This window comes from Lactuca saligna, chromosome 1 (assembly GCF_052625555.1).
Source record: "Lactuca saligna cultivar CGN05327 chromosome 1, ASM5262555v1, whole genome shotgun sequence".
NCBI lineage: Eukaryota > Viridiplantae > Streptophyta > Magnoliopsida > Asterales > Asteraceae > Lactuca > Lactuca saligna.
In genome coordinates this window covers 173,657,792-173,729,880 of record NC_136417.1, presented here as the reverse complement: position 1 = coordinate 173,729,880, position 72,089 = coordinate 173,657,792, and the positions used below count along the sequence as shown (strand labels likewise).

Below are 72,089 nucleotides of genomic sequence, written 5' to 3'. Positions count from 1 at the left end.
ATTTAGAATAAATAATCTTAACCAAGTTGTGGAGTATGTCACAAGGTTTCCGTACATATAAAGAACGCCGAAATCCGAGTTATAACGAAGAAGTTATGGCCCGTCGAAGTTTTACGGCAAAACCGGCACGGCACCGGGAAGCGTAAATAGTGAATTTACGATGGAGGACTTTTTAGCCTTAGTGATCTAAATGAAATTAGTAGAATATGTTAAACTAAGAGCGTCGATAAAAAGAACGCCCAAATCTGACTTCGTATGAGGAAGTTATGATTTTTCTAAGATTCGGCTTAGCAGTGTACAGCCCGAAACTCGAATTTTAGTTTGAGCGGTTTCCAGCTTACCCGACCTAAATGAGATTTGAAGATCTCATTAATAGGAACTCAACGGTAAAAAGACAGACGGAAACGGAGTCCGTATGAAGGAGTTATGAATTCTTCGCGGTCATTTAACAGTCTAAACGCCTCCTACTGTTAAATTTGAGATTAGTCGAGAATTAGCCGACGAAGTCTAAACGAAAGTTGTAGATATTGATTTTACCAACGCGTGGATATAAAGAACGTCAAAAACAGAGCTCGTATGCGAAAGTTATGATTTTTCTAAGTTTGAAGGCTGATACGCGATAGGGGGTGACGTGGCACCACCAGAATTGGACACGTGGCACCACCAGAAGGCCACCACATGGACCAAGTCGACGAGTCATGACTCAGACTCGAAGATTCCATCATATTTCTCCCCTATAAATACAGGTGCCGGGTTCCATTCATTCTCACACCTTCAAACCCTTCTTTCTCTCTCTAAACTCTCTCTCTAAGCCTCCCTAACCCCCTAAAGCCTAGGGTAACTCCCTAGCACGAGGCAGAAGCCGCGGAGCGCCCGACGGCTTCGAGAAAAGAGCCTTTCGGCTCGGGAACGCTGCTCCAACGAAGCCCGGTTTTGCGAAAAACCCGTTGTTTTATCGAAGGAAAGTTGTTTTGAGAGTATCGAAGCGCTGTCCGAGTGTTGAGTCACCACCTTTCAAGTGAGTGCATAGTCCCTTTCATCTTACACATAGATATGAAGTAGTTTAATATAAGTTACGTGCTATGTGTGTATATTGTTTTAATACTTGTTGTCTACGTTGGACGAATGATTTATACATGTTTTAAATGATTTAAACTGTATAGTTATTTTATATCTACAAACATGATGGGATAAAACATGGGTAGATGAAATAGTTGGTAGGTGATGAAATAAAATAATGAGAGATAGGTGATGATAAGAAGGTGATGATGATAGATAGGTGATTATGAATCGGTGATGTAGGATACTACAACCTTGTCTGACAATTTGGAGATGTAGTCATCTACCAGACTATAGATGGCAACCACGGACTATCATAGACAACCCCGTGGAAACACCAGCGGGCTAGTAACCTATAGGTGATGAATTACGAGTTCAGGCGATGTTGTAACTACGTATTCATGCGATGATAGTCTAACCCTTATTATGACTTACGAGTCCAGGCGATGTTGTGGCTACGTATTCATGTGATGATAGACTAACCCTTATCATGATTTACGAGTCCAGGCGATGTTGTGGCTACGTATTCATGTGATGATAGACTAACCCTTATCATGATTTACAAGTCCAGGCGACGTTGTGGCTGCGTAATCATGCGATGATACCCTAACTCTTGCTAGACACATATTGAGGGAGTAATCCCCGGATTAGTATTGTCTATGCAATGTAGGCGATGATCCTTACGTAATGTTCGTAGGAACAATCATATAAGGATATACGATGTAAGGAGATGAGAAGTAAATATGATATAGGAGATGACCCTTGAGATAATATCTTTAGGGAAGACTAAAAGAAGATAATGGTGATGGGTAATTGGGTTGATTGTTTGATTGTTTAAACATAATAACTATATTATTGTGGGTTCAAAACCCTATGTACTCACCAGGTTTCCCAACCTGACCCACTTAGTTTATTTATATCACAGATGTTGATACGAAGTCACTTTAGACTGAGAGATTTAAAGAGATGTAGATCACTAGTGTAAATAAATGTAAGTTCTGTTTATGCTTATGTTCCTGTATTAACGATGACATCCCAAACGTTTTAAAAATGAAATAAGTACGTTTCTTCAAAAATGTTTTAATAACGTATTTACCATGTTTTTCTAGGAACAAATTCCGCAACATTTTTATGAAATTAAGTACTCTGATTTTTATAAAGCATAAACAAACCGGTCTTTTCTGGCCGTGATTTTGGGGATGTCATAGTTGGTATCAGAGCATTAGTTTAAGCGAACTAGGAATATGGTGTTATTTCTAGACTTAAACTTAGAATGGTAAGCAATGATTGTGAGGAGTGTGTTTAATAAAATTTAGGTAATACACCTGAATAGACACAAGCACTAGCTTATTTAGGGAAAATTCCTAACATGCTTTCATGTGCTAAATGATTTATGATATGCATTATATGATCGGATCAATGGTCTGTTGCCGACCGGATCTGGAAATTTTATGTGCTCAGGTTTCTAAACGCTTAATTACGATATTAGAATTGGCATGTAACTTTTTGGAGTAACAAGGAGGAATACGCGTCTAATTCTTCCTCTATCTATACTCTTGTCTCGATACACCAAACGCTTTCTTTGGAGAATAGAATGTCATGATAAGGACTTATAGAGTATTGAGTAAGTTGAGGAAATGAAAAGGCTTACGATAGTGAATGACACCTATCAGAAGAAATCATAAGAGTGGTATCTTGCCTTTAGAATATGTCATGCTGTACGTTTCGAGGAGTACAGTACGTCCGAAGTACACCTTCAATTGGCAGGATGATGGAATCATTGGCGCAATTCATGAAGTTGACCCATCGTATGGTATTTCCACCGAGCTGAAGCAGAATTGATGATTGAAGATACGCATAGAAGAAGTCCTAGTAGAGTCTAGGGAAAAGTTTATGATTGTTTGGACACATTTTTATGTGTTAAAATTTTTTTCTGATAATAACTTGGGAAAACTGCGAGACAATACTTGGGACGAGTATGAGTAGGTGTGAAAGGTAGTAGATGCATATACTACCGGAAGCACAGGACTCACGCTTGGATCAGGGAAAGTCACAAGGTTACCAAGAAACTAGTAATTGATTTCGATTTATTCAAGTGTGTTGTTACCATTGTTTCGGTAATGACTAAGATGATTGTTGATATTCCGACCCTAGTGGTCATATCAAATTGAGTCCGATTACGATGAGTATGTTACGTGGTTCGGAGAACCAAGTTTGATGTAGCACTGACTTAAGCCGGAAGAATTAATCAAAGCGATCAGTAAAAGTATCTCGACGGTTGCTAAAAAAACTGTACCTTTTAAGATGTAAATTAGAACACGAAGGAAGGTATAAACTGTTCTGGAAATTTGACTCTAAGAGACCTGAGTCTGAGCATTGCAACATACGATGAGAGGTCATTAGAATATGACACATCGGTCCATTGTATTAATAAAAGAACTTATCTTAAGTTCGTATCCAGTGAGGATCGAGATTGTGACTTGAAGGTCATAATTGATGGGTTTTGAGCATTCTAACACTTCCTAAGTGTACATGCAACCCTAATAACCTTGGATCTATGTTTGTCTAATTTGTCATGCAAAGTTGATTTCCAAGGTTATATTCCTATCTAGCATACATGGGGAACAATTTTAACATAAACTATAAATAGAATAACTTACCTTGTTGTTGCTTGTGTTCCTTGAAACCTTGTGAGCCTAGCACCCCAAGTGTGATGCCTCAAATGCTTCACACAACACCAAATGCTCTTGGAAGAACTTATGAGAGAATACTTACTTCACAAAAACGGCCAAGCCCTCTATTTCTTTAGTGTGTGTAGCCGATTTGGGAGGAGATCATATTACTTATATAGTGTTGACACATCTAGGGTTAAACCCTAATGTGTCATGACTCTTCATTTCCATGACCCATGGGTTTGTAACTCCCATGGAGCATCCATGGAGCATCCTATGGGTGGAACCCAACTTGATGATCCATGGAGCCTTTTAGCCCACTATACAAGATATGGATGATTTACTTAATCAACCCATATATTTAATTAGTTATCTTTTGATCACTTAATTAATTCTAAATTAATTCTTGATCAAACTAATCAAATAATATTATTATTAATATATTAGAACTTATAATATATTAATAATCTCCAAGCGTTATTTCTCTCATTTAGTCTTTCCAATTGCATGGTGCCATGCAACCCAAATGGACCATGCCGGGTCGGGTCAAGTACATACCAGAAATAGTTATGGACTTAGACACCTTATCCAACAGTCTCCCACTTAGATAAGTCTAGTAACTATTACTGCAAGTATGACTTCAGGAACCGATCGGCAATCGTAGCTCTTTACAAGGTTTCTCGAAACTTGAGAAGACGTTGGTACGCCATTTAAGATAAGTGATCATATAATCCTCTGTTCTAGATATCAGTCGGACAAATACATGGAACAATGTCTTACTTATTGTCCAACATTTGTTTCCTGATTTCCGATTTGTTTGACAAAGAACTTCATTGAACACATCAATTCAGTTCTGACTGGGCCCGATACATAGGTCAAAACAAAATCATCGAGGGGCCCAGATATCAGCTTCTAATCCAAGAAGGAACAGATAAACTTCGACTCATATGTTTGTTCTACTACTCATTGAATTACACACAAGAGCACGATTTTATAACATCGAGTTACCAATGCGTTTTTCGTACAATCAATGCATAACCAACTCGTAAGTAACAAACCATATCTCTAGGTTTAAAGACTTATATGATATTACCGTCTCACGATCACTCGAGATAGAATTCCATGAAGTGATTCCAGTGAGCGTGGGTTGAGTCCAATGCTCAGAACTTATGAGCACTCATGATTGTTGTAGCCTTGTCCCAGACCTCTACAACCAAACATGACAGTCTTGATTCATACCTACTTCCGACATATGACCGACTGTGGAGGTTTGAATAATATGTTATACCAAACAAAATTATTCTGGAAGTCAAAACATGCAAAGAAATATAGTAAACGATCGACAAGAGATAGTAACACTTTACTCATAAATAAAACACTTTTATTCATCATCAAATGTCAATTACACTTTACAAATTTCGATATTATCTAACTACTAAAGCTAATATCATCCTTCAGCCCTATGCTCCGAGCATGCTGGAGATGCTTAACCCGAGTCAGTCCCTTCGTGAGGGGATCTGCTGGGTTCTCATCCGATGATACCCTCTTTGCCACGAGGAGTCCTTCTTCGATCCGATGTCTGATGAAATGGTATTTTCTGTCGATGTGTCTGGATCTCCCGTGATCCCTTGGTTCCTTGGCTAAGGCAACAGCACTTTCACTATCACAGAAAATTTCCATCGGCTCTTTAATAGCTGGTACAACTCCAAGGTCTCCAATGAAGTTCCTCAGCCATAACGCCTCCTTTGCTGCTTCGCTAGCTGCAATATACTCTGATTCACAAGTAGAATCTGCCACTGTCTCTTGCTTGGAACTCTTCCAAGAAATTGCTCCTCCATTTAGGGTAAAGACCCAGCCCGACTGAGAGCGGAAGTTATCCCTATCAGTCTGGAAGCTAGCATCACTATACCCTACAACTCTCAAGTCATCACTCCCACCGAGGGTAAGGACCCAGTCCTTAGTCCTTCGTAGGTACTTGAGAATAGTCTTTACCGCAGTCCAGTGTGCCTTGCCAGGGTTCCCCTGAAACCTGCTAACCATGCTCAAGGCAAAGGCTACATCAGGTCGAGTACACGTCATAGCATACATGATTGAACCTACAGCCGAAGCATAAGGTATTCGACTCATTTCTGCTATCTCAGCCTCAGTGCTAGGGCTTTGTGTCTTACTCAGTTTGGCGTTACTCTGGATGGGCAACTCTCCTTTCTTGGAGTCTTGCATTCTGAATCTCTTCAGAATCTTCTCCAAGTAGGTACTTTGACTAAGTCCAATTAGTCGTTTACTCCGATCTCTCAAGATTCTTATCCCCAAAATATAGGCAGCTTCACCAAGGTCCTTCATAGCGAAACACTTTCCAAGCCAGGACTTTACTTCCTGCAGGGTTGGAATGTCGTTTCCTATGAGTAGTATGTCATCCACATACAATACCAAAAAGCTAACTATACTCCCACTAGCCTTGACATATACACAAGACTCATCTTCACTCCTAGAAAAGCCAAATTCCTTGACCTTTTCATCAAAGCAAAGATTCCATCTGCGAGGTGCTTGCTTTAATCCATAAATGGATTTCTCAAGCTTACACACTCTATTAGGGTACTCGTTACTGACAAAACCCTCTGGCTGACTCATGTAAACATCTTCAACCAACTTCCCATTAAGGAAAGCGGTTTTGACATCCATTTGCCAAATTTCATAGTCATGAAATGCGGCTATGGCTAACAGAACCCGAATAGACTTAATCTTGGCTACCGGAGTAAAGGTCTCATCATAATCCACTCCAGGAATTTGAGAGAAGCCCTTTGCAACCAGTCTAGCCTTATAAGTGTGTACTTTACCATCCATGTCGGTCTTCTTCTTGAAAACCCATTTGCACCCTACAGTCTTTCGACCTGGTACATTCTCAACCAAGTTCCAAACTTGATTGTCATACATGGATTGTATCTCGCTATCCGTAGCCTCTTTCCATTTGGCAGACTCGGGGCTTGCCATGGCTTCCTCGTAGCTGTTAGGGTCATCTTGACTTACTAGTGTCTCATCACTAATAAGTGTCTCACCTTCTGCAGTAATATGGAATCCATAGTAATGCTCAGGTGCACTCCTAACTCTCATGGAACGCCTCAGAGGTACAGATTCGTCAATTGGCTCAACAGGAGTTTCCTCCTCAAGTTGAGGGCTAGAGTTTGAAGTTCCTTCACCACTTGACTCTTGAATTTCTTCAAGATCAACTTGCCTCCCACTGTCTCCTTGGCTTATAAACTCTCTTTCTCGAAAGACTCCTCTTCTTGCTACAAAGATCACATTGTCACTAGGTCTGTAGAAGAGGTAACCAAAGGATTGTTGTGGGTAGCCGATGAAAATACACCTCTCGCTTCGGGGTTCGAGCTTATCATGAGTCTCGCGTCTCACGAAAGCCTCGCAGCCCCAAATCTTGATGTGGTCTAGTTTAGGTACTTTACCAGTCCACATCTCGTGAGGAGTTTTGGCAACTTTCTTTGTAGGGACTAGATTGAGGATATGGACGGCAGTCTCTAAGGCATACCCCCAGAATGAGATTGGTAGCGAAGCTCGACTCATCATGGAACGAACCATGTCCAACAAGGTTCGATTACGCCTCTCAGCCACACTATTCAACTGCGGTGTCCTGGGAGGTGTCAATTGTGAGACAATCCCACATTCCTTTAGATAGTCGAGGAACTCTGAACTAAGATACTCACCACCTCGATCGGATCGAAGCATCTTAATGTTCCTGCCCAATTGATTCTCGACTTCCTGTTTAAATTCCTTAAACTTCTCGAAAGTCTCTGACTTATGCTTGATTAAGTAGACATATCCATATCTACTGTAATCATCGGTAAAAGTCAAATAATAACGATTAGCATCCCTTGTGGCATGTTTGAATGGTCCACACACATCCGTGTGTATAAGGTCCAACAAACCTTCACTCCTTTCACACGAGCCTGTGAAGGGTGACTTTGTCATTTTTCCAAGTAAGCATGATTCGCAACTATCATTTGACTTTAGGTCAAATGACTCCAAGACTCCATCCTTTTGGAGTTGGCCTATGCGTTTCTTGCTTATATGTCCAAGACGACAATGCCATAATGATGCTTTATCCAAGTTATTATTATTAGTAGAATCAATACACAAAACATTATTTCCTAAATTATCTACAATAGATACAGCTTCATACACACCATCACAAGGTAATGCTTTAAAATAAAGAACATTATTAAAGAAAGCATTAATCGAACCAACTTCATTATCAAACGAAAAGGTGAAACCTTGTTTGTACAATGCATGAAAGGAAATAATATTTCTTGCCATTTCTGGCGAATAACAACATTTATTCAAATCTAAATTTAACCCACTACTTAGCGATAAAGTATAAACTCCAATCTTGGTGACAGGTGTAACTTTCCTATTCCCCATGATTAAGTTTATTCTTCCTTGCTCCACATTCTCACTTCTTCCTAGTCCCTACAAGTCACAACAAATATGAATACCGCAACCGGTATCAAGGACCCAAGATTTCGAATGGGGTGAGTTATTAGAAATGATAGTGTAAATACCTGCATGGTTGGGTTTGACTTTCCCATCCTTCACATCTTGCTGGTACTTTGGGCAGTTCCGCTTCCAATGAGCTTTTTCATGGCAATAGAAGCATTCAGCCTCTTTTGGGTCAGAAGAAGGAGTAATGAAACCTTTCTTGGTTCCACTTGAAGAAGAGCCATCAAGGGTCCGAGCCTTGGTACCCTTTGAAGATCTCTTTCTCTTCCTCCCTCGACTTTGCCCGATTGCCAAGACCGGAGTTGAGTCTGGAGTAGGAGTGATAGCAACCGACTTCCCCTTAAGACCTGTTTCTGCGGTCTTGAGAAGTCCCTGAAGTTTGCTGAGGGTGACCTCTTCCTTGTTCATGTGATATGTCATGCGGAATTGATCATAGCACGATGGTAAGGAGTGAAAAATGATATATATTGCAAGCTCCTCAGGGAAGTTCACATTGAGCTTCAGCAAACGATCCACATACCTTTGCATTTTCTGCATGTGGCTCGTGACGGACTCTCCGTCCTTCATCATGGTTGTTATCATGGAGCAGATGACTTCGTACCTCTCTTGTCGTGCACTTTGATGGTATCTTTCCATCAAATCTTGGTGCATTTCATAAGGGTAGAAGTCTTCATAAGACTTTTGGAGTTTAGCTGTCATGGTGGCTAACATGATGCAAGCCACCTTGGTTGCATCTCTCTCATGAGTATGAAAGGCAGCGATCTCCTGGGGAGTTGCAGTGGACTCGTCAATTTCCTTAAGCTCCTTGTCAAGGACATATTCTTTGTCCTCGTAGCGGGTAATCATCCTGATGTTTCTGATCCATTTGTTGAAGTTGGATCCATCAAAGGTGACTTTCCCACATAGACTCATAAGAGTAAAGGAGCCATTAGGATTCGAGCCATAAGCATTAGTTGAAGACATCTGAAAAAGAAGAACAAGTTTAGTTTATATTTAAGAGAGTCCTTAATAAAACACCCAAATGTAATATTAAGGCTAGGATCCAATCACAATATAATATAACTTAGAAGAGGTATGCCGTAATCTAAGCTATACCATATTTGAAAGGTAGGTGAATGACGATTCACCAATTTCCACCACTAAAACCGAAACATTAAATATTTAGTTTTTATTGGTTTTAGAAATTCCTAGATTCTTTGAGATCCAATGAACTTTTCAAAGGCATGTTTCAATCTCGGGAGTGCCCTCCAGGTTTTGTGACTGGGATGCTGAGGATCACAAAACGAGGTGTGAAGTAACCATGCAAATCACTTGGTACCCTTAAAGTTTATCACTCAATCGATGTGCCGGTAAACCACACACGCTCCACCGATACTATAATAAACCTTAAGTCACCCTTTACCTACCTTGTTAAGTCCAAGTTAGTGTGCCGGTTAACCACACACGCTCCACCAACGACTCAGACAAAGTGTAAAGTGTAATTTCATGGATTAGCACCTTATTCACATTTTTCCTAAAGTAACTAAGATTGGGAATTTAATAAACATTTAGTTACTTTATTATATTCATCATACTTTGAATGAGAATTTATAAGTCCTTGTCTTACCCGTTCGGCTAACGACCCTCCACCAGTCAAGCAAGCGGTGGGTGAGAATATTCACCCATTAAGTCACCATTTTATAGGCAACAACCTTATACCCACCTTATAGACCGGCTTCATGAATGAGGCGTACTAGCGGTAAGACGGCTTTATTCTTATACATATATATATAATTATTAAATTATCATAATATAAGTATAAGGGTTGAATTTTAACTTTTAAAATTCTAGGGGTTGGAACTAAAGTTTTAACTTAACTTTACTTGTTCCAAAACTTGAGGGCAAGTTTTGTAACTTTCAAAACTTTTCATTTCTTGTAACTTATGAGTTTAATAGAGTCATAAAATGAAGACTCTTCATTTTTATAACTCTTGTGTTTTCTTAATGGTTTTAACTCAAGTGTGACTCTTGGTTTTCCATAACTTAAGGATAAGTTATGGACTCCATTAAAACACATTATGATCAAGAATTAAACTACCAAATAGGTTACAAATAATTCCTATGATCATCTAAAACATCATAAGAACAAGAACATGACTATGAACACAATCAAAAATTACATAAAACTTTGTAATTTTTGATAACTAGTTGTTGTAAATGAATTAGCAAGACATTACACCACCAAAAACAAGTTTACATTTACTAAAACAGTTTAGGGTAATGTTTCTAATTCATTTTCCAGCAACTGAATCGAAATTCTGCACTCATTCGACCCTACTCGCCGAGTGCATGAACATGACTCGCCGAGTTGGTTGAAGATACACATGGACTCGACGAGTCCCCCTAATAGACTCGACGAGTCCATTCGCAGACAGCAAATTTTCGATTCTGTTGTCAACTTTTAAGCACAAATAAGAACAAACAAGCCTAGGCTCTAATACCACTGATGGGTTTTGAGCATTCTAACACTTCCTAAGTGTACATGCAACCCTAATAACCTTGGATCTATGTTTTTCTAATTTGTCATGCAAAGTTGATTTCCAAGGTTATATTCCTATCTAGCATACATGGGGAACAATTTTAACATAAACTATAGATAGAATAACTTACCTTGTTGTTGCTTGTGTTCCTTGAAACCTTGTGAGCCTAGCACCCCAAGTGTGATGCCTCAAATGCTTCACACAACACCAAATGCTCTTGGAAGAACTTATGAGAGAATACTTACTTCACAAAAACGGCCAAGCCCTCTATTTCTTTAGTGTGTGTAGCCGATTTGGGAGGAGATCATATTACTTATATAGTGTTGACACATCTAGGGTTAAACCCTAATGTGTCATGACTCTTCATTTCCATGACCCATGGGTTTGTAACTCCCATGGAGCATCCTATGGGTGGAACCCAACTTGATGATCCATGGAGCCTTTTAGCCCACTATACAAGATATGGATGATTTACTTAATCAACCCATATATTTAATTAGTTATCTTTTGATCACTTAATTAATTCTAAATTAATTCTTGATCAAACTAATCAAATAATATTATTATTAATATATTAGAACTTATAATATATTAATAATCTCCAAGCGTTATTTCTCTCATTTAGTCTATCCAATTGCATGGTGCCATGCAACCCAAATGGACCATGCCGGGTCGGGTCAAGTACATACCAGAAATAGTTATGGACTTAGACACCTTATCCAACAATAATTTGGAGTCTAACTTGAGATAGAGAGCGTATGCAAGATCGAGCACCGCCTGCAGTCAAGGAGTCTAAGAGTTAGATACTCGTTCGAAGAAACGTCGAAGTTATGACTTAGGATGAATAGATAACCAAAGTTTAAACGGTGTATGTGTTTCTATCCATGTGAATTTGTTAAAACCAAAGTTTACGACAAATTCAAACTCATATGGACCGAACTTTCTTAATCTTGATTTCTTGACTTATGGTAGCACAGCTGCCCACCATGTCTTCCAAGTAGTTAAGCAGCTCACCTTTTCCTATCAATGTAACTTTCATTGATTAAGGTGCCTTGCCTTTTATGCGTTCAAAATGAGAACTCATAGGACTCACATGCATAATTAACTCAATTGGAACAGCACATAATCAAAATATTGTCAACATGATAGGTTGTAAACCTCAACTCGTGTGCTAGTGATGATCGATAAGGTTTATTTGATTTGTTCTTCAAACCTTTAAAGACCATTAAGACTCCCACTGACTCCTTGATAGATAATATTCTCTTGTCAATAAACATTTGTTGACAACCAAATATTCAAGAGTTAGTGTAGCTTTTATCAAAACACTTCATAAATTGGTCCTAGTTGGCCTTTGTCTTATCCAAGACATCACAACTTTCCACATTTGATGAATGTTATAAACCTTTAATACGTTTCACTCTTTGTCACAATCTTAACTTTAAGACTTGTTATTGGAACGAACTATGCTAGACTTCTTGATTTAACCATTTCTTCAATCCTTGATTCATCTTCTTAAACATACAATTGTACTAAGACTCACTTAGAGGATCAATTGATATATGGTTCTTAATCATTAAGACCCATTATAAAGCATAAAAGCTACTCTCCCTTCTTCTTAGAATGGAGAGACATCTATCTTTCTGCCTACTTGATTCTTCTTATTCGTTCTACTATTGATCTAAACCCTTTAATCAATTCAGAATTACACTTAATATTGTAAGTGTAATCATATTTACTAAGACTTCAGTAAATCATGACGAATATCTTTGTTACTCTTATGGTGAACTTGATCAACAAACAACTTTGTGTACTCGATCTCCTAATCCTTCACTTGACACTTTGTCAACGAATTTGTCAAATTTCCAAATATGAAAATTCATCATGCAACCAAGTTGCGTGATTCCAAATTTCAGTCCAATTGAAACTTTGGGCGATGAGAAACTCTCCCTATTCGGTAAATTCTCGACATTTCCATAAATAACATAACTAAGAATCATATCCATTCGTTGTAGAAATATGCAAACATCAATTTTCATAACGATTTCATTGCTAGGAAGTAAACAAATAAATAAGTCAAAATTTATTTTATTTATAAAAGCAGCAGAAAAACATTTGTCCTTACAATGCAAAATCTATTGAAAACTATGTAAAAGGAAAATTTCTAACATAACTATCTAAGCTCAAAATCCAATCTTCAATTCCATGCGATCGAGATCCACCTCTTGTGATTAGATTCATCTTGCTCTCTTATCAAGCTTCCTTTCTTTTCACCGATCCTGCAAAACATTCAAATGCAATCTTATCACATCATGTATTTGATGGGTTTTAGCCATAAGAACTTTCCTATGTGCGCATGCAAAACCCTAATGCTTGGATCTAGGCTTTCTAATTAAACATGCTTTGAATCCAAGACTTCTAATGGCTAATTAGGTTAAATAACAACATTGAAATAGATCTAGAATCATACCTTTGAGTTCCTTGTTGATCTTGTTGTCTTGGAGCTTCTAGAGTCACAAATGTCACTCCTCTAATGGCTTTCAAACACCAATAACAAGCAAGATGATTTAGGAGAGATGAGAGGGGAGGAATTCCGCCAGAGTATCTCTACTTTAGATGGTGTGTCGAATTCCCTCACCCCTAGGGTCTATTTATACTTGTAGACTCCTTAAGGATTACAGCTTTAACCCTAATTGGATAACTTAGACTTTAAGTTGATCCATATCCTTTCCTTGATAACCCTATGGACGATTTTGGCTTATCCAAGCCCTAGAAATCGTCCATCCTATCTACGATAAGGATTTATAGTCTAAAGTGTAACTATCAAACAATTGACAGTTTATACCCTCTTATTTAATCAATCTCTTTAAGTCACCAAATTAATTCCAATTAATCTATGACTTATATTAATCAAATAACCATATATTATTCCTTATAATATTTACTCTCTCTTAACAAATCATCCATCAAGTTGCTATGGTGAAGGCAACCCAAAAGGACCATGCACAACCGGATCAAATACTTGCCTAATATAGTTGCAGCCTTAGACACTATTCCAACAGTCTCCCACTTGGATAAGTCTAGTAACTATACAAGTACAATTCGGTTTGCAATCGTAGCTCTCAAAGACGCTGTCAACTCTGATCTAATGAATCTTGTCCTTTAGATAAGGGATCGTACAGTCCTCTGTTAGATATCATGCTGACAATCCTATGGAATGGTTAGTCAAGCATTTAGATTTCTCGATCTCTGATTTATTTGACATAGAACTTAATCAAACACATCAATTTAGTTCTGACCGGGCCCGGCACATAAGTCAAATCAAATCATCGAGTGGCCAAGATATCTCTTCTACCCTCTTAGGATGAAATTTACAGATAAACTTCGACTTATATGCATTTACTTATCCATTAACCAACTATACACAACAATGCGTTTTATAACACCAAGTTACTGATGCGTTTTCGCATTATCAATGCACAACCAATTAACAAATAATAAATCATATATCTAGGTTTTAAGACTATATGATATTATCGTCTTGCGATCACCTTTTATATCGTATTCCATAAAGTGATTCCAGCAAGCGCAGGTTTATTCCAATGCTCAAAACCAGTTCATAAGCACTCATGAACGTTGCAGCAACCCTTGCTATGTCTAACACCATTTAGATATTCTACACACCAATTCATGACAATCTTCATTCATATCTACTCCCAACATATGAACGATTGTGGACCATTTGAACAATTTCTATTATTCTTAATAACCTTAATTATTCTGGAAGTCAAAACATGCAAAGTGAAACAATAGTTAAACTATTAACATATGACAATAACTTTACTCGTAAATAAAACTCCTTTATTTAATCATCAAATGTTAATTACATTTATCTATTATACGTTTCTAATACTATCTAATCTATACTAATATCATCCTTCAGCACAATACTCCTAGCATGCTGCAAGTGCTTAACCCTACTCAGTCCCTTCGTAAGCGGATCTGTTGGGTTATCTTCTGATGATATCCTCTTTACTACGAGTTGTCCTTCTTCTACATGATGTCTAATGAAGTGATATTTTCTGTCGATATGTCAAGATCTACCATGATCCCTCGGTTCCTTGGTCAAGGCAACCGCACCTTCGTTGTCACAGAAAATCTCCATGGGCTCCTTTATGGCCGGTACAACTCCAAGATCACCAATGAAGTTCTTTAGCCATATTGCCTCCTTCGACGCTTCGCTCGCTGCGATGTACTCTGATTCGCACGTTGAATCAGCTACGGTTTCCTGCTTGGAACTCTTCCATGACACTGCTCTTCCATTTAGGGTAAAGACCCAGCCCGACTGCGAACGGTAGTTGTCCCTGTCGGTCTGAAAGCTGGTGTCACTATACCCTCGCACCTTCAAGTCATCACTCCCTCCAAGAACTAAGAAACATTCCTTCATCCTCCGAAGGTACTTAAGGATGTTTTTCACCTCAATCCAATGTGCTTTGCCAGGGTTCCCTTGATATCTGCTAACCATGCTCAAAGCGAAGGCTACATCAGGGCGAGTACAAGTCATAGCGTACATGATTGAGCCAACTGCGGAAGCGTATGGTACTCGGCTCATTTCTGCTATCTCAGCTTCGGTACTCGGACTTTGAGTCTTACTCAACTTGGCATTTCCTTGTATCGGTAATTCTCCCTTCTTTGAGTTTTCCATACTAAAACGTTTTAGTACCTTCTCTAAGTAAGTATTCTGACTAAGTCCAATTAGTCTCTTACTTATTTCTCTTACTATCCTTATTCCCAAAATGTAAGAAGCCTCTCCGAGGTCCTTCATAGCGAAACACTTCCCGAGCTAGGACTTGACCTCCTGCAGAGTCGGGATGTCGTTCCCTATGAGTAATATGTCATTGACATATAGAACAAGAAAGCTTACTATACTCCCACTGGCTTTGACATATACACAAGATTCGTCTTCGCTTCGTACAAATCCAAACTCTTTGACTTTCTCATCGAAGCAAAGATTCCATCTGTGAGACGCTTGCTTAAGTCCATAAATGGACTTCTCAAGCTTACACACTCTATTCGGATGCTTCGGATCCACAAACCCCTCTGGCTGAGCCATGTAAACATCCTCAGCCAAATTTCCGTTAAGGAAAGCGGTCTTGACATCCATTTGCCAAATCTCATAATCATGAAATGCGGCAATTGCTAGCATCACTCTAATAGATTTAATCTTCGCAACTGGTGAAAAGGTCTCATCATAGTCAACTCCGGGAGTTTGAGTAAAGCCCTTCGCGACCAATCGCGCCTTATATGTGTGTACGTTCCCATCCACGTCGGTCTTCTTTTTGAAGATCCATTTGCACCCAACGGTCTTACGTTCGGGCACATAATCAACCAAATTCCAAACTTGGTTATCGTACATGGATTGGATCTTGCTATCCATTTCCTCTTTCCATTTCGCAGACTCCGGGCCTGCCATGGCTTCCTTATAGCTATTAGGTTCATCAAGATTTACTAGTGTACCATCACTAATATACGTGTCCCCTTCGGTAGTAATATGAAAACCATAAAACTGGGGATGAACTCTAACTCTATCGGAACATCTAAGAGGTAAGGATTCGTCAATCGGTTCAACCAGAGTTTCCTCCTTGGGTTGAATGCCAGCGGTAGAGGTTCCTTCATCTATTGATTCTTGAATCTCTTCAAGTTCGATTTGCCTCCCACTGTCTCCTTGGCTTATGAGTTCTCGCTCTCGGTAAACTCCTCTCCTTGCAACAAAGACAACATTGTCTTTCGGTCTATAGAAGAGATATCCAAAGGATGTTTGCGGGTAGCCGATGAAAATACATCGCTCACTTCGAGGTTCAAGCTTGTCGTGAGTATCTCGTCTTACGAGAGCCTCGCAACCCCAAACCTTGATATGTGCCAACGAGGGAGCTTTCCCTGTCCACATCTCGTGAGGTGTTTTGGCAACCTTCTTAGTAGGGACTCGGTTAAGGATATGGGCGGCAGTCTCTAAGGCATACCCCCAAAAGAAGATAGGTAGTCAAGCACAACTCATTATAGAGCGAACCATATCCAATAAGGTTCGATTACGCCTTTCTGCCACACCATTCAACTGCGGTGTCCTAGGAGGCGTCAATTGCGAAACTATTCCACACTCCTTGAGATAATCGTGGAATTCAAGACTTAGGTACTCTCCTCCTCGATCGGATCGAAGCATCTTGATTTTCCTGCCCAATTGATTCTCCACTTCATTCTTGAACTCTTTGAACTTTTCAAAGGTGTCTGACTTTTGCTTGATTAAGTAGATATACCCATATCTACTATAGTCATCGGTAAAAGTCACATAGAAGCGGTTCCCATCCTTCGTGGTTGATCTAAAGGGTCCACATACATCGGTATGTAGTAGGTCCAATAGCCCCTCACCCCTTTCACAAGTACTCGTGAAGGGTGACTTAGTCATCTTTCCAAGTAAACAAGACTCGCATGTGTCATCTTCCCTAAGGTTGAATGACTCCAACACTCCATCCTTTTGGAGTTGTGCTATTCGTTTCTTGTTGACATGTCCAAGACGACAATGCCACAAGGATGCTTTATCCATACTAGTGGAAGAATCAATATTCAAAACATCATTTCCTAAGTTATCAACAATCATAACAGTTTCATATATTCCATTACATGGTATAGCTTCAAAGTAAAAGACACCATTTAGATAAGCCAAAATAGAACCATTCTCATTATTAAAAGAAAATCTAAATCCTTGTCTATATAAACCATGAAATGAAATGATGTTTCTAGCCATTTCTGGCGAATAGCAACAATTGTTCAAATCTAAAACCAAACTATTCCTAAGCACTAAAGAATACACTCCAATCTTGGTCACAGGCGACGATCTTCTGTTCCCCATGATTAGATTGATCCTTCCTTGCTCTACATCCCTACTTCTTCTTAATCCCTGCACATTAGAACAAATGTGATAACCACAACCGGTATCAAGAACCCAAGAAATAGCATGATTAGAATCGTTAGATTTGATTGTGTATATACATGCGAAAGATGGCTTGGTCTTTCCTTCTTTGATCGCTTGCAGGTAATCCAGGCAGCTTCTCTTCCAATGTCCTATCTTGTGGCAGTGGTGGCACTCTGCCTCCTTTGGGTTGGAGCAGAGCTTAGCGGGATCAACTTTGGTCCCACTAGAAGAGGCACCATCTCGGGCTTTCACCTTGCGATAGTTATTCGATGAAGCTTTCCTCTTCTTTCCCTTCCCTTGAATAATAGCCAAGACAGGAGCAGCGGACGGATTGGGAGTAGGTGCAACAGACTTGTCCTTGAAGTTGCTCTCAGCGAATCTCAAGAGACCTTGGAGTTTGCTTAGGGTGACCTCTTCTTTGTTCATGTGGTAGGTCATCCTAAATTGGTTGTACATTGGAGGCAAAGAGTGAAGCACCATGTCGATCGCCAAGTCTTCACTAAAGTCAACATTTAACTTGCGAAGGCGGTCGACATACCTTTGCATCTTTTGCAGGTGCACGGTAAGAGATTCTCCATGACCCATCTTAGCGGAGATCATGTTAGTGAAAATCTCGTAACGCTCTTGTCTCGCGTTTTGGTGGTATCTTTCGAACAAGTCTTGATGCATCTCGTATGGATACATGTCCTCATAGGACTTTTGGAATTCGGAGTTCATGGTGGCGATCATGATGCAATGTACCTTCGTTGTATCTCGCTCATGAGTTTCAAAGGCGGTGATTTCTTCGGGAGTAGCAACTTCAAGGTTGATTTTCTCGAGCTTCTCATCGAGGACATACTCTTTATCCTCATAGCGAGCAATGGTGCGAATGTATCTTATCCATTCGCTAAAGTTTGTTCCATCGAAGGTGAGCTTTTGGCAAAGGCTCATCAACGTGAAAGAACTAGCAGCAGCGTTGTTTGCGTTTGACATCTTCAATTAGAAAAAGGACAAAGATAGATTAGAATAATAATCCCTAATTATCACCCAATAAGAAAATTAGGGCTAGGATCCAACAATAACATTTACATACTAGAAAAGGGATGCCGTAATCTAACATGCAAATAAATTGAAGGTAAGTGAATGACGATTCACTAATTCTCCATTACAAAACTTAAACTATTAGTCCTAAGTGTTTTTGAGAATTCCTAGGTTCGGATGAGATTCATTGAAACTATTCAATGGCATGTTTAAATCTCGATATGCCCCTCTCGTTTGTGACTGGGATGCCGAGGATCACAAAGCGGGTGTGAATTACCATGCAAATTCACATGGTGCCTTCATTGTAACGATCACCTATTCGATGTGCCGATAAACCACACACGCTCCATCGAACTATGATAAACAATGAATCACCCTTTGCCACCTTCGCTTAGAACCAATTAGTGTGCTGGTAAACCACACACGCTCCACTAACTTCTTAGCAAGGTGCAAAGTGTAATTTCATGGGATTGCATCAATTCACTTTTCCTAAAGTAACTAAGATTGGGAAATTTTTAAAACGTGTAGTTACTTGGTATTTCTTATTATACTTTTAATGAGAAGATGAGGTTGCCCTATCCTACTCGTTCGGCTAATGACCCTCCACCAATCAAGCAAGCGGTGGGTGTGAGTGTACACCCATTAAGCGCCATTTTATAGGCCGCAACCTTATACCCACCTTATAGATCGGCTTCGTGAATGAGGCCTACTAACGGTAAGACTAGCATTTAGTTATACATATATATTATTCTAGTAATATCATATTAGTATAGGGTTGTATTTTAAAACCTTTCAAAATCTAGGGTTTGAAATTTAAGTTGTCTAAATTAAAACTTTTAATCACAAATATAAATTTCAAAACTTTAGGGTAGGTTTTAAACATTTAAAACATGAAGGATCAAATAACAAATAATTCCAATTAACAATTAATATCCTAATTATCTTTATTTGATTTATCCATGATTTCTTTTAAGATAATTATCAAAATAATTAATCATTTATCACATAAGGAAATTAAATATTTTATTAGATGATAAATATCTTTAATTAGATCAAGATTATAGTCATATATATCAAAAAAACGGATTAGGGTTGATCTAATATGATTAAGGTAAGTTTCCATAAGATAAACATGAAAAAATCCCGGTTTTGCCTAATCCAGACGCTCGGACTCGCCGAGTACAGGCCTACTCGCCGAGTCCACTTTGGAACTCGCCGAGTACATGACTCATTAACCCAAAATCGAATTTTGCAGGTTTGTTTCAGTTAATCAAGCAACAATTTAAAGAAAACCAAGCTAGGCTCTGATACCACTGATGGGTTTTAGCCATAAGAAATTTCCTATGTGCGCATGCAAAACCCTAATGCTTGAATCTAGGCTTTCTAATTAAACATGCTTTGAATCCAAGACTTCTAATGGCTAATTAGGTTAAATAACAACATTGAAATAGATCTAGAATCATACCTTTGAGTTCCTTGTTGATCTTGTTGTCTTGGAGCTTCTAGAGTCACAAATGTCACTCCTCTAATGGCTTACAAACACCAATAGAAAGCAAGATGATTTAGGAGAGATGAGAGGGGAGGAATTCGGCTAGAGTATCTCTACTTTAGATGGTGTGTTGAATTCCCTCACCCCTAGGGTCTATTTATACTTGTAGACTCCTTAAGGATTACAGCTTTAACCCTAATTGGATAACTTAGACTTTAAGTTGATCCATATCCTTTCCTTGATAACCCTATGGACGATTTTGGCTTATCCAAGCCCTAGAAATCGTCCATCCTATCTAGGATAAGGATTTATAGTCTAAAGTGTAACTATCAAACAATTGACAGTTTATACCCTCTTATTTAATCAATCTCTTTAAGTCACCAAATTAATTCCAATTAATCTATGACTTATATTAATCAAATAACCATATATTATTCCTTATAATATTTACTCTCTCTTAACAAATCATCCGTCAAGTTGCTATGGTGAAGGCAACCCAAAAGGATCATGCACAACCGGATCAAATACTTGCCTAATATAGTTGCAGCCTTAGACACTATTCCAACAGTATTAAGAATCAATGAATAGGAACTTAACGGAGTTAGATAGTGGATTTTACCTGAAGCGTAGTCATACTTTTGACTCTCCTATCTCTTAGATCTCTTAGGTAAATAGGGCAACTTCGTCTCCAATGCCCCTTCTCTTGGCAATAAAAGTAAATTGATGCTTTTGGAACAACACATGGAACTACTTCAGACATCACCTTTCTCTTATGATCAAACATTTCGATCATTGCATCTCTTTCATTGCCATTGTCTATATCCATAGAGGTCTTGAAGGCAGATTCACAACTCAACATTGCTTTTCTATTGCGCCAAACCATTGCTGATTCAGCAGCAATAAGCATATAGGTGAGATCAATAAGGGTCACGTCGTGGTTCATAATATAGTACTCTCTTACGCAGTCACTATACAAGTTAGGAAGTAACTGAAGAACCCAATCAATAGCTATCTCTTCACCGACAACGGATCCCATAATTTTTAACCTATCAATGTGTGACTTCATCCCTAAGATGTGTGCACACACCGACTTTCCTTCTTTATATTTACTTGCCAAAAGGGCTTTAGTGATATTGAACCTTTCAATTTTACAAACTTGTGGGTTAGGGAGAATAATTGGAGGAGGAAGTGAAGCATGATTTCTTGTTCCTCGATCGAATCGTGGAATATCATCTTCATGTGGAATGCTTGTTCCACGGGATTTGAGAAGACCATAGTTGTCGAACTTCGACATCTACAAAACGGGAGAAACAAATTCAAGTTAGTTGATTGATTGATTGACTCCTTAGTAAATCACCCAAATGAGATACTAAGGCTAGGACCCAACACAATACGCTACAACCTAGAAGAGGGATGCCGTAATCTAGTTGCAGAATATTTGAAGGTAAGTGAATGACGATTCACTAATTTCCACCGTGAAAAACGAAAAAGAAATGTAAGTTATAAATCTATGAAAACTCCTAGAACCTTTGAGATTTATTGAACATTTCAATGCCATGTTTAAATCTCGATATGCCCCTCTCGTTTGTGACTGGGATGCTGAAGATCACAAAGCGGGTGTGAATAACCATGCAAAGTTACATGGTGCCCTCACATGTTACAGTCACCTATTCGATGTGCCGGTAAACCACGCATGCTCCACTAACTTCTTCGCAAGGGCACAAAGTGTAATTTCATGGAATTGCATCAATTCACTTTGCCTAAGTAACTAAGATTGGGAATTTGTAAAAACATTTAGTTACTTTTGTATTTCATTATACTTATAACGGAAGGTTTCGTCCTATCCTACCCGTTCGGCTAACAACCCTCCACTAGTCAAAAGTGCGGTGGGTAAGAGTGGATACTCATTCAATCGCCATTTTATAGGCAATTTCCTTAAACACCCCTTATAGACCAGCTTCGTGAATGAGGCCTGCTAACGGTAAGACTGACTTTTACTCATACATATATATATATAATGTTAGACTTTTAATGTTATATATAGTATAGGGTGCATTTTTACACTTTTAAAATATTAGGTGGTTAACTTTAACAATTACACTTTTAGTTCAATTAAATGGTTAACCTTGACTTTTATGGATTTATTAAGTCTCTTTTAATTATACTCCTTAATTAATTAATAAAACCATCAGGGAGTATTTGAACTTTTCAAAAAATTACTAGGGTTTTAGAATTTATCATTCCTAATTAAACTTTTAATCAACTTTTAAATTCCAAAACTTGAGGGAAAGTTTTGAAACCTTTTTCAAAACATTAGGGTTTTAACTATTTAAATTTCAAAACTTCAAAACTTTTGGGTTCAAATTTAAAGTATAAAACCTAAAGGGGAAAATATGAAACTTTTCATAACAACAAGGATCAAATAACAAATAATTTTAAATTAACATTTAATCACATAATTATCCATATTTGATTTATTTAATGATTTATTGCAAAACAATTTATCAATTTACTCAAAATGATTAATCAATTATCTTATAAGGAAACAATTATCTTATTAATTGATAAATATCTTCATTTAGATCAAAAATATAGTCAAATATATCATATAATCGGATTAATATTGATCTAACATGATAAGGTAACTATCCATATGCAAAAACAGCAAGAAATCCCGAGATAAGCACTATCTGACGAGTTGACTCGTCGAGTCAAGCCTGGACTCGGCGAGTTCAGCTATGGACTCGGCGAGTCCAGCCTCTAGAACATCAAAAAATCAAATTTTTTAGATATTCAATGCATCAATACAATTGAAACCTATCAAGGCTCTGATACCACTGATGGGTTTTGGGCATAACACATCCTATGTGCTCATACAAACCCTAATGCTTGGATCTAGGTTTCTTTATTGTACATGCTTTGAATCCAAGACTATAAACCCTAATTCTAGCATATGAAAATCAGTTTTAACATATAATTAGGTTTAAAATGTTACCTTTATTGTTATGTAGCAATAACAATCCCAATTCCTCCTTGAATTGACTTTCGAATGCTTAAAGTCACAAGTGTCACTCCTCTAATGGCTTACAAACACCAAGAGCAAATGGAGAAGGTATAAAGAGAGAGGAGAGAGGTAGGAATTCATCCTTAGGACTTCTTGGGAAGGCTTAGACGAATTCATGAGCCTTAGGGGTTTTATATAGGTGTAAAGATTAGGGTTTTAGTCCTTATCCTTATCTAGTTGCTTGCCCACCAAGTAACCATAAGATAAGTCTTAGAAACCCTTATCCTAGTCGAATTCTAAGGCCTTATCACCTTAGAATCGTCCAACCCATTAATAAGATAATCCTTATCTTATTTTGTAACTATCACATAATTACAAATCAGCCCCTCTAGTTTAATTAATCACATTTGATCACAAAATTAAATCCTAATTAATTATTGACCAATATTAATTAAACAAATATGATTTCTCCTTTAATATATTATTCTTATAACATATTAATAAATCATAATAACCTCTCTCTCTCTATTTATTTCTCCAATCAAGTTGCTTTGGTGAAGGCAACCCAAAAGGACCATGCACCATCGGTTCAAGTACATACCAAAATAGTTATGGACTTAGACATTAATCCAACATGTCTTATGAGGTTCGATATACTTAGTTCACTATAAACATTGCTCTGATACCAATCTATCATACCCCCAAACCGGAACGGCGGAAACGTTCGGGGGAGGATGACTTCATGTGGTAACGTGACAAATGAATACATAGTAAAGACAGCAATACAATCATCATATATATAATTGAAAGGTTACATTGTTAAAAAGAGTACATGTTCAAAAACAATTACAATATGATGTAAAAATATGAAATTGAACTAGTGTCGCAGCGTTCCTTCTTCAAAAGTTGTTTAGTACCTGTAATTACTGAGTCCCTGGGACATACAAGTAGTTTTGAACGAGTAGATCAACATTTAAGCTGGTGAGTTTCATAAGCATTTAATGATAGTATTTGTATGAAAATGAAATGGTTCATTTTTGTTCGTTAGTCTCTAGAAAATCCCATATTTCCTACTAGTATAAATGTAGCCTTAAATCAAGACCAATATATGATAAAAAGTTAATGTGTTTTCCATCTATGAGTAGTGGTTAGAAGTTCCAAACTTATATCACAATTGGGTTTTCATGCATAAAATAAATGGACTTATGTAAGTATAAAACCTCCATTATATCTGAAAACCCTCGTAAATCAATGTGTTTTTAATACTCTATGTGAGTTTGATAACCATGTTACTGACAAAAAATGCCTATACACAACGTTCTTCTGGCGTTGGAATGTTCTGACGTTTGTCACCCCAAATGGTGTATTGTAGCTAACAGTCAGGGCGTAGGGTTGTCAAGCCCTTATAGATCTATACACAAACACCATGCTCCCCCTCCAAGGGATTCTGGTATATAATACAGGACTTGAAATGTGTACTCGTGCGTACGTGAGGTTTAATGTCTCACAAAACTTAGTATAAAAGAGATTTACGTGTGAAAATGTTCGTTTGTTATTGTATATGAAAGTAGCTTCTTGAAATAGTATTTCCATGTATGTAAAAGTTCGTAGTATTCTCGTAAAACTATACCTATTATAGTTTCCTAAAAGTGTGTTTCGTTTGTATAATAAACCCTTAATGAAAATGCTCACATGTTATGAAAAATATAGTTTTTGTAGTGCCAAAACCGACACCCATAAATATAGTATAAGCAGAGTGTCTGATTTATATAAATACATAAATCATTTCTCATTTCAAAAGATAAAATGTTGTCGTGGTATATTCCGTTGATAAAACGCGTATAGTGAAAGTTTATATAACAGACAATAATAATCGAGTGTTTTACTTGTATTCCCCCCCTAAAAAGCATATAAAAGTACTCATAAAACATTTAAATGTGTGAATTATAGGGGTATTAACTCACTTGAAAGATCGAAGAAAAGCGAGATGATAACCGAGCAGAACTTCGACTCGAGAAAGTGGATTTCCTCGGGATCCTCGGGAATCTCAGGAGCACAAACGACCTTCGGGACTTGAGCAAAGTGATCGGGGCTTCGGGTTAGCACGGGCACAAAAAATGAGGCAAGAACGCAAGAGAAATGAGAGAAATGGTGCCCTTTCTTCGGAACCCTCGCATCCCTTTTATAGGGGCTGGGAACCGCCTCGGTACGTTGGGCGTACGCGTGTACGCTAGGCGTACGCGTGCGTCATGTATGACCAAATCCTCGACTGCCTCGGAGCTCGGATGGGATGGGTCATAGCCTCGCATAGGGCGCGACGTGGACAATCCGAGGCCAAGGCCTCGAGTACCGCGTGACTCAGCCTTCGGATAATACCGAACATTTCAATAAAAAAATATATTTATTATTTAATAAACATTGAAAATTCATATCTTCTTCATACGAACTCCGTTTTCGACGTTCTTTATATCCACGCGTAGGTGAGACCATAATCTTCAATTTTCGTTTAGATCCCATCGGCAATTTTGAAATTATTTTTATTATTTATTTTTAAAAGGTCGCGGTAAGAAAATTTCTTTAGAAATTCATAACTTCTTTATTTGACATCAGTTTTTGCCAGACTTTTTACCACTGAAATACCATTGTCGAGACCTTCGATTCTCGTTTAGGTCATTCCGGCCAAACGTTGCTCGATCTCCGATTCAAGTTTTTAGCTGTCTGTCGTTTAAGCCGAACTTGGAAAATTTCTAACTTTCTTATACGAAGTCGGATTTGGGCGTTCTTTTTACGTACGATCACGGTTTAATGACATCTAACATCATAGGTAATTTAATTAGTGATTTTTGGATGTTTTATTTTCGAAGTAAATTTTATTATGACGAACGTGGTTACAAAACTTGGCTTTTTAGGTCGTTTACATATAGTTGAAATATCGGGTTGTCACACGATCTTAGAGAAGTGCTGAATGAACCTCCTGTTGTAACTTGCTAGGCCTAAGAATTTGCGAATTTATGTGGGTGTTGTCGGGACTGCCTATCCTTCGATGGCTTTGACCTTTGAAGGACCCACATGTATTCCTTCCTGACTAACAACATAACCCAAAAAGTTCATGCTACGGAGCTAAAACTCACACTTGGAAAGTTTTGCATATAGCTTTTCAGTTCGCAGGGTTTCCAAGATTTGTTAGAGATGTTGGCCATGCTCTTCTTCTCTTCGGGTATAGACTAGAATGTCTTCAATGAAAACAATAACAAAGTTGTCGAGGAATGGTCGGCATATTCGATTCATTAGGTCCATGAATGCGGCAGGGGCATTCATTAGACCGAAGGGCATTACGATATATTCATAATGTCCGTAACAAGTTCGAAAAGCGGTTTTGGGAATATCTTCTTCCCGGACCTTGAGTTGATGGTACCCAGATCGTAGATCTATCTTAGAGATGTAACTAGCTCCTTGGAGCTGGTCAAATAGATCATCGATTCGTGAGAGTGGATAGCGATTTTTGACAGTGAGCTTGTTTAGCTCCCTATAATCGATGCACATCCTAAAAGATCCGTCCTTCTTTTTTACAAAGAGAACCGGAGCTCCCCATGGCGAGTAGCTGGGTCGGATGAATCCTTTGTCCATGAGTTCGCTGAGTTGGCTGGACAATTCCTGCATCTCAGCAGGAGCTAGTCGGTAAGGCGATTTAGCGAGGGGAGTTGCTTCTGGAACAAGATCAATTCGGAATTCAACTTATCTCTCTAGGGGTACTCCAGGAAGATCTTCAGGAAATACGTCTGGGAATTCACGTGCTACTGTGCTTGGACGTCTCAAACGTTAACCTCTTCCTTGGTTTTATCCACTATATGTGCCAGGAACGTCAAACGTTCTTTCACAGATGCTTTTGTGCCTGGACGCACGGGATGAGGTGAAGGTTCGTGCTAGGTTTGTCTTCGTAAATAACTAGGCTTTCGTGATCAGGAAGGTGAAGGCGAACGGCCTTCTCGTGACACATAATTTCAGCATGGTGGGGGCATAACTAGTCTATGCCAATAATCACATCAAATCTGCTAATGGAAACATGCATTAAGTCTATTCGGAATACGTGATGATTTAGAGTTAGGGTATATCCAATGTAGACTTCCCCAGTGGATTCGGTTTTCCCATTGGCCATTTCCACCGTAAAGGTTTCATTGGGCTTCTGGGGTTGTTGTTTTAACAAATGTTTAAACTTATTGCTCACAAAACTTCGCTCTGCTCCGGTATCAAATAGGATGCATGCATAAGTGTGGTTTAGGAGAAACGTATCGGTAACAACAATGGGATCCTAAATCGCTTCTCCCAGACCCATGGTCAGCACCCTACCTGTTCCTCCATTTCCGGGATTGTTGTTGTTGGGGCAGTTTCAACGGAAATGCCCAGTCCTTCCGCATCCATAGCAAGTGTTGCTAGGTCCTGCATTGTTGCCACCATTGTTAGTGTTGTTGCTGTTGCGGTTATTGTTGTTATTGTTTCCTGGTTGTTGGTTCTGAGGAGGGTACGTCATGTAGTACTTTGTCGTGTGCCCCTTCCGATTGCAACTGGTGCACTGCATCTCTCTGCATTCTCCATTGTGATGGAGACTGCACTTGTTACACTTGGGAAGATTACCAGAATAAGGTCTAGGAGCACTTGGAGCAGCTGAGGCTGGAGCATGTGGTGTGGATGGAACTTAAGTGGTCGCAACATTAACTGCCACTGTTTGCTGCTTCTTGGACAATTCGTAGCCTTGACGTCCCTTTCTCTTGTTGTTCCCATTCTTGCTATCATTTTCCTTCTTAGCTTCAGTCTGCACTAGCTTCTCACCCTTCTTGTTGTTGTGGTCATACAACTTCTTGGCCAATCTCTTTGCACTGTCGAAAGTTTCGGGATTTGCAGCTATCACGTTTCCTTGGATCGGGGAGGTTAGTCCCCAGATGAATCGCTCGACCTTCTTACCTTCTTAGGTAATCATGCCAGGGCACAACAAAGACAATTCGCTAAACCTTGATATGTAGGCATCTATATTAGCGTTCCGGACAGTGAGATTCCACATGTCTTGTTCCATTTTATGAATTTCACCACAAGGGCAATACTCAGCCATCAACATTTCTTTCATCTCTGTCCATGGCATGGAATTGGCTACGGGGAGTGTCATGGCTTCCACGTGTCTGTTCCACCAAGTGAGTGCTTGGTCAACGAAAGTGCATGGGGAAAACTTCACCTTCATCTCCTGAGGACAATCACATATCTTGAATACTGATTCCACCTTCTCAATCCATCGTTTCAGGGTGATCATTCCTCCAGTGTCGTTAAAAGTTCGTAGTTTGGCATTGGTGAAGTCTTTGTAGGAACATGTTTTGGTGGGTCCTTGATTCATCTCGTTGTTCGAACTTCCGACCCCTTGTCCGTTGACTCCTCCATTATTCCCTTGGTGAATTTGTGCCATTGTTGCGGTTACCGCAACAGACACAGCTGCTTGGAATGCAGCTGAGTCGACTTCGGGTGGGTTTGGCCAAGGGTTTCCGCGAGTGGGTCGTTGAGGAATCTTTATTTCATGGAACAGAAAGATGTTGAGTGTATGTGGTTTTTGTGAGGTTGTGATCCTATAGACTAGGTGCCTGGCACAAACTTAAGTATTTCTACAATTTAGCATACAATCATGGATACGTAACACATAGCAGATTATAACATTACAATAAAATATGTAAAATTTTTCATTACTATTACCCGCACTTTGATACATGAAAATTTTGCTCGAAAGAGCATACATAAGTGGTACTAGTTTGATAGCATAACGGCTCTATGAGTAGTGTAGTCACTTAAACATAGAGTTAGGGTACATAGCATAGATCCTAATGACATAGTACAAAAAACAGATACGGCTAATTCCTAATCACGGTGAGATGTGGCCAGGGGTGGTGCTGAGGAAGTGCATGCTCCCTGAAGACTAGCCACCTGTCGTTCTGTGTCCCGGAGTCGGGACTCCCACCTCAACTGGCTCATGTGGAACTCTCGAAGGACGTCTCGTGTCTCCTGCCCTGCACGCTTGACCCTAGTCCACATCTGACGTACCTGGTCGGCAGTGCTCTGAGCTAGATCGCCGGTGTTCCGTAATCATCTCACCATGACCGGAAGGGCTCGATCAGCCGGTACTCCATCCCTCAGGTCAAATAACTCACGTGTCATGCCGAATGGGGGGTCGCTTTCCCTACTATCTGCTCCACCTCCGAAGATCAATACCCCAGGGGGGTGTAGGACCAGTGGGGCCCACCTGGTAAACGGGCACCCTAATCGGGTAAGGGGGTTGATGACTTCGGACACCGCGTCGAAATCACCTCCTTTGTTATCGTTGGGTTCCTCCTTGAGGCTTCCTCAGGCTCTTCTTCCAGCCATCCGTTATTTCCCTGGTTAAGGAAGTAAGGATCTCCGGGGTGATGGAAACCAGCCATGCTGTCTGCGAGAGTGTGTGAATATGCTAACATTATTCCTAAGACGCTACAACTATTGTATAGATTGAATGGATGTTCTCTTCTTGGTGATAAAGGGGTATGTTTTTAGGTTCCCTAGTCATCACGATTTCCTCAGGACATGTGATAGTTGTACCTTGGAGGAAATGTAGTTGATCAGGCCACATCCACTCCTTGATACGACTAAGAACAGTCCTAGCTTAACCGAGATACTAGCGTTATCTTGTTTGGTTCGGTATTATGTTCTTTTTCCTAATACAAGTAAGGGTGTTTTTATTGTTATGTTTTATTTGTTTTGTTTAGAGTTGTGTTAGTCCCTCTTTTTGGTTTATAGTTGCATATCAAAGTGTGGTTAGATATGCTAGTTCACTATAAACAGAGCTCTGATACCAACCTGTTACACTCCCGAACCGAATGGCGGAAACATCTGAGGGCTCTTGTGACTCAAATTGAATACCACCACAATGAATATACATGAATCATAACACAAATCATCACCATGAATTGGAATATTACAACTGTTATTGTTTACATTCAGTACATTGTTTTAAACATTACAATTCCATAACATAGACTGTCTGATAGATAATTTAAGCAAAACACCATGACATTTCCTGATACTTATTCTTCGGCTTACCTGTTACCTGAGAATACAAGTTATTTTGTAAAAACATCAACATATGAAATGTTGGTCAGTTCATAAGTAAGGTTATGGAAAAATGATTTTTGTGAAGTTTCAAAAACCCAGAAAATCCGATATTTTCTGAAAAGAGTATTTGTTTATAAAAAGTGTGAAGATCCGTAAATATGCTTGTCGATTTTGAAAACATGTATAATTGTTGAACTTTTTATACATCACATAGGTGAAAATGTTGAACTTTCTGGGAAAACTCGATGTTTTCCCAATACGCAAATTACATTACTTGTTTATTGTTATACCGATACGACGAATGTTTTTGATTACCCACGTGACATTGGATTAACTAGGGTTTGTGAGTTGTTACAATCACGCATCAATGAAAATGACTACTTTATAACTACAGGTTACGAACGATCCTTAAGGCATCGTCCGTACTACTCACATAATCCAACCACCCTGACTTCTCTTAATTAACGCCACAAATCTGTTTACTTGAATTCTCATAAGTCGGTCAACCGAGGAGAAAGGAGGGTACGAAGCCCACTTTATTTCCATAAGTTATTCAAGGCTATCGGGAATGCGAAAAGCACTTGGGCCAACTCACATTTAACTTCTCGACCTCACTAGCAGTAATAATGGACCATTAGGGCCCAATAGCACAATAGAGTTATTCAAAGTCCTTTTACATTTAATTGGGTCATAGGAGGCCCATTCACATGTAAGTGCGTTCCCTTCGGGTCCAAAGATCAGGTTATTGGGCTAGCAAGGCTGAACAAGCATGATTTGAAACTTTCAAGCCCAAAGTTTGAATGTTGACTCATCATAGTTATTGCGTGTTTGTTGAAATACTTTGGTTTATTGATTTTTGTTTTGTTATTGATTAAAGACCGAATCAATTCGTTTTGTAACAATATTTGTTATTGAGAGTGAATTTGTTTTCCCGTTTTGTCGGTAGTCATGGATCATGTATTTTATCTTAGTGAATTAATTTGTTTAAAAGTAAGATTTTTACCTTTTTCACAACCTTTCTTTTATAAAAATAGCACTTTTAGTCCTTTATATAAACGAATTTCATTTTAGTCCTTAAAACATTATTTTGACACTTTCGTGTCATAAACTTGTTGAAAAGACACTTTTAACCCAAATTTATTTTGTAAAATGCTTTATCCCTTCCAGAATGATGTTTTCTCGGTTAAAACCCCTAGTTACGCAACTTTTACAGTTTTGGCCCAAAATAGAAAAATTTTACAATTTTGATCCTTTTTGAATTTGAAAAGCATTTTTGACCTTTGAAATTGTTTTAATACACTTCAGATCCCCTGTCTTATAGAAAATTGCATTTTCAGCCCCTCAAACTTAGAAATCTAGCATTTTGAGGCTTATTGGGCCGAAGAGCCCAAATCTAGGCCATTAGGTTCAAAATTTACACTTTAAGTCCCTTAAAAATGTTGTGTTCAGAAAAATTATTATAAAATCTGTTTGGAACCTTTTGAGCCTCCAGAAACTATAGATTTGTCGGTTTTTACCCTAAGTTTTGTATTTTTGACATTTGAAGCCCTAAAATGTGTTTTATGTTAGGATATGTTCACCCTAACCTCATAAAATTTTTTTGTTGACTTGATTAGTGTATAATAACTTAAGATATGTTTATTTCCATTCTCATGCCTTAGATTTTGGTTTTTACACACTTTTTGATAACATATTCATCACAAAACACATGATATCACACACATACATGCATCCAATCACACATAGCATACATTTACACATAGATCTACACATTTACTTGTATTATCCCCCATAAAACTCATAAAAACCAAAAAGGAAGGGGTATGAAACTCACCTTGGGTATGGTTTCGGTTTTGGAAGGAAGAGATGAAGAAGAATTCGATCCTAGCAACCTTTCTTGGAGGATCTCAAACTTGGATGCTTCTAAGGTGCAAGATCATGAGTTTGAATGAATTAAGAGATGATTCTTGAATGAAAGGTGTGACAACCCGAAGTTTAACCCGTTGCTGTAACCGTTTCCGTTAATAAGGATTATTTTTATTTAAAAATCTTTCCGTTATCTTTTGATCAATTTAATTTTATTTTGACTTCTAGTGTTGGAAAACATTAGAAAAATGTTAAAATATTCATTTTAAAAATTAAAATTCCGACCAACTTGAGTTACGGCAAAATTTACCCGGTGCGACCACAAGCACCGTCTAACGGCAGTATCGAGTACAATTCCACCGGGCCACAAACTCAACCCCTATATAAAGGATTGAGTGACATCATTTTGAGGCTTTTTCCCTCTCTCTAAAAACTTTATCTCTCTACACTCTCTTTCTAGAACTCGAAATTGACTCAAAACCCCATTTCAAGCATCATTTGATAAGAAATCCATCCTAAACTTGTTATCTAACATAATTGGTTTGCAAATTCATGTTGGAATCACCGAAAACACATATGAACATATGTTTATGGTCTAAGAACCCTCGTTAGGCCGTGAACACCTCATATGAGGGTTTTGAAGCCTCAAAACCCCTCCAAAACACTTCTAGGGCCTAGATTCGACCTAGAAACTTGCATGCATGGAATAAGGACCCAAAAATCATGAAATTTGATGTATGAACATGAGTTTACTGCCCAAGAACCTTATTGGACCATAAACCCCCATGCATGAACCATAAACACCTCTTAAGGTGTTAAAAATGCCCTTAAACACCACCACAAGCTTCCAAACGTGTCTAGGACCTTCTACTTCATCATTTGAAGCACCAAATCATACAAGAAGGGACCAAACATGATTTTATAGTTCAAGAACATGATTGGACCGCAAACCCTCAATCTTAGACCTTAAACACCATTTTGGGTGTTAGTTTGCCGCTAAACACCTTCAATGAACTTCCATGAGTGCATATAACCGTATAACCCTTCAAGAAATGCACCAAAACATCCATAAATGAGAAAAACTAGAGTTTACGGTCCAAGAACATTCTTATACCGTAAAATCATCTTCTTAGACCATAAACTCTTCAAATGGGTGTTTAAGTGCCCTTATCACCTTAAATGACTTGTAAGTTTGACTATAATCACATGTGATTAACCTACAAACACCAACACCCATTGATCTTGGACAAACATGAGTTTACGGAAGTAAACTCTTGAGTTTAAGGTAGTAAAATCCCCAAGAACATCTCCTTAGACCTTAAACTCATTTCCCAAGGCCATTTCAAATCCCGATCACTTCCTAAGCCATGAAATCGACCCTAGAACCTTCCCGTGTGCATTGTATGACCATTTGGCATCCAAGAACCCACCACCCATGAGTTTATGGCCGTAAACTCATGGGGAATGAGTCATTAGAACCGTAAACCCTCTTATGAGTTTACTCTTGAGGAGTAAACTCCATATCCGAGCCTTATACGTCCCTAGATGTCACCCGGGTCACTCCAAACACTTGATTTGAGGTGTTTTTGCGTCTTGGAGTGTATAATCATATCTAATTAGTGATTTAAAGTCTAATTAAATACATTTTCGTATCATTTCATATTACATAGGAACCTCACGCGTTATCAAGCCCCAAACCGATACTTAGCGTCCAATCTGACACGCTTCTCGACCGGTGAGTTCATACCCCTACCCTTTTTCAATGGTTTTTAAATGTTTTCAGGGGGGAATACAAGCAAAAGTATAATGATACCTTGTACTTAAATTCATTATTTCATTTTAAATGGTTTCATAATTCTCACACTTTTAAGAATTGAAAACTTACTTACAAACTGTTTTAACTCGCAGAGTTGTTTGTTCAAACCGATTTTCAATTCGTATTATATACTGGTATGTTGTATACTTTACAATTGATTGTTCACACTTATATTGATTGAGATTATAAATCATATGTAAAGTATGTAATAAAATACCCTAGGCACCAGTATAAAAGACAGACACCATTAGGAAACATAAATCAATCGTAATGTCCTTACTAACACACCTAGGCTCGAGTGTAAAGGACAGATACCTTTAGAATACATAAAACATTGTAATGTCCTTAATAAAACACCTAGGCTCGAGTGTAAAGGACATGATCCATTAGAACTTAGATAGTCATAGATACTACTTCCCTAGGCACGAGAAGTAAAGGGAAATCTTAAAGGTTGGAGACACGTCCTTTGTAACACTTCCTTGGCTCGAGAGAGTGGAGGACTACCCCTGTAACCAGAATCTTTGAACGTAGGAGAGCGTGGCTTGAGTGTGTAGATTTATATGGGACTGACAATCCCACACCTGGCTGCTAGCTACAGCCGAACCGAAAGGTTCAAGGGTGACGAAAGTCATAAAGGATATTGGCCCTGGCCCAAGTCATATCTAGTCTGAAGTGTGGTTAAGGACTCGCAATCAAGATTATTAAGGCTTTACACTTATTTATTAGTTTTATGTACGTAATAAAACTAATGTACATTTGAACATAATCGGAATCAGTAACAGTTCACACACACACATATTTAGGAAAAACATGGGGTTTTCCTGCGGATAACATTGATCATAATCGGAATCGGTAACAGTTCACACAGACACGTTCAGGAAAACATGGGGTTTTCCTGGGGATAGCATTGATCATAATCGGAATCGGTAACAGTTCACACACACACATTCAGGAAAAAATGGGGTTTTCCTGGGGATAACATTGATCATAATCGGAATCGGTAATAGTTCACACATACACACACACATTCAGGAAAACATGGGGTTTTCCTGGGGATAACATTAAACATAACCACGTTTTACAGAATACATCTTTTATGTTGATAACCAACATTTAGGAAAGTATGGGACTTTCCTGGGGAATGCTTACATAACTAGAAAAGTGTAATAAACTGGATAACTTTACATCTTTCACAATCGGTAACACATAATCAGGAAAGTATGGGACTTTTCTGAGAATACATTGGTACATAACCAGAACAATATATCGAACCAGATAACCTAACAGTACATTTTTGCAAGAGTAAACGTGTTTTCAGTGTACAACTTTACTTTACATGTTGAGAAACAATAACCAATCTTTTTAAGAAAATATGGGATTTTCTTGGTTAACCACTTTTTCAGGAAACCAAAGGAACTCGTTCTTTTCATAAAACAAAACGCTTATGAACTCACCAGCTTTATGCTGATTTTTAAACCGCTTGTATTCTCAGGTCCGCGTTAGAGAGGTATCCGACGATCCCTTTTGGCGAAGGCGGAGTGCGTAGAAGACTCGTCTCATTTTGTTCATATATACTATGTATCACACTTGTACAATTTACTTTTGAAACAAATGTAAACTTTTATATATGTAATGTAATGGTTGTTTACTTTGCTTACTATGCACATTGGTTTGATACTCAACATGGAGTCCGCCCCAGAAATGTTTCCGCCTTCGATTTTCGGGGTGTGAGAAAAGGAAATAGCTAGATTATGGATCTAACATCAACTTACCTTAGATGATGTGTTTATGGGTTAAATCTCCCTGAAAGCTTCCTTAATCTCGAAAATATGGAGAGGAGTGGAGAGAGTTTTCTTGAGAGAATTGTGAGTGAAGTGTGTGTGTGTGTGTGTGTGTTTGTTTGGATTCGGCCGAGAGGGAGAGAGGGAGAAGAAGAGAGAGTGAGCTTGCGTGGAAAGATGTGAAGTGCATGGATGTTTGAAGTGTAATGCCTAGTTATCCCCCATACAAAAATGATGTGGCATGCATGAAGTCAACTCTTCCCTTTCTCTTTGGCTTGGACCGAGATTTGGAGAGAAAAAAGAAGGAATTGGGCCCTTAAATGCCTAACTCCAAATCATAGCTAATTTAGATAACTATTGGCCCAAAATAAATCAAGTAATGACTTTTGTTATGACCCATTAGGGCTAATTAGGTTAGTAATGGCCCAATGAGGTTCATTTAAATATTTTGTTTCATTCTAGGCCTAATATGGCCCAAAATATTAAAATAAATGAAAGTGGATCCAATTAGAACCCATTCAAGAGCTCTAAGCGCATGATATTCTAATTGGAAGCTTATTGGTCCATTGGGCCCAATAAGGAAGTCCTAGTCCAAAATGGACTTAAACAAGGACTTCTAGGGTTTCCAATTATTTGTTGACTATTTGTAGTGCTTGTATGAAGTGTTTGATTGAAATTCTGTTGTCATAGAGAAAGAATCATGCATGCTTTCTTGTTTTTGATTCATAGTTGATATAAGTGTTGTAGTTACAAGGCACCAAAAATTTCTAATTGTGACGCATAAAGTTAGAACCATCGAATATGACCCTCCCACATAGGTTCATGAGGGAAAAGGATCCTGTAGGGTTTGAGCCAGAAGTAGTGTTGTTGGAAGACATCTGAAATGTAATATTAAGGCTACGATCCAATCACAATATATCATAATATATCATAATTTAGAAGGGAAATGGAGCCTGTAAAGAGAGTCCTTAATAAAACACCAAAATATAATATTAAGGCTACGATCCAATCACAATATATCATAATTTAGAAGAGGTATGCCGCATTCTAAGCTATAACATATTTGAAAGGTAGGTGAATGACGATTTACCAATTTCCACTATGAAAAACGAAATATAAATATTAGGATTTTAATTGGTTCTTAGAAATTCCTAGATACTTTTTGAGATTCAATGAACTTTTCAAAGGCATGTTTCAATCTCAAGTGTGCCCTCCGTTTTTTGTGACTAGGATAATGAGGATCACAAAACGAGGTGTGAAGTAACCATGCAAATTACTTGGTACCCTTAAAGTTCATCTCCCAATCGATGTGTCGGTTAACCACACACGCTCCACCGATACTATGATAAACCTTAAGTCACCCTTTACCTACCTTGTTAAGTCCAAGTTAGTGTGCAGGTTAACCACACACGCTCCACCAACGACTTATATAAAATGTAAAGTGTAATTTCATGGATTAGCACCTTATTCATATTTTCCTAACGTAACTAAGATTGGGAATTTAATAAAACATTTAGTTACTTTATAATATTCATCATACTTTTAATGAGAATTTATAAGTCCTTGTCATACCAGTTCGACTAATAACCCTCCATCGATCAAGGAAGCGGTGGGTGAGAATGGACACCCATTAAGCTTCCATTTTATAGGCAACAACCTTATACACCCCCCCCCCCCCCACACCCTTATAGACCGACTTCGTGAATGAGACCTACTAATGGTAAGACGACTTGCTCATATATATATATATATATATATATATATATATATATATATATATATATATATATATATATATATATATATATAGTATAAGGGTTGATTTTTAAATTAAAAAAATCTAGGGGTTGGAACTAAAGTTTATTAAGTGACGTTATATGTTCCAAAACATGAGGGCAAGTTTTGTAACTTTACAAAACCTTTCAAATTCATAAGTTATGAGTTATTAAAATGAAGACTCTTCATTTTATAACTTATGTATTCTTTTAATAGTTTTTAACACAAAGAGACTTTGGTTATCCATAACTTGAGGACAAGTTATGGACTCCATTAAAACACATAATGATGATGAATTAATCATTTAAACAAGTAATCCCTATGATCTATCAAAAAAAACTCATAAGAGCATGAATATGAATATCAAAGTTTCAAGAACATATGAACACATAAAATCATGAAAAATTGATATTAGCCATTGTAAATGGATTAGAACACCCATTACACCATCTAAAACAAGTTACACATCACCAAAATAGTTTAGGGTAATGTTTCTAGTCCATTTCCAGCAGCAAAAATCGAAATTCTGCACCCTGCATGGCCAACTCGACGAGTACATGAACTGACTCGCCTAGTTGGATGCATAAATAATAATTTTTGGATATCTATGGAAATTTTCTTTTGACTATGTATAAGTTTCTTCTATTGTGTTTTTGGATTACAATTTTTTAGTATAGTTGGTTATTTATTTAGGGTTGTGTTGCTTTATGAAACACACACATGCATGACTACTAAATCACATTATGTAGATTACAAAATGTTACATTCTTGATGATATAATATGTGCTTATTCTTAACATTTCCATTTTAGTGTGCAATGTGAACCGTAAATAAGGGAAACGAAAACGGTGTCGATTCCCAGAACCCGATAGATATAGAAAAAGGTATGTCGTTTATATTAGTATATATTTTCATTTATAATATATGACTATTTATCAAAATAACATATTTGTAGAAAATCAAAAAAGATAAAATAGAAACTATTATGCACGAAAAAAGGAAAAAAACAAAATGGGAAGGATAGCTAACGGTGAAGGATGTAGTCAACCTACAACACTCACAAGTTGCACTAAAATGGAGACAAACGAAACACATATCAACAAAGATTCCACTATGAGTGTTATAAGTGTAGCTCAGACGATGAGTACTTATAATAAAGAATATTATCAACGAAGAAAGGAACAAACTATGATGGAAAAAAGAAGAGTATACGCCTTTCAGGAGGATCCATATGATTTTGTTTACAAAAACATCTGTATGGAACATCGTATATTAAAGGCTCAAAACCCTTGTGTTTATTGTGGTGCAAAGCGACTACAACATGAATTCCATACCTTTTGTTGCATCAGTGGGTAGACAAAACTGGCATACTCCCCTATTCCCACACAATTGCACAAACTCTTCAAAAGGCAAGAGCAGCTGGAAGAATGCTTCAGGTACAATATAAAGGTGTATAACTCAAACTTCTCTTTCGTATCAATGGGTGTAAAGGTGGATGAAGACTTGGCCAATATGACTTCTGGAGTTTACACTTTTTGTTCTCACAGAACACTCTATCATAATATCGATCAGTTAATTTCAAGGGATGGGAAATCAAGGTATTTACAGTTGTATTTTTATGATGGTGAAGCTGAAATATCATAGAGATCCTCCCGGAAGAATGTTGATAGAAGAATAATTCAAAAACTAACATGTATTCTTGCTTCGAATCCGTACGTTAGAACATTTAAACGTCTTTCTGATCTACGACCGCTTGATAAATATATATTGACTTTGAATGCATCGGTGGAACTTGACCAAAGGGTGTACAATAAGTTGACCACATCTGAGGTGTGAATATTAGCATTTATCTTTATTGAACTACACCTTTGCATAGGTTGCTGGTATTTGGGTTGAAGGAAATGACAACATCACTGCATATAAAACAAGTATTATTGTCTATGGGAGGTCTAACTATAGTACTGAAATTCAACCTCACTTTGGTTGTTATGATCCTTTGTCGTATCCTTTATTCTTTCCTAATGGTGAGTCTGGATGGCATCCTAAAATACCAAGATATGGGGTCGCCATGGATGAAATTCATAGTGACAATGAAGACAATGATGATGGCTTAGAAGCTACGCCTTTAACATTCTTCTAAATATTTAAAACATGTAACATATATCGCTTTAAATATATGGATATTAAATTTATATTTTTCACATAAATTATGGTATCACAGAATATACTTCAAAAAAAGGCGGAAATACTGTATGTATGCGGGAGTACTATTGTTATAAGTTCCAGATACGATCGAATGATAATGTGATTTTGATGGGAGGGAGATTTTTCTAGCAGTTTGCAGTAGATACCTATATAAAGATTGAGACTACACGTTTGGTTTTTGTTGAAAAGAACCAAACCAAAATTAGGGCCAATTTATACCAGGGCATTGTTGATTGCTTCAATGTCGGTGACGCTCAACCAAGTAGGGTTGGACAAAGAGTTGTGTTACCTGCAAGTTTCATTGGAGGTCCATGTGACATGCGACGAAGATTTATGGATGCCATGGCTTTAGTTCAAGATGATGGGATGCCTGATATATTTCTTACAATGACGTGCAACCCAAAATGGAAAGAAATCGATGATGAGTTATTGCCTGGACAGTCAGCTCAAGATCGATCGAACCTTATGGTAAGAGTTTTTCATGTTATGTTAGAGGATCTCAAGGTACAATTATTACAGAGACATATAATCGGTGTGGTGGGGTCATATGTGTATGTGATAGAGTTTCAAAAGCATGGATTGCCACATGCACATTTCCTCTGAATAATGACACCTGGATATAAGATGAATATGATGGGTTTTGAGCATTCTAACACTTCCTAAGTGTACATGCAACCCTAATAACCTTGGATCTATGTTTTTCTAATAATCATGCAAAGTTGAATTCTAAGGTTATATTCTTATCTAGCGTACATGGGGAACAATTTTTAACTTGAATGAAAGATATAATAACGTACCTTGTTGTTGCTTATGTTCCTTTAAACCTTATGAGCCTAGCACCCCAAGTGTGATGCGTCAATGCTTCACACAACACCAAATGCTTTTGGAACGACTTTAGAGAGAATACACACTTCTAAAATCGGCCTAGCCCTCTTGTTTCTTGTCTGTAGCCAATTTTGGTGGAGAATATGTTCTTTATATAGTGTTGACACTTCTAGAGTTACACCATGTAAACCCTAATATGTCATGGCTTTTCATTTCCATGACCCATGGGTTTGTAACTCCTATGGAGCATCCATGGATCATCCTATGGGTGGAACACAACTTGATAATCCATGGAGCCTCTTAGTTCTAACCGGGCCCGGTACATAAGTCAAAACAAAATCATCGAGGGGCCCAGATATCAACTTCTAATCCAAGATGGAACAGATAAACTTTGACTCATATGTTTGTTCTACTACTCATTGAATTATACACAAAGGCACGTTTTATAACATCAAGGTACCAATGTGTTTACGTACAATCAATGCATAACCAACTTACAAGTAACAAATCATATCTCTAGGTTTGTAGACTTATATGATATTACTGTCTCATGATCACTCGAGATAAATTCCATGAAGTGATTCCAGTGAGCGTGGATTGAGTCCAATGCTCAGAACTTATGAGCACTCATGATTCTTGTAGCCATGTCCCACACCTTAGACCTCTACAACCAATCACGACAGTCTTGATTCATACCTACTTCCGACATATGACCGACGGTGGAGGTTTGAATAATATGATATACCAAAGATAATTATTCTGGAAGTCAAAACATGAGAAAGAAATATAGTAAACGATCAACAAGAGATAGCAACAATTTACTCATAAATAAAACACCTTTTATTTATCATCTAATGTCAATTAAACTTTACAAATTTCAAGGTTATCTAACTACTAATCTAATATCATCCTTCAGCCCTATGCTCTGAGCATGCTGGAGATGCTTAACCCATGTCAGTCCCTTCGTGAGGGGATTTGTTGGATTCTCATCTGATGATACCCTTTTTGCCATGAGGAGTCCTTCTTCTATTCGATGTTTGATGAAATGGTATTTTCTGTCGATGTGTCTAGATCTCCCGTGATCCCTTGGTTCCTTGGCTAAGGCAACATCACTTTCATTATCACATAAAATTTCCGTTGGCTCCTTAATAGTTAGTACAACTCCAAGGTCTCCAATGAAGTTCTTCAGTCATATCGCCTCCTTCACTGCCACGCTAGCTACTATATACTCTGATTCGCAAGTTGAATCCGCCACTGTCTCTTGCTTGGAACTCTTCCAAGAAATTGCTCCTCCGTTTAGGTTAAAGACCCAGCCTGACTGAGAGCGGAAATTATCCGTATCATTCTGAAAGCTAGCATCAGTATACCCTACAACTCTCAAGTTTTCACTCCCACCGAGGGTAAGGACCCAGTCCTTAGTCCTTCGTAGGTACTTGAGGATATTCTTTACTGCAATCCAGTCTGCCTTGCTAGGGTTCCCATGATACCTGCTAACCATGCTCAAGGAAAAGGCTACATCAGGTCGAGTACACATCATAGCATACATGATTGACCCTATAGCTGAAGCATAAAGTATTCGACTCATTTCTGCTATCTCAACCTCAGTACTAGGGCTTTGTGTCTTACTCAATCTGGCATTACTCTGGATGGGTAACTGTCCTTTCTTGGAGTCCTGCAGGCTGAATCTCTTCAGCACCATATCCAAGTAGGTACTCTGACTAAGTCTAATTAGTCTTATACTCCGGTCTCTCAAGATCCTTATCCCTAGAATATAGGCAGCTTCTCCTAGGACCTTCATAGAGAAACACTTCCCAAGCCAGGACTTAACTTCCTACAGAGTTGGGATGTCATTTCGTATAAGTAGTATGTCATCCACATACAATAACAAAAAGCTAACTATACTCCCACTAGCCTTGACATATACAGAAGAATCATCTTCACTCTAGAAAATCCAAATTCCTTAACTTTGTCATCAAAGCAAAGATTCCATCTATGAAGTGCTTGCTTTAACCCATTAATGGATTTCTCAAGCTTACACACTATATTAGTGTACTTTGTGTTGACAAAACGCTCTAGCTGACTCATGTAAACATCCTCAACCAACTTACTATTAATGAAAGCGGTTTTGACATCCATTTTCCATATTTCATAGTCATGAAATGCGACTATGGCTAACAGAACCCTAAAAGACTTAATCTTGGCCACTAGAGAAAAGGTCTCATCATAATCAACTCCTGGAGTTTGTGAGAAACCCTTTGCAATCAGTCGTGCCTGATAAGTGTGTACATTACCATCCATGTTGGTCTTCTTCTTGAAGATCCATTTGCACCCTACAGTCTTACGACCTGGTACATTCTCAAGCAAGTTCTAAACTTGATTGTCATACATGGATTGTATCTCGTTGTCCATTGCCTCTTTCCACTTGGCTGACGCAGGGCCTGCCATGGCTTCTGCGTAATTGTTAGGTTCATCCAGACCTATCAGTGTCTCATCACTGATAAGTGTATCACCTTCCGCAGTAATATGGAATCCATAGTAATGCCCAGGTGCATTCCTAACCCTTGTGGAAAGCCTCAGAGGTACATACATGTCAATTGGATCAATAGGAGTTTCCTCCTCAAGTTGAGTGCTAGGGTTTGAAGTTCCTTCACCACTTGACTCTTGAATTTCTTCAAGGTCAACTTTCCTCCCACTGTTTCCTTGGCTTATGAACTCCGTATATCTCGAAAGAATTCCATCCTAGCTACAAAGACCACATTTTCACTAGGTCTGTAGAAGAGGTAACCAGAGGATTATTGTGGGTAGCCGATGAAAAATACAACTCTCGCTTTGAGGTTCGAGGTTTTCATGAGTCTAGTGTCTCACGAAATCCTCGCAACCCTAAATATTGATGTGGTCTACTTTGGGTACTTTACCAATCCAAATCTCATGAGGACTTTTGGCAACTTTATTTGTAGGGACCATATTAAGGATATGGGCGACAGTCTCCAAGGCATACCCCCAAAATGAGATTGGTAGCGAAGCTCGACTCATCATGGAACGAACCAATGTCAACAAGGTTCGATTATGCCTCTCAGCTACACCATTCAACTACGGTGTCCTGGGAGGTGTCAATTGTGAGAACATCCCACATTCCCTAAGCTAGTCGAGGAACTGTAAACTAAGATACTCACCACCTCAATCGGATCGAAGCATCTTAATGTTTTCGCTCAATTGATTCTTGACTTCCTGTTTAAACTCTTTAAACCTTTCGAAAGTCTCTGACTTATACTTGATTAAGTAGACATATCCATATCTACTGTAATCATCAGTAAAAGTTAAATAATAATAAGTAGCATCCCTTGAGGCATGTTTGAAGGGCCTACACACATCTGTGTGTAGAAGATCCAACAAACCCTCACCCCTCTCACAAGAACCTATGAAGGGTGACTTTGTCATTTTCCAAGTAAGCATGATTCGCAACTATCATCTGACTTTAGGTCAAATGAATCCAAGACTCCATCCTTTTGAAGTTAGCCTATGCGTTTCTTGCTTATATGTCCAAGACGATAGTGACATAATGATGCTTTATCCAAGTTATTATCATTAACAAAATCAATACACAATACATTATTTCCTAAGTTATCAACCACAGATACAGTTTCATACACACCATCAAAAGGTAATGCTTTAAAATAAAGAACATTATTAAAGAAAGCATTAATCGAACCAACTTCATGATCAAATAAGAAGGTAAATCCTTGTTTATACAATGCATGAAAGGAAATAATGTTTCTTGCCATTTCTGGAGAATAACAGCATTTGTTCAAGTCTAAACTAAACCCACTACTTAGTGATAAAGCATAAACTCCAATCTTGGTGACAGGTAGAGCTTTCCTATTCCCCATGATTAAGTTTATTCTTCCTGCTCCACATTCTCACTTCTTCTTAGTCCCTGCAAATTAGAACAGATATGAACACCACAACTTGTATCGAGGACCCAAGAGTTAGAATGGGGTGAGTTATTATATAAGATAATGTAAATACCTGCATGGTTGGGTTTAACTTTCCCATCCTTCACATCTTGCTGGTACTTGGGGCAGTTCCGCTTCCAATGTGACTTTTCATGGCAATAGAAGCATTCAGCCTCTTTTGGGTCAGAAAAAAGGAGTGATGAAACCTTTCTTGGTTCCACTTGAAGAAGAGCCATCAAGGGTCCTAGCCTTGGTACCCTTCGAAGAGCTCTTCCTCTTCTTCCCTTGACTTTTTCCGATTGCCAAAACTGCAGCGGAGTTTGGAGTAGGAGTGTTAACAACCGACTTCCCTTAAGACCTGTTTCTGCGGTCTTCAGAAGTCCCTGAAGTTTGTTGAGTGTGACCTCTTCCTTATTCATGTGATATGTCATGCGGAATTGATCATAACACGATGGTAAGGAGTGAAAAATGATATCTATTGCAAGATCCTTAGGGAAGTTCACATGAAGCTTCATCAACCGATCCACATACCTTTGCATTTTCTGCATGTGGATCATGACGTACTCTCCGTCCATAATCATGGTTGTTATCATGGAGAAGACGATTTCATACCTCTCTCGTCGTGCACTTTGATGGTATCTTTCCATTAGATCTTGGTGCATTTCAAAAGGGTAGAACTCCTCACAGGACTTTTGGAGTTCTGTTGTCATTGTGGCCAACATGATGCATGCCACTTTGGTAGCATCCCTTTCACGTGCCTTGAAGTCAGCGATCTCCTGGGGAGTTGTAGTGGTCTCATCAATCTCCCTCAACTCCTTATGAAGGACATATTCTTTGTCTCATCATTCATTGAAATTGCATCCTTCAAAAGTGACTTTCCCACATAAGTTCATAAGGTTAAAGGAGCCATTAGGATTAGAGCCAGAAGCAGCATCGTTGGAAGACATCTAAAAGAAAAGGACAATATTAGTTTAGATATTAAGAGTGTCCTTAATAAAACACCCAAATGTAATATTAAGTCTAGGATCCAATCACAATATATTATAACTTACAAGAGGTATGCTGCACTCCACACTATAACATATTTGAAAGGTAGGTGAATGACGATTCACCAATTTCCACCGTGAAAAACGAAATATATTTAGGTTTTAAATTGGTTCTTATAAATTCCTAGATTCTTTTGAGATTCAATGAACTTTTCAAAGGCATGTTTCAATCTCGAGTGTGCCCTCCAAGTTTTGTGACTACGATACCGAGGATCATAAAACGAGGTGTGACGTAACCAAACAAATTACTTGGTACCCTTAAAGTTTACCACTCAATCGATTTCCCGGTAAACCATACACGTTCCACCGATACTATGATAAACCTTAAATCAACCATTACCTACCTTGTTAAGTCCAAGTTAGTGTGCCGGTTAACGACACATGCTCCACGAACGACTTAAACAAAGTGTAAAGTGTAATTTCATGGATTAGCACCTTATTCACATTTTTCCTAAAGTAACTAAGATTGAGAATTTAATAAAACATTTAGTTACTTTATAATATTCATCATACTTTTAATGAGAATTTATAAGACCTTGTCCTACCCGTTCGGCTAACGACCCTCCACCGATCAAGGAAGCGGTGGGTGAGAGTGGAGATCCATTAAGTTCCCATTTTATAGGCAACAACCTTATACCCCCTTATAGACCGGCTTCGTGAACGAGGCGTACTAGCGGTGAGACGACTTGATCTTATACATACATACATACACACACACACACACACACACACACACATATATATATATATATATATATTAACTTATAATATTATAAACTATAAGGGTTGAATTTTAACTTTTAATATTCTAAGGGTTGGAACTAAAGTTTTAATCAAGACTTTACTTGTTACAAAACTTGAGGGCATGTTTTGTAATCTTTGAAAACTTTTCATTTGTTATAACTAATGAATTTAATTGAGTATTAAAAATGAAGACTCTTCATTTTTATAACTCTAGTGTTCTTTTAATGGCTTTAATAAAAGTGTGACTTTTGGTTTTCCATAACTTGAGGACAAGTTATGGACTCCATTAAAACACTTTATGATCATGAATTAACTACCATGAAGGTTACAAGCAATTCCTATGATCATCTAATCTTGATAAGTTCAAGAACATGAATATGAAGATTTCAATAATAAAAAATTACACTTAAAAACTTTTAATTTTGATAACTGCCATTGCAAATGAATTAGCATAAACATTCCATCATCCAAAACAAGTTTTCAAGTACCAAAACAGTTTAAGGTAATGTTTCTAGTCCATTTCCAGCAACAAAAGTCGAATTTCTGAAAACTGCAGCCTATACTCGTCGAGTGCAAGAACAGACTCGACGAGTAGCTTGCATTTGTTCATGGATTCGTCGAGTCCCCCCATGGACTCGGCGAGTTCATACGAGCAAAAAACAGAAAAACAATTTTTTTCAACAGTTCGCACAAAAAATCAACAAACAAGCCTAGTCTTTGATACAACTAATGGGGTTTGAGCATTCTAACACTTCTTAAGTGTACATGTAACCCTAATAACCTTGGATCTATGTTTGTCTAATAATCATGCAGAGTTGAATTCCAAGGTTATATTCCTATTTAGCATACATGGGGAACAATTTTTAACTTGAATGAAAGATAGAATAACATACCTTGTTGTTGCGTATGATCCTTGAAACCTTGTGAGCCTAGCACTGCATGTGTGACGCCTCAAATGCTTCACACAACACCAAATGCTTTTGGAATGACTTTAGAGAGAATACACACTTCTAAAATCGGCCTAGCTCTCTTGTTTCTTGTCTGTAGTCGATTTTAGTGGAGAATATGTTCTTTATGTAGTGTTGACACTTATAGGGTTACACCATATAAACCCTAATGTGTCATGGCTTTTCATTTCCATGACCCATGGGATTGTAACTACCATGGAGCATCCATTTAGCATCCTATGGGTGTAACGCAACTTGATAATCCATGGAGACTTTTATCCCACTATACAAGTTATGGATGATTTACATAATCAACCCATACATTTAATTAGTTATCTTTTGATCACTTAATTAATTCTAAATTAATTCTTGATCAAACTAATTAAATAATATTATTAATATATTAGAACTTATAATATATTAATAAACCACAAGTGTTATTTCTCTCATTTATTCTATCGAATTCCTTGGTGCCATGCAACCCAAATGGACCATGCTGGGTCGGGTCAAGTACATAGCAGAAATAGTTATGGACTTAGACACGTTATCCAACAGAATAATCCAGACAATTATGACAAACTTGTGTGTGCGGAAATTCCCGATCCAATAAGCGTTCCTCAAATGTATGATCTTGTCAAAAGTCACATGATGCACGGTCCTTGTGGTAGCTTACGGGATAAAAGTCCATGTATGCAGGGTGTGCCAAAAATATGTCGTTTCAGATATCCTAGGCAATTCAATGAAAGGACATCACAAGGAGAGGACTCATATCCATTATATAGAAGGAGAAATAATAGAATTGAGGTGATTGTAAGAAATACATCATCGGATAACAGATGGGTGGCTCTATAGAACCCAAAGTTGTAAATGATGTTTAATTGTCATATCAACGTTGATCTTTGTTCGAGTATAAAGTCTGTGAAATACCTCTTCAAATATGTTTATAAGGGCCATGAAAAACAAGTTATCCATATTGATAAAGGCCAAGAAAATGTTGTTATTAATGAGATACGAAGGTTTCAAGACGAACGTTATGTGTCTCCACTTGAGGCATTATGACGAGTTTTTAGCTTTCTTCTTTCAAAAATCCACAGTTGTGTGATGGCCTTGCAAATACATCTCCTGAATCAACAGTTGGTTAGATTCAAAGACGGTGACATAATAGAAGACATTGTTGTTAGGGAGAAAGAAACAAATTCAATGTTGACGGCATGTTTCAAGAAGAATAAAGAAGATTTGAATGCAACAAAATATTTGTATAAGGATTTTCCCAAGAATTTTACATGGAATCGGAGCAACCATTGTTGGAGGACCAGGGAACATAAATCAATGATTAGTTGACTTGATTATGCTAATCCGGCTGAAGGAGAGAGATACTACCTAGGCTTGCTTTTATGTCATATCACCGGGCCTACCTGCTTTGAAGATTTATACATAGCCAATGGTGTATTACAACCTACATTTCGAAAAGCAGATTTTGAAAGAGGTTTAATGGAGATCGATGATAATTTATCACAGTGTCTTATAGAGGCTTCCGTATTTCAATTTCCCAGCGCACTGAGAAGGTTATTTGCGACAATGCTGATTTTTTGTGAACCAGGAAATGTTCACAAATTATGGGACGACCACTATGCTTCTCTTTCTGAAGATTATAGGACACAATATGGATGTGCCGAGCGAGTGCAAAATATGGTCCTCATCGACATTAGATTCTTCCTAGAATCTATGAGTAAAAAGCTTAGTGATTATGACCTTCCAAATGTCAGTCCACACATCGATTTACAATCAAGAGGCTATCATGAGGTGCAAGAAGAATACTCTATAAATGTGGAATATGAAGACTTACATACGCGGGATTCTCTCAATCTAGACCAGAAGTTTGCATATGATGAGATAATGAGGCATGTGGATCAAAATATTTTGGGTGTGTTCTTCATAGATGGTCCCGGTGGACCTGGAAAGACATTTTGTACAAAGCTTTGTTGGCCAATATTCGTGCATGTGGTCTTATTGCACTTGCAACTGCCACATCAAGTGTTGCGACTAACAACATTCCAAGAGGGAGAACAGCTCATTCACTATTTGGAATTCCCCTCAATCTTGATAATAACTTGATGTGCAAGATCACTAAACAAAGTGGGAAAGATCAGACATTTCACAAGGAAAAGGTAATCATATGGGATGAAGCAGCAATGGCTAAGAGGCATGCAGTAGAAGCAGTCGATCGGACAATGCAAGACATCACAGATGAGAAGCTCCCTATATTCGTATACCTGATAACATGTCCATTCCATACACTGATAAAACTAAATCAGTGGACGCTCTGATTGATTCAATATTTCCTTCTTTGCAATCCAACGACGTCGATTAAAAATTTATCATTTCGAGGGCGATATTGTCAACTAAAAATGAAAGTGTTGATGAGATTAATAATAAGTTTATCGAACGATTTTCTGGTGAGCAAAAAGTTTACTATAACTTTTGATGAAGCGGAAGATGACAAAAATAACTTATATCGGATGGAATATTTGAACTCGCTAAATGTTAGTGGTGTACCCCCTCATTATCTTCGGTTAAAAACTGAGTGCCCTGTAATACTTTTGAGAAATATCGATCCTTCAAATGGGTTATGTAATGGCACCAGATTGATATGTCGAGCTTTCCAACAAAATGTCATTGATGCAGAGATAGCTGTTGGCCAACATGCTGGAAAAAGAATGTTTTACCAAGAATTCTTCTATGTATGTCTGACGAGGAGATGTTCCCATTCAAACTTAAGACAAAGCCGTTTCCACTTCTTCTTAGTTTCTCTATGATAATCAATAAAGCTTAAGGACAAACAATTCCAAATGTAGGTGTTTATCTACCAGAATCGGTATTCTCACATGGCCAGCTTTATGTGGCGTTGTCCAGAGGAATATCACGTGTCAATACCAAGTTATTAGTAAAGCCAGAAAAAACATTTGATAATGATGGAATCTACACATCAAACATTGTGTACAAAGAAGTGTTATGTGATTAATAAGGCACAATCAACAACTTATTATTTTACAATTTCTTCAAATATGTGACTTAGAAGCTTATTTGATGTTTAATGCAGGGCTAGCAGATGAAGCAACATGATTGCGGATTGGTGTAGTTTATATATTGGACATGTTATAAATATACAAAACTACATGGTTGTAGATTGTTATTATTTATATATGTTAAAATCAAGTATGAAGTATTAGATGAATTATTTGAGATGTAGACTCAACTTTTGTTGTATCGTATGACTATGCACCAAGCAAGAAACTATATGTTGAAATTAACTATTCGACACAAATAGTCTACCAAATGGCCCCAATGAATAACTCACGTCTAAAGGAAACTAATCATCACATTAAAACTATCTTCCGAAAGAAATTTTTAATTTTTAAAAATCTAGGGGTTGGAACTAAAGTTTATTAAGTGACTTTATATGTTCCAAAACTTGAGGGCAAGTTTTGTAACTTTACAAAACCTTTCAATTTCATAACTTATGAGTTATTAAAATGAAGACTCTTCATTTTATATCTTATGTGTTCTTTTAATGGTTTTTAACACACGGAGACTTTTGGTTACCCATAAGTTGAGGAAAAGTTATGAACTGAATTAAAACACATAGTGATCATGAATGAATCATTTAAACAAGTAATTCCAATGATCTATCAAAAAAACTCATAAGAACATGAATATTCATATCAAAGTTTCAAGAACATATGAACACATAAAATCATGAAAATTTGAAATTAGCCATTGTAAATGGAATAAAACACCCATTACACCATCTAAAACAAGTTTCATAGCACCAAAATAGTTTAGGGTAATGTTTGTAGTCCACTTCCAGTAGCAAAAATTGAAATTTTGCACCATGCATGGCCAACTCGTCGAGTACACGAACTGAATTGCCAAGTTGGATGCATTTTCACTTGGACTCGTCGAGTCCCCTATGCAGACAGCTCAAAAATTAGAATTTTCCTCTATTTTGCATCAAGTATTAACAAACAAGTGTAGGCTCTGATACCACTGATGGGTTTTGAGCATTTTAACACCCCTAAGGTTACATGCAACCCTAGCAAACCTTGGATCTATGTTTGTATAAAATACATGCAAAATATGATTTCCAAGGTTCATAATCCTATCTAGCATACATGGGGAACTTTTAATCTAAAAGATGGCTAGAATTACATACCTTGTAGTTGATTTGATTCCTTGAAAACCTTGAGAGCCTAGCACCCCAAGTGTGATGCCTCAAATGCTTCACAAAACACCAAACGCTTTGTAATGACTTTGAGAGAATGCAAACACTTGTAAAAATCAGCCTAGCCCTCTTGTAAGTTCATGTAGACAATTTTGGTCAATATCATGTTCGTTATATAGTGTGTCACATCTAGGTTTACACCATGTAAACCCTAATGTGACATGACTCTTCATTTCCATGACCCATGGGTTTGTAACTCCCATGGAGCATCCGTGGAGCATCCTGCGGGTTTAACCCAACTTGATAATCCACGGAGCCTTTTACCCCACTATACAAATTATGGATGATTTACATAATCAACCCATATATTTAATTAGTTATCTTTTGATCACTTAATTAATTATTGATGAATACTAATTAAATAATACTTAATAATATATTAGAAATTATAATATATTAATAAACCACAAGTATTATTTCTCTCATTTAGTATATACCCAAATGGACCATGTTGGGTCGGGTCAAGTACATACTAGATTTCGTTATGGACTTAGACAGCTTATCCAACAGTCTTTAAGGTATTTCTTTTCATTGATTGGAAAATGAAAGGTCATGTCAAGTAGGACAAAAGGATGTTCGACATCAAACCATGGTGGAGATTTCTCTACGGTGTTAGAACTATTTGACTAACCCTAATTGTATGTATTATCTACATACCCGTTATTCACTAGATTTTTGGTTGCTATTCATTCAATAAAGAGTCTATTAACTTATTTAGATGTACAATATCTAGTTTGTTCAGATCCCATTGACTAAAAGAAGCATCTAACTGAGTTTCACTAAACAACCTAGCACCCTTTCCTAACTTCAAGGGTTTTTCTAACATAGTGACCTTACGTTTCTTATCTTCTAGTCTTTCTCTCAAGTGATACAACTCTTGGGATGCTATGTTCCTTTCATCCAATGTTTTTTTTATAATCTATAAGGAAGTTTGCACTCGTTTAAGTAAGTTTTTCTAGGTGAAGTTCAAAGTCATGCATGCTATAGCTGTTTACCTATATCAATAAATTTACATTCTCAATGATGTTGAGGCTTCATTCCTTTGCTATGAAGCAGTATTTTTTTTTCATCCTTGTGGATCCATATTTAGTTTTATCACCCCTTTTTTTACTGAGATACAAATTTCCTCGCTTCCTTTTTTATTAGTTTCATCATCTTTATCTCCCAAGGACTATAATTGATGGTATCTTTGTAATTGTGCTACAAATGCTTCTTCAATTGCTCTTTCCTTGTCTTGAATCTCTTGAGCGATTATGAGATTGAATGCTTTGTTCTTAACCATACTAGCCTTACAAAATTTTGCAAAGTGATTCTCCTTATGACATTTTTGGCACATGAGAACTTCATATTTCTTATTTTCGGTGCCAAGTATGGTGTCATATGGTTTATAATCTTTTGATGCTTTAGTAGAGTTGGTAAGTGTTAAAGGTGTGTAACTACAGTTAAAGGGAGGTCTGGTAGGCTACTCATTTTTGCAATAGTTTGGTGGTGGAAGCATGTTGAACTGTTGGCTAACCAAGGGTAACCGATTTTGGATAGCTTCTTTATCATCATGTTGCATCTATTTTTTATATGACTACAATGTGTGAGTGGTCCACCATGATCTTGCTATCTCCTTAAACTATCTTGTTCGCCATAGTCCACTGTTTTCCTTAACCGTTTAGGATCTACATATTTATTTCATGATCACTTAGAGTAATGCCTGTATTTGAGATTATGGTGATGATGAGGTTGAATCTTTTGTAGGAATCATCAATACTTTCTCCAGGGAGAGCTTTGAAGCTTTTGAAATCGTTCAAGGTTGACTTTGGCTTCCTTTCTCGATCTTGTTATGTTCCTTCATAAATATTCTTAAGAACATCATCTATTTCTTTTGCATATTTATAGTTAATAATAAGATCAAAGCTTCTAGGACTCCACAAGAGATTTCATATAAAACAATTTCATATATCTCCATATTGTCGATGTCATCATTGGTAGGTCTGGTCATGGAAACTTAACCATCTCCAAGTCTTGTTTGAGTTCCATTAGTGACAATGGGTGTAAGGAAAGGTACATGTGGTCCTTTTTCGACACACCTCCAAGCTTCCTTTCCAAGTCTTCGTAAGTATCATTCCATTCTTTGAGACCAGTGATGATATTTACTTGTAACAAGTATTGGAGCTCAAGTAGAACCTCCAACATTGTTATATACATTTAATGAGTATAGTTTTTCCACTATCCTTTATTCGAAAAAGATGAGCTAAGTGGTATACAAGGCCTTTTAAATCTTAGATTTTCTTTAGAAAAGATTATGAATTTTCAAAGAAAGTTAAAAAGTAACCACTATGGCTCTGATAAAAATACTTGAGAGAAGTAGTTAATGATAAAGAGATTATGGTGTGGAAATTAAGTTAATCTCATGGATCTTTGATAAAGCTTAACAATAAAAGATAGTGGAATTATAAACGAAGCATTACAACATCATACATCATTAATTATAAGCAACTGAAAGAGATATTTGTTGAATCATAACATGGTTTGTAGTCAAACACAAATTATTAAATGAAGAACAGCAAAAGATGAACACAGAATTATAAGTGATAAGGAGACTTGTATTTAAAATTTATAAGTTTACAAGGAACATGGAATTGGACACACTTTCAAATGATTACAAGACTATCTATTTATAGAAGGAAATAGTATAAGTCTACAAATAGGATAATACAATATTTATCCAGACTAAGATGACCATGTTTCCCATGAGTGGGATAGGTAACACCAACCTACACATAAAGTCAAAAAAAGTAATCATTACTTTTCTGACATTGCGGTATAGCAAAAGACAAAAGCTCTTTTGAACACGTCTCACTTCCTTCCTTATCGCCGGTCTGTAAAAGTCTGCAGTGAAGACGATAATACTCCTTGCTATCACTTCTCATTAAAACACTTCGTAATATAGCAATTCAAGTCTTCTCATTACTGATGCACTCCATAGCTAGCGAGGGTTACTTTCATCTATCAACAATGTGCAGTGTTATGAGACCAAAACCCATGTCTAACCTTCTTTGAGCGAGCACCAATTTACTTTTGTTTTAGTGTCAACTTCACCTGCAATTGGTTGGAGTGTTTGATGAGTTAGCTTATGAATGTGTACAAAATCCACATAAGTATCTTTCTCAGTGGCATACTTCCTCTTAGGCCACCCTGTGAAATACCCATGATAATGCATCCTCATCGTGAGATATGTAGCATTGCAATATCGATAAATATTAGAAGGAGGCCCTATAGGTACCAATCCTCTAATCACCCAAGGGACATTATAATTGTACATTCTTATAGAAAGAATTTTAGAAAGGGATATCAAATTAGTTAATAAAAATAGGTTAAAATGATGAGAATAATTTTCGGAATTTATAAGAGCATCAAGGGTAATTGAAAGTTTAATAATCTAAACGGGGAAGTTAATTTTATTTAACTGAAGTAATGGAGATATTTCTCAGGTTGAATCTTTGAGAAAATTTATCACTAATAAAAGACAATAATTGTATCATGCATATTTGTCTTTTAAATTAAATGAACCTTTAATACATAAAGTCTTTAATAGAAAAGTAACTGTATTACATAATAAAACTAAATTTGTAATAATTACATTTCCATAGAAAAACTTTATTAACAATACTATGTATATTCTAAGTATCCTCTTTCCTGAACATGGTGAGATCAAACATTGGAAGTAACAAGGAATTTGTAACATGTACACCAAACTCCACACCAATTCTGAAAAAAGAAATTACAAAACAGTGATGAGTAAAATGTACATCACAAAAACAAAATTGTAGATAGTGTAACGTCCCAAAAATAAGACCTAAAAATTTCATTTTAAATTTTTTAAAACTGTAATCCAAAATATTTTCATACAACCAAGATGGATCAAAGTGTATCACTACATGACAAAATATCAGAGTAAATCACAAAATGTGGAATAAGATGGTGTGTGCTCTGCAATCATCCTAGGCTCTTCCCTTTTGACCAGAAGTACCTAAAACATAAATTGAAAACCATCAGCTTAATGCTTATTAACTTATCCAAAATAGCACATAACATACATAATAAACACATTCTAGGCCCCGCCCTTCATCGGGCCACGATCGGCATCGGGTCAACCCAGCCTCGGGGCCCACCCGACATTGAGCCCAGTTTGTTTTACAAATCTGTCAATCATCAAGCTCCACCTAAAATAATGCCCCACCTTGTACATAAATTATGATATAAACATGTAATAATACTAGCAAATGTGACATCAAGCCCCCGCTCAGTACACATACTAATGTATAACACATTTAAGCATCGGGCATATATCTACCATCCTAAAATAATAAACTATTGGCCGACATTGGTTCCTTCGACACATTAAACATAGTCAGGAAACTCACCTCAAACTATTGAATCTTATTGACAAATCACTGGTTGTTGGTCTGAAAATACATGCGTTGTCATCATAAAATAAGATCCAATTAATAATTTGATCCTAAAGTACAACTAAGACTCTAAACTAGGGTAAAACACAATTTTACCTTTTACCTAATGTAACGACCCAATTTTCACGACCAAAATTTTCATTTTTGATTAAGTGATTTGCACAACATTTGTATCAAAAAATAAACCAGTCATATCATTTAATAAAAGCATGTCTCGTATCTGAAAACCGAATCGTAAAAACATAATAATGTCAGAGTACAATTCCCAGAATAACTCATAGTGCGGAAAACAAAGAGTATGTGTATGATGTGCCACTACCACGCCAACTCCTTCCCCTTTGATGAAGAGATACCTGAAATGAAAACTGTAAATTGTAAGCACGAGCTAAGTGAGTTCCCCCATCGTACCACATATCATGCAATCACATAGGATACATACTGCCGAGCAATTCTGGGGTGCCTGACCTAGCCGGTACAACCATTCTAGGGTGCCATCCTACCCATGCGGCCATTCTCGGGTGCCGTCATACCCATGCGGCCATTATGGGGTGCCGTCCAACCCATGTCAAGCCATTTTGGGGTGCTGACCAACCCATGTCAAGCCATTTTGGGGTGCTGACCTACCCGTCGGTCCTGAGAACCGACCTTCGGGGACTATTCCACCCCTTACTGCTACTATCACATATATCATAACACAAACATACTATCAGACATATCTAGGGTGCCGTCCTACCCAGGTGGCCATTATAGGGTGCTGTCCTACCCATGTCAAGCCATTTTTGGGGTGCTGACCTACCCATGTCAAGCCATTATGGGGTTCTGACCTACCCATCGGTCCTGACAACCGACCCTCGGGGACTATTCCACCCCTTACAGCTACTATCACATATATCATAACAAAAACATAATATTAGACATATATGGGGTGTCCGAACTACCCTTCGGTCCAAACAACCGAACCTGGGGACTATTCCCCACCTACTACCGCTATCACATATAACATATCATGCCAGTATATAAACATATCAGCACATAATATTAGACATATTTGGGGTGTCTGACCTACCCTTCGGTCCTAACAACCGAACTCTACTACTATCACATATAACATATCATGCTAGCATATAACATATCAGATAGTAGCAAACCTAGATGATATCACAAAGACAATCATCTAATCATACAACTCCTACTGGCTGGCCGACATTATGGCCATAGACCCACTGCTACTGGAAGGTAACTCCCCACGTAGCAGCTACTGATCTGTGTGGGAATCCTCTGATTGCTACCACTGCTGCTCCGGAAATCCTCCGGCTATAATTCCCACAAAACACTTAGTCATACATTGCTAACTGTTCTTAGGGTAAATGACCATTTTCTCCATGACCAAATCAAAGTCAAAGTCAACTCCTAGTTGACCTGACTCACCGAGTCCCTATCCATCCATTTTTCCTTATACCCGTCTCTACTCGTCGAGTTAGGCGATGACTCGATGAGTTTTCCTTCTAAATGAACATCGACTAAATCCTCATCTGACTCGCCGACTTGTATGAACAAATCGTCGATTTCATCTTCAATTGATACACAGGTCCTGTCCTTGACTTGCCGATTTGTATAAACAACTCGTCGAGTTCATCTTCATCCTTACAAATTTTGCCTTGGACTCGTCGAGTCTGCTCATGCACTCGCCGAGTCCCATGAACTTCCAGAACAATGACTTAGTCCAGAACGTTGGGTCACTCCCTAGGAGCCCCTAAAACCGTTGCACACTCAACTAGGTCCTTATGACCCTCAACTGATATGGGACAGAAACCTTGCACTCGTCGAGTCCAAGAATGGACTCGTCGAGTTGGTCACGTCCTATCACTAAATCTTCAATTTCTGATGTTCACCCCTTGATCAAAAGATAGATCTATGCTTCTACAATCGATCTAGCATGTAAAGTTACAACCTTTACGTGCTTGCATGGGACTTTGAGCTCAAAAGGTCCTAAAACAATCTCTTACAATGCATGGGGCCTTCTTTGAGTGCAAGAGCCACTCCTTTCTGCCTTGTAACCCCTCTAAGGGTCTAGATCTGAAACATCAACCCCTATCCATGCTTGCAATCATGGTTGGTGACCAAAAGAACAAACAAGATATAGACTTTATACCTTCTAAAGACTTCAATTGATGCTCAAAATCATATCCTTCTAGCCTCCTCTTGATCCTTCAAGCTTTTCCTGCCTTCCTTGGATCACAAAAGCACTAAAATCACTCCAAATGCCTTAGATTGTATCAATAAAGTCTAGGGTTTGCTATGGGGGTCTTCTAGGAGCAAATGGGACGAAGGAGGCAGAGTTAAGGTGTTTAAATAGGGTGCAAACCCTTGGGTTAGGGTTTTTGTCGAGATAGGGCCTACTCGCTGATTCTGGGACCCAACTCGTTGAGTCCACAGCTTAAACCCCGCGTCTCATCCCGCTTCTACTTGGCGAGTTTATCCTTCAACTCGCCAAGTCCAAGGACAAAATGAAAAATATTAATAAAATAATATGTACCAAGAACCAGGTGCTACAAATCTCCCCCACTTATTTTAGACTCCGTCATCGAAGTCTGCTACTAGATCCTCAAACAGCTCGGGGTAATGTTCCATCATCTCGTCCGCCATCTCCCAAGTCTACTTCGACCCTTTCTGGTGCTCCCAGTGCACCTTCACGAGTTCCACTCTTTTGTTCCTCAAATCTTTCGACTTTCGGTTGAGGATTTCCACCAGTCGCTCAATGTAGTTCAGGTTGTCAACAATCTAAATGTCCTCCAAGGGTACCACTACTGAGGCGTCCACTACACACTTTCGCAGTTGAGAAACATGGAAAGTGTTGTGTATATGACTGAGTTTGGCTGGAAAATCAAGGCTGTACGGCACCTTGCCCACCCGACTCTGAGCAGTGTGAAGTCTGCTCCGGACCTGTTGAATCTTCTCTGACGTCTTGAGCACTACCTCAGTGCTCCCCATTACCCTCTGGCCAACCTTGCCCCAACATATCGGGGTCCTGCACTTCATCCCATATAGCATCTCGAAGGGAGGACGATTAATGCTCGCATGATAACTATTGTTATAGGAGAACTCAGCCAATGGAAGATAAGTATCCCAACTACCTACGAAGTCTAATACGCATGCTCGCAGCATATCCTACGGGGTCTGAATGGTTCGCTTGCTATTACCATCCGTCTGCGGGTGAAAGGCGATGCTAAAATGAAGACGAGTACCTAACTCGTCATGAAACTTCCTCGAAAACCTGGAAGTGAACCGCACATCCCTATCTCAAATCACAGAAACTGGCACACTGTGCCGTGCCACCACCTCCCAGATATAGATGCCGGCCAACTTCTTGGCCGAGATGCTCTCTTGAATCGGGATAAAATGGGCGCTCCTGGTCAATCGATCGACGATGACCCATATTGAATCCACTGTCCGCGCGATCCTGGGAAGCTCAGTGATAAAATCCATCGTGATTTCTTCCCATTTCCACAGTAGAATATCCAATGGCTGCATCTAGCCATGAGGTCTCTGATGCTCACCCTTGACCTTTCTACAGGTCAAGCACCGCTCCATGAACCATGCCACATCCCTCTTCATGCAGGGCCACCAATAGTCCAGACGAAGATCCCTATACATCTTTGTCGCCCCACGATGAATGGAGAAGCGAGATTTGTTCGCCTCCTCCATTAGAACCTGGTGCACACCCCCATGGTATGGCAGCCACACGCTACGGTGTAGTGTCAGTAATCCACGGTTGTCATAGTCGAAGAAGGAAACCTGTCCCACGATCCGCTCGCTCTTCTGATGTTCCTCCTTCATGGCCTCTTGTTGGGCCTCCCGAGTCCGCTCCAACAGCGAAGTCACCATTGTCATCCTCAGGTAGATATCCCTTATCAGTGCTGCCTTGTGGATGAGCACGTCGGCCACCACATTGACCTAACCCGGGTGATAAAGGATCTTGCAATCGTAATCCTTTACCACGTCCATCCACCGCCACTGCCTCATGGTTAGATTCAGCTGATCCATTAGGTAGCTTAATTTCTTATGGTCTGTGTGGATGGTATAGCAAACCCCATGGAGGTAATGAAACCAAACCTTGAGGGTGAATACAACTGCCCCCAACTCCAAATCATGTGTCGGGAAATTCACCTCGTGAGGCTTCAGCTACCTCGACGTGTAGGCGATGACATGTGCTCTCTACATCAATATTGCGCCCAAACCTGAGTTAGATGCATCGCAGTACACAACAAAATTCTCCACGTGCTCTGGCAGAGCTAAGATTGGCGCCTCGCACAATCTCTATCTCAGTGTCTTGAACGCGCCCTGCTACTCAGGCCCCCAACGAAAGATCACGGCCTTCCTTGTTAGCCTGGTTAGGGGTACGGCTATCTTGGAGAAATCTTGGATGAATCTTTGAAAGTAGCCTGCTAATCCTAGGAAACTCCAAATCTTGGATGGAGACTTCGGTACCTCCCATCTCATCACGACCTCTAATTTGGGCGGGTCCACTGAGATCCCATTCTCGTTGACGAGATGCCCAAGGAACTGCACCTCACGCAACCAGAACTCATGCTTAGAGAACTTAGCATAAAATTTTTCCCTCCTCAAAGTCTCTAGAACGTCTCATAGATGCTCCTCCTGCGTCTTGGAGTAAACCAATATATCATCGATAAACACTATCACCGACCGGTCTAACATCAGTCTACACACACGGTTCATGAGGTCCATGAATACGACAGGATCATTGGTGAACCCAAAGGGTATCACCACAAATTTGTAGTGGCCATAGCGCATCCGAAACGCATTCTTTTGTACATCCTCCTCTCTGACCCTCACCTGGTGATATCTTGAACGCATATCAATCTTGGAGAACCAAGATGCTCCCTGTAGCTGGTCAAAGAGGTCATCAATCATCCGATGCGACCCGTCCTTCTTATTCACAAACAGAATCGGCACTCCCCAAGGAGAGCTACTCAGTCTAATGAATCCTTTATCTAACAACTCCTTCAGCTATGTAGACAACTCCTGCATCTTAGGTGGAGCCAACCGATGTAGTGCCTTGGCTATCAGATCCGCACCAGGGACTAGGTCGATCCTGAATTCCACTTGCCTCTCTAGAGGTATCCCTTGAAACTCCTCGACCAATACATCCTTAAACTCTCGCACTATGGGCACATCGCCCACTGACGCGTTACCTGCCTCCCGGGTGTCCATAACATAACCGACATATCCTGCGCAACCCTGCTGAAGGTAACACCTAGCTCACGCTATTGAACATACCGCTGGTCCTTACTGTGGCCTCTCGCCTTGAACTACCAACTCCCCCCCACTTGGGGTCCTGATCCAAACCAGCTGTTGCGCGCAATCTATCACTGCCCCATTGGGGCTCAACCAATAAATATTGTCGATGCTCGCACCGATTGGTTGTTTGCAATCTCTATCTCTAAAGGGCAATCCAACATGCCCGAAGACTCAGGAAACTTCTTGCTAAGCGCAAGAGAGGCAAATGATCGGGTAGCCCCCTAATCAAATAGTACTGAACTGGGATACCGTTCACATGGAATGATTCTAAACAGGGAACATACATAACATATCAAAATGCCAGCAGCACATCATAAAGCATACTGATAAGAAAGCATACCTGTCACCACATCGGTTGCGGTGGAAACATAGCAACTTAGATGCCTGAATAACCGATGCAGGGGTAGTACAATGCCTGCTGAAATGCCCGTCTTGCCACACTTTTAGAAGTCCGACGATCCTAATATACACACCCCCTCATGTGGCCTGCCGCATTTCCTACAGCGACCTAATCCTGAATGGCCTTTCGGCCTACCGGCTGGTCCCTTGGGCTTCTTCCCCGAAGCCCCAGTAGTCTAACCCGCCACTATCCTTCTTTTCCTGACATGCTCTAGATAAATATCCCTCTCCATAGACCTGGAAATCATGTAATCCAGGGTAGGGAACGCGAAAAACTAACATGCTCCCGAATGTCGACCTGTAGCATGTCGTGGTAGCGGGTCCTCCTCATATCCTTATCTCCCGCATACTGGGGCACCAGAAATGTGCTCTTTCGGAAACTGGCGATGATCTCCGCCACAATCTCCGTAGTCTATCTCATGTCCAAAAAATTCATGGCCAGATGCTGAAGCTCTACAGTTGGCGCAAACTCTGCTGGGAACCGGGTCACAAAATCTGACCATGTCATAGCCTCAATAGCTGAGGCTCCCAGAGAGTCACCAACCGACTCCCACCAATCCTTAGCCTGGTCCCTCAAATACCCTACTGCAAATTGTACCTTCGACCCCTCGGGGCAGAAGCTGGTCAGCTGCACGGACTCAATGTATGCAATCCATTGTCTGGCAGCAATGGGGTCCTTCACCCCATGGAAATCTGGTGCACCACTGCCCCTGAAGTCCTTAAAGGATAATGTGCGGGATCCTGACCGGCCAGACGCAATATCACTCCTGAATTCCCTAAGGCTTCCTTGATCGACCCGAAGATGATGGGGGTCGACTCAAGGATGCCTCTGGTGATCTCTGATGTGATGATCTCGCGCAGCCTCTCATCTACTAGCTCGGAACTTGATCCCGAACCCGATCCCTCCCCTGAACTACCAACTATTGGCCTCTTCCGTAGTACCACCATTCTGCGAAACATAATGCCAACCGTTAGTGATACCGATACATCTCGAGGGATAACATCCACTACAAGTTCCTTGGTGTTGTCTCATCCTTCCTCAATTTAGGTACAGATCCTCTACTTTCAGTAGTACGTGACCATACTACCTTCCTCATCCATCTATACCTTCCTCAAGGACTGCCTTGACTCCGCCAAGTCCCTTTCACCACTGTTGATTCTCTACTATTCCCATCCTAGGCTTACCCTAGGGAAAATCTCTAACTCCACCCAGACCAGTCCTCATCTGCTGAAGGCCTCCTTGTAACGCCAATTAGCTATTACACGAATAACATCATGTGTGATGAGGCTTAGATAATCCTTCGAGTAACAGAATCGTCCCTACAATGATTAGACTCAGACGAGAGCTGCGCAATAGGGCAAAATCCAGCACTCTGAGATTATTCAACCCTGATCACATGTGATGTGATGTATTCACCTAATGACTAACTCCCATCACTCAGAGTCCCACAAAGAACAAAGCATGCTGCATTCGGACGCAGGAAAACTACTCAATCAAATATGTCCTCATAATGAGAAGTTGAACAAGCATATAATGATGAGCTCATACTACCACGCATAACCTAAACAGGCTATCCTACTACTGTCTACTCAATACTAGCATGGAATTCTCATAAGCTGAAGCACATAAAGCAGGTACATAAGGCATCATTCCTAGTTCCTCAGTCCTATTCTAGCATGCTGTTCTACTGAAACTGACAAACGTAATATAACTGGTATGGCTACTATGGGGAATACTTACTTGAGCTCGGCCGGTTGCGCGCATCACACACTTGTTCCTTCTCAAAACTCTTTTATCTTAGCTTTTATAAAATCAGCTTCCTTGTAAACATCTTTTAATCCCTTGGTTTGAGTCCAGACACCCCCGAAGGTGTGTCCGAATCCCTCAAACCAGGTCTCTAATACCAACTTGTAACGACCCAATTTTCACGACACAAATAATTCATTTTGATTAGGTGATTTGCACAACATTTGTTTCAAAATATCAACTGGTCATATCATTTAATAAAAGCATGTCTCGTATCTGAAAGTTGAATCATAAAAACATAATAATGTCAGAGTAAAATTCCAAGAATAACTCATAGTGCGGAAAACAAAGAGTGTGTCTATGATGTGCCGCTACCACACCAGCTCCTTCCCCTTCGATGAAGAGATACCTGAAACCAAAACTGTAAACTTTCGGGAAATTCTAGGGTGCCCGACCTACCTGGTACGACCATTCTAGGGGGGCGACCTACCCATGCGGCCATTATGGGGTGCCGTCCTACCCATGCGGCCATTCTGGGGTGCCGTCCTACCCATGTCAAGCCATTCTGGCCTACTGACCTACCCATGTCAAGCCATTCTGGGGTGCTGACCTACCCGTCGGTCCTGAAAACTGACCCTCGGGGATTATTTCACCCCTTACTACTACTATCAAATATATATCATAACATAAACATACTATAAGACATATATGGGTTGTCCGAACTACCCTTCGGTCCTAACAACCGAACTTGGGGACTATTCACCTCCTACTACTGTTATCACATATATCATATCATGCCAGCATATAAACATATCAGCACATATTATCAGATACATTTTAGGTGTCTGACCTACCCTTCGGTCCTAACAACTGAACTCTACTACCATCACATATAACATATCATGCTAGCATATAACATATCAGGTAGTAGCAAACCTAGATGATATCACAAAGACAATCATCTAATCATATAACTCTACTGGTGGGCCGGCATTGTAGCCGTAGACCCACCACTACTGGAAGGTAACTCACCTCGTAGTAGCTGCTGATATGTGCGGGAATCCTCTCACTGCTGCCGCTACTCATCCGGAAATCCTCCAGCTATAATTCCAACAAAACACTTAGTCATACACTGCTAACTGTTCTTAGGGTAAATGACCATTTTACCCCTGAACAAACAAAAGTAAAAATCAACTTCTAATTGACCTGACTTGCTGAGTTGGCTCGCCAACTCGCCGACTCCATATCCTTCCATTTGTCCTTATACTCGTCTCTACTCGTCGAGTTAGGCGATTACTCGACGAGTTTTCCTTCTAAATGAACATCGACTGAATCCTCATCCGACTCAGCGAGTTGTATGAACAAATCAACGAGTTCATCTTCAACTGATACATAGATCATGTCCTTGACTCACTGAGTTGTATGAAAAACTCGTCGATTTCATCTTCATCCTTAAGAAGTTTGCCTTGGACTCGCCGAGTTTGCTCATGCACTCACCGAGTCCCATGAACTTCCAGAACAATGGCTTAGTCCAGAACGTTGGGTCACTCCCCGGGACCCCCTAAAACCTTTCCACACTCAACTGGGTCCTTATGACCCTCAACTGATATGGGACAAAAACCTGGGACTCGCCGAGTCCAAGAATGGACTCGTCGAGTTGGTCACATCCTCTCATTAAATCTTCGATTTCTGATGTACAATCCTTGATCAAAAGATAGATCTCAGCATCTATAATTAATCTAGCATGTAAAGTTACAATCTCTTACAATGCATGGGGCCTTCTTTGAGTGCAAGAGCCACTCCTTTCTTCCTTGTAACCCCTCTAAGGTTCTAGATCTAAAACATCAACCCCTAACCATGCTTGCAATCATGGTTGGTGACCAAAATGGCTTTGAAAAAGCCCTAAAACTCCACAAAATGGGATCTATCAAAAGAAAAAACAAGGTATAGACTTTATACCTTATGAAGACTGCAAATGATGCTCATAAACGGATCCTTCTATCCTCCTCTTGATCCTTCAAGCTTTTCCTTGCTTCCTTGGGTCAGAAAAGCACCAAAATCACTCCAAATGCCTTAGATAGCTTCAATAACGGCTAGGGTTTGCTATGCAGGTCTTCTGGGAGCAAATGGGATGAAGGAGGCCGAGTTAAGGTGTTTAAATAAGGTGCAAACCCTCGGGTTAGGGTTTTTGTCTAGACAGGGACTACATGCCAAGTCCGGGACCCGACTCGTCGTGTCCACAACTTAAACCCCGTGTCTCATCCCGCTTCTACTCGGTGAGTTGGTCCTTCAACTCACCGAGTCCAACGCCAAAATGCAAAAATATTAATAAAAGAATACGTACCAAGAACCAGGTGCTACAAATCTCCCCACTTATTTTAGACTTCATCCTCAAAGTCTGCTGATCGATCCTGAAACACGTCGGGGTAATGTTCCATCATCTCGTCCGCCAGCTCCCAAGTCCACTCCAACCCCTTTCGGTGTTGTCATTCCACCTTCACGAGTTGCACTCTTTTTTTCCTCAAATCCTTCAACTTTCGGTCAATCATTTCCACCGGTCGCTCAATGTAGTTCAGGTTGTCATCAACCTGAATGTCCACCAAGGGTACCACTGCTGAGGCGTCCACCACACACTTTCGTAGCTGAGAAATGTGGAAAGTGTTGTGTATCTGATTGAGTTCGGCTGGAAAATCTAGCCTATACGCCACCTTGCGCACCTGGGCTATAACCCTGAATGGTCCAATGTACCTAGGGCCCAACTTGCCCCGCTTCCTGAATCGGATAATGCCTTACCATGGAGACACCTTCAGGAGAACCATATCCCCGACCTGGAACTCCAGGTTTAATCGGCGCTAATCAGAATAGCTTTTCTGCCGACTCTGAGCAGTCTGCAGCCTGCTCCGGACTTGCTGAATCATTACTATCGTCTTGAGCACTACCTTAGTGCTCCCCATTACCCTCTGGCTAGCCTTTCTCCAACATATACAGGTCCTGCACTTCCTCCCATTTAGCATCTCGAAGGGAAGATGGTTAATGCTCGCATGATAACTATTGTTATATGAGAACTCTACCAATGGAAGGTAGGTATCCCAACCACCTCTGATGTCTAATATGCATGCTCGCAGCATATCCTCCAGGGTCTGGATGGTCCGCTCTCTCTTACCATCCGTCTAAGGGTGAAAGGCGGTGCTAAAATGTAGACAAGTACCCAACTCGTCATGAAACATCCTCCAAAACCTGGAAGTGAACAACACATCCTCGTCTGAAATCACAGAAACTAGCACACCGTGCCGTGCCACCACCTCCCGGATATATATTTCGGCCAACTTCTTGGCTGAGATGCTCTCCTGAATCGGGATAAAATGGGCGCACTTGGTCAATCGATCGACGATGATCGAGATCGAATTCACTGCCCGCGCGGTCTTGGGAAGCTTAGTGATAAAATCCATCATGATGTCTTCTCATTTCCATAGCGAAATATCCAATAGCTGCATCTTGCCATGAGGTCTCTAATGCTCAACCTTGACCTTTCTGCAGGTGAAGCACCGCTCCGCGAACCATGCCAAAACTCGCTTAATGCAGGGCCACCAATGGTCCAGACGAATGGAGAACCGAGATTTGTGCGCCTCCTCCATCAGAACCTGGCGCACACCCTCGTGGTATGGCACCCACAACCTACGGTGTAGTGTCAGTAATCCTCGACTGTCATAGTTGAAGTAGGTAACTATCCTACGATCCATTAGCTCTTCCGATGTTCCTCATTCATGGCGTCCTGCTTGGCCTCCCGAATCCACTCCAATAGAGAAGTCACCACTGTCATCTTCATGTAGATATCTCTGATCAGCACTGCTATGCGGCTGAGCACGTCGGCCACTACATTGGCCTTACCCAGGTGATAAAGGATCTCGCAATCGTAATCCTTTACCATATCCATCCACCGATGCTACCTCATGTTTAGATTTGGCTGATCCGTGAGGTACCTCAAAATCTTATGGTCCATGTAGATGGTATAGTGAACCCCATAAAGGTAATGACGCCAAGTCTTGAGGGCAAATTCAACAGCCCCCAACTCCAAATCATGTATCGGGTAGTTCGCCTTGTGAGGCTTCAGCTGCCTCGACACCTAGGCAATGACATGCCCTCTCTGCATCAACATTGTGCCCAAACCTGAGATAGACGCATCGCTGTACACAACAAAATCTTCCATGCCCTCTGGTAAAGCTAAGATTGACGCGTCGCACAATCTCTGTCTCATTGTGTCGAACGCGGCCTGCTGCTCAGGCCCCTAACAAAAGACCATGGCCTTAGGGATATCTTGGAGAAATCCTGAATGAATCTCCGATAGTAGCTGGCTAATCCTAGGAAACTCCGAATCTCGGATGGAGACTTCGGAAGTTCCCATCTCATCATGGCCTCCACTTTGGCCGGGTCCACTGAGATCCCATTCTGGTTGACGAGATGCCCAAGGAACTGCTCCTCGCGCAACCAGAACTCACACTTGGAGAACTTATCATACAAGTTCTCCCTCCTCAAAGTCTCCAAAACATTTTGCAGATGCTCCTCGTGCTCCTCCTGCGTCTTTGAGTTAACCAAGATATCATTGATAAACACTATCACAGACCAGTCTAACATCGGTCTACACACGCACTTCATGAGGTCCATGAACGCGGAAGGAGCATTGGTGAGCCGGAAGGGCATCACCACAAACTCGTAGTGGCCATAGCACGTCTGAAACGCAGCCTTCTGTACATCCTCCTCTCTGACACTCAGCTGGTAATATCCTAAACGCAGATCAATCTTGGAGAATCAAGATGCTCCGTGTAGCTGGTCAAAAAGGTCATCAATCCGCGGGACTGGGTAACAGTTCTTCACCGTTACCTTATTCAGCTCCCAGTAATCTATACACATCCGATGCGACTCGTCCTTCTTCCTCACAAACAGAATCAGGGCTCCCTAGGGAGAGCTACTCAGTCTAATGAATCCCTTGTCTAGCAGCTCTTACAGCTGTGTAGACAACTCCTGTATCTCAGGAGGAGCCAACCGATATGGTACCTTGGCTATCGGAACTGCACCAGGGACTAGGTCGATCCTGAATTTCACCTGCCTCTCGATAGGTATCCCTGGAAACTCCTAGGGGAATACATTCGTAAACTCTCGCACTACGGGCACATCACCCATTGTCGCCTTACCCACCTCCCGGGTGTCCATAACATAAGCGACATATCCTGCGCAACCTTGTTGAAGGTAACGCCTAGCTTTCGCTACTGAACATACCGATGGTCCTTGCTCTGGCCTCTCGCCTTGAACTACAAACTCTCCCCCACTTGGTGTCCTAATCCAAACCAGTAGTTGTGCGCAATCTATCACTGCCCCATTGGGGCTCAACCAATCCATGCCTATAATCACCTTGTTCCCTCTCAACAGAATAGGAGCCAGGTCCACTAGATAACGCTCCTCAAATAATCTCAACACACAGCCTCGGAATACCGTCGATGCTCACATCAATCGGTCATCTTCAATCTCTACCTCTAAAGGGAAATCCAACATGTTCGAAGACTCAGGAAACTTCTTGCTAAGAACAAGAGAGAAAAATGATTGGGTAGCCCCTGAATCAAATAGTATCTGAACTGGGATACCGTTCACATGGAACGGTCCTAAACAGGGCACATACATAAAATATCAAAATCACATTAGCGCATCATAAATCATAATGATAAGAAATCATACATGTCACCACATCGGGTGCAGCGCGTGCCTCCTCGGTAGTCAACTGGATTGCCCTGCTCCTCACCATTGGAGCCTCTAACTTGCCCTGCCGGCCATCAGTAATCCGCAGGGTTGCAAGAGCTGGCGCCTTCACTAGCGCTGATGTTGCTATCAACTGGGGGTAGTTGGCCTTCTTGTGGCCCCTCATGTTGTAGTGGAAACATAGCAACTCAAACGCCTGAATAACCAGTGTAGGGGCAGTACAATCCCTGTTGAAATGCACCATCTTGCCATACTAGTAACAACCCGAAGATCCCAATCAACACACCCCCTCATGTTGCATGTCGCATTTCCTACAGCGGTACGGTCGTTACTAGCCTTTCAGCCTACCGTTTGATCCCTTGGGCTTCTTCCCCGAATCTACAGTCGTTTGACCTTCCTTTATCTTTCTTTTCCTGACATGCTCTAGATCAATCTCCCTCTCCCTTGACCTGGAAATCATGGAATCCAGGGTAGGGCATGCTGAAAAACTAACATGCTCCCGAATGTTGGCCTGTAGCATGTCGTGGTAGCGGGTCCTCCTCATATCCTCATATCCCGCATACTGGCGCACCAGCAATGCCCTCTCTTGGAACTTGGCGGTGATCTCCTCCACAGTCTCCGTAGTCTGTCTCATATCCAAAAACTCCCTGGCCAGATGTTGAAGCTCTATACCTGGCACAAACTCTGCTCGGAACCAGGTCACAAAATCTGACCATGCCATAGCCTCAACAGCCAAGGCTCCCAGAGAGTCCCTAACCGACTCCCACCAATCCCTAGCCCGGTCCCTAAAACAGCCTACTGCAAATCGTATCTTCGATCCCTCAGGGAAGAAGTTGGTCAGCTGCACGGACTCAATGTCTGCAATCCATCGTCTAGCAGCAATGGGGTCCTTCGCCCTGTGGAAATCTAGTGCACCACTACCCCTGAAGTCCTTAAAGGACAGTGTGCATGATCCTGATTGGCTAGACGCCATATCACTCCTGAACGCCCTGAGGCGATCTTCCATCAGCTCGACTATCCCTTCCTTGATCATCCCAAAGATGATGGGGGTCGACTCAATGATGCCTGTGGTAATCTCTGACGCGATGAACTCCCGTAGCCTCTCATCTACTGGCTCATAACCTGATCATGTACCTGATCCCTCTCCTGAACTGCCAACTACTGGCCTCTGTTGTAGTACCACTATTCTGCGAAACATAATGCCAACCGTTAGTGATACCGATACATCTCAAGGGATCACATCCACTACAAGTTCCCTGGTCTTGTCTCAGCCTTCCTCAATTTAGGTACGGATCCTCTGGTTTCAGTAGTGCGGACAATTACTACCTTCAACATCTATTCGTACCTTCCTCAAGGACTGCCTTGACTCCACCAAGTCCCTTTTCACCACTATTGATTCTCTGCTATTCCCATCCTAGGCTTACCCTAGGAAAAATCTCTAACTCCACCCAGACCAGTCCTCAGCTGCTGAAGGCCTCCTTGTAATGCCAATTAGCCATTATCCGAATATCATCACGTGTGATGAGGCTCAGATAATCCTTCGAGTAACAAACTCATCCCTACAATGGTTAGACTTAGACGAGAGCTGCACAATAGGGCCAAATCCAACACTCTAAGATTATTCAACCCTGGTCACATGTGACGTGACGTATTCACCTAATGGCTAACTCCTATCACTCAGAGTCCCACAAAGCACAAAGCAAGAGGCATTCGGACGCAGGAAAACTACTCAAGTAAAATTGTCCTCATAATGAGAAGCTGAACTAGCATATAATGTTGAGCTCAAACTCCTAGGCATAACCTAACCATGCTATCCTAATATTGTCTACTCAATACTAGAATGCAATTCTTATAAGCTGAAGCACATAAAGTAAGTACATACTGTTGGATAACGTGTCTAAGTCCATAACTATTTATGTTATGTACTTGACCCGACCCGAGATGGTCTATTTGGGTTGCATAGCACCATGCAATTGGATAGACTAAATGAGAGCAAGAACACTTGTGGTTTATTAATATATTGTAAGATCTAATATATTAATAGTATTATTTAATTAGTTTCATCAAGAATTAATTTAGAATTAATTAAGTGATCAGAAGATAACTAAGTAAATATATGGATTGATTGTGTAAATCATCCATAACTTGTATAGTGGGCTAAGAGGCTCCATGGATTATCAAGTTGGGTTAAACCCATAGGATGGTCCATGGGAGTTACAAACCCATGGGTCATGGAAATGAAGAGCCATGACACATTAGGGTTTAGATGGTGTAACCCTAGATGTGTCACACTATATTAGGAACATACTATCCACTAAAATCGGTTACACTAAGAAAGAAGAGGGATAGGCCAATTTTTAGAGTGTGTATTCTCTCAAAAGTCATTCCAGAAGCATTTGGTGTTGTGTGAAGCACTTGAGGCATCACAGTTCGGGTGCTAGGCTCTCAAGGTTTCAAGGAATCAAAATCAACTACAAGGTATGTAATTCTAGCCATCCTTTTAAGATTAAAGTTCCCATGTATGCTACATAGGATTATAAACCTTGGAAACCAAATTTTGCATGTATTTAGACAAACATATATCCAAGGTTTATTAGGGTTGCATGTACACTTAGGAAGTGTTAGAATGCTCAAAACACATCAGTGGTATCAGAGCCTAGGCTTGTTTGTTAAATACTTGATGCAAACTTGTTTTTCAAAAGCCAAAAATCTTTCCAGACAGGAAAACTCAATGAGTTTTGGCCAAAAACTTGCCAAGTTTGTGTGTTATAACATGAACTCGACGAGTTCCCAGGTGAACTCGACGAGTTTGTCACCCAATGA

The 72,089-nt window shown here is 39.5% G+C and overlaps 2 protein-coding genes across 2 annotated transcripts; both read left to right on the top strand.

Moving 5' to 3' along the window:
* The first annotated feature begins 48,802 nt into the window (after positions 1–48,802).
* On the top strand, positions 48,803–49,638 carry LOC145013853 (uncharacterized). The gene is made up of 2 exons (XM_078972206.1): positions 48,803–49,188; positions 49,251–49,638. Exons 1-2 carry the CDS (start codon positions 48,803–48,805, stop codon positions 49,636–49,638), a joined length of 774 nt encoding a protein of 257 aa, XP_078828332.1.
* Positions 49,639–49,719: 81 nt separating this feature from the next.
* Positions 49,720–50,333, top strand: LOC145013837 (uncharacterized). Its single transcript, XM_078972205.1, has 2 exons — positions 49,720–50,056; positions 50,167–50,333. Exons 1-2 carry the CDS (start codon positions 49,720–49,722, stop codon positions 50,331–50,333), a joined length of 504 nt encoding a protein of 167 aa, XP_078828331.1.
* The last annotated feature ends 21,756 nt before the right edge of the window (positions 50,334–72,089 follow it).

What these genes read in the sequence shown, in the direction of transcription:
- LOC145013837 (XM_078972205.1), top strand. Translation starts at nt 49,720, where the DNA reads ATGAAAGTGTTGATGAGATTAATAATAAGTTTATCGAACGATTTTCTG. An exon ending in CCAAGAATTCTTCTATGTAT is followed by an intron (nt 50,057 to 50,166) that starts GTCTGACGAGGA and finishes TTCCAAATGTAG; the next exon opens with GTGTTTATCTACCAGAATCG.
- LOC145013853 (XM_078972206.1), top strand. Translation starts at nt 48,803, where the DNA reads ATGGAGATCGATGATAATTTATCACAGTGTCTTATAGAGGCTTCCGTA. An exon ending in TCTCTCAATCTAGACCAGAA is followed by an intron (nt 49,189 to 49,250) that starts GTTTGCATATGA and finishes TGTTCTTCATAG; the next exon opens with ATGGTCCCGGTGGACCTGGA.